We start from the raw sequence: 72,089 nt of genomic DNA on the forward strand, positions 1-72,089 counted from the left end.
CTCCACATTCCTTTTTCTGACAACATTCTTTCCCCACCAGTTCACCTGGCAAACTCTTACTTATCCTTCTACCTTAAGTATACATTTCACTTCTTCCAGGAAGCTTTCTCTGATTGACCTTTCTGAAAGTCTTAGGTGGGTGCACATTCCATACAGTGCAATGGGATCCTCATTATAACAAACTGGAACTGCCTATTTATCTGATCTGTCCCACAATGGTAAGCATTTTGAGAGCAGTGATGTTATTTGCCATGGCTACAGCTATAGTGTCAGTTTCTACCAAGTACCTGAAATACAGTAGATTCTCAGTGAGTATTTACTGAGTAAATGAATGAACAGAGGTGGGTAACCAGAAAGAGAATTAGTTGAGGCTATTTGGTTGCCAGCAAGAGAACCCACCTCTAGCCAATTTAAGCAAACAGAAATTCTGGAGTAGAAAGTCAAATACTCAGGTAGGAAATGTGCAAAAACCAAGGCAGCTCTAGAAATCTAAAAAGCGAGAATGTAGGCCTGGTTATGTGGCAGAATAGGGTGGACAAATAGAAAAACAAAGCCATTTAAATCTCTTTTTCACTTACTTTAAGATTCAAATTCAAAAGAGGTATCTAGGATGAGCCTAGTTTATTCATACACCTCAGGCTGGCTGGAAGACAGCAGTGCACACGTGCAGCAGCTCTGATGGGCTGTGTGCAATGGGAAGACTGCAAGGGGCAGAGCTGTAGGGAAAAGCACAGATGTTGAAAACCACAGCTTCCAAGTGCCCACGAACTCACAAGTCTGAGTTCTCATTAATGATATTTTAGAGATCACACTTAGTTATTGGCTCTCAGAGTTAGGGTTGAGGTATTGGTGGGAGGGGAGAGACATGAGGCCAGTATGAGAACAGATTGATCTATAACAATGATGGACTCTTTTCTCTCATAAGACATAATGCTGATTCTCTATAGATGTATTCACTTAGAAATATACCATGTAAGAAATGCCAGCAACAGCTTTGAAACACAGAGAACAACAATAATAATTAATAACTCATTAATAACTCACTGAAAGATGGGTTATAGGATTCCTTTAACCATCAAAATAAATCTTCGGAAGTGACTTAGTAACTGTTTATATTTATGAGTAAGATTAACAATTTTTTATACTTTTTCTCTTTTCTAAGATTAAAAGAGAGCAAGTTTAAATAAAATGTGAAGAATTTAGAATCTATAACAAGATGTGCGCATGGAAAATAGAGACTGTGATACTTCTAAGCACATCCTCGTTTTGTGCCATACACAATGAAGAGCAGCCTCGGGAGCACACAACTTCAAGTCAAAGAAACCAGGGCTTTGCCACTGACTGCCCATGTCATGTTTGCCCGTGTCATGATTGCCCATGACATACCCATGAAATCCTTGAAGAAGTGATTTCTCTACGCCTCAGTTTCTTATCTGTACGATAAATCTAGTAACATTTAATGCGATTGCTGATTGGCTCTAATAGGATCTTGTATGTCAAGCTCTGAGAACAGCTCCTGGGACAGAAGAAGTAATCAATGAATGACAATTAAGACTCAGTAAATATTTGTTAATTTTGATTATGGATTTCTTAATGGAAAAGTTATAAGGTTATAAAATATGTTTTTCATAATGTATTACAGAAACTGTTTTTTTCCAAGCATTGAAATAGAAAAAGAACCTGGACCTTCCTGGTGTGATTTGATTGAAGCTCTGCTTAAAGGCAGGGGAAAAAACTAAATTGGAAACTCCTGTTCTCTCCCTTCTTTCATTGCACCCACCCATCCGTGGGAATCCGGCTTCCTGCCTACTGCCTGAAGCATCTCTTTTCCTTTTTGAAAGGGAAATTAGACAGCTCAGTAACATTTGGTAGCTCTTCTAGAAAGGAGGCTTTGCCAGACTCCATCATCATTTTCTGTCTGAATTACTGTGGTCCCCAAATATAGGCTGGCTGTTCTTTCGTCTCATGTAACCACTGGAAGGTTAGAACAAAACATATGAGACTTGTGAAACTGGAAGGAAACGGAAAACCAAAAGTAAGTACAGTAAAGAGGCGATGGACAGAGATCTGAATTCTTGGTGAGTCTCACACCGTCTAACAGACTTCATCGTTTGCTGACTTGGCAGGAGATTTACCCAGCATTCTAAGCCCCATCTTCTTGAAACTGAAAGACCTTCCAGATAAGCAACAGTAGCACTATTTGCAAACCTGCTGCTCAGCATGCTACAGTAGCAGAGATGCCCCTTAACACAGTCCCACATACCTTTGTAAGGGATTCCTTAAATCTCAGGTTTTGATGGTATCATTGTCCTCATTATCATCACCCTGAAATTTCACCATCAGTCAAGGTCTCCGCTAGGTCCCTGCCCTCAGCAACCTCCCCTTCATCATCTTCAGAGACCAACACTCTTGAAAGAAGTTAATAACTTTACTCTCTGAGAAAATAATAAGTCAATATCTGAGGTGACCTGGCTGTTTTTGCACAGCTGGAAGAGGATGAAGAGAGACTAACAGAAAGGTAGGTGCTGTCCGTGGCAGTCAAATGCAGTAAGTAGAAAGGCCGATTGAAGGAGACAATGAGAAAGGAGTGCTGATGGCGAGGAGCTGGAGAGGGCATGGAAATGCAGTGAGACAAGCAAACCACAGACCCCTCAGGAAGGAGGGAACCAGAGGCCACTGCGTCTTGAGGAGGAGCAACCGATGCTGGCTGGAGAAGCGAATAATTCACCACCAATGTGCAGAGCCTTGAAAGAGAGAACAGAAAGGTGATTTAAGGAGTATTAGTTTTGGGTTCTGAAAATTATTCTCTAAACTATCGCATGAGCAATAATAACACTATTTTATACTAATATAATTGTACACCAAGCTATTTCATCTGCTGCAATATATCCTTCCACTTTGGGGAAAATTCTACTTAGTCATCAAGAGCCAGCGTCAATTTCAACTTCTCTTTGAAGCCTCCCAAAGAACTTTCTGGCCAATCATAGCCCCACCCCCTGTAACCTTTCGTTTACCTCTCTTTATTCCTTCACCACACTTCCTCCCCCAGCCCCTACATGCTTCCATTAAACTGTGATTTCCTTGGAAATAGTCTTAGTTTTCCTTATCATCATATTCCTATTCCATATCCTAATGCTTGTCTCAATCAATACTTATTGAATGGAAGAATTAATAGATTGGCAGGACTCATTAAACTCATCCTTAACCACATATTTGAAATGAGAGTGCACCCCATTTCCCTCCCTCAACGCCAAGTCTATTTCCAGCTCTCCCAGCAGAAGCCACCTCCCCTTTGCAATCCCATTCTTGGATCAGCTGCTTTCCACATGTGATAGTAAAACTAGCAAATCTCTATCCAAATTCCAAATCCCATAAAGGGCCAGAACCAGCCAACACTGTGGCTTTATGTCCTTCTCCCCAAAATGAAAATGTCCTCATTCAGCAACTGCAATAGTCCCATAACTTTAACCTAAACACTAAGGAAAACTTATTTTCAAGGGAAGGCCCACCAGTAGCAGAATGAATGGAGATTTTTTTTTTTTTTTTTTTTTTTTTGAGATGGAGTCTTGCTCTGTCTACGGGCTGGAGTGCATTGGCACAATCTCGGCTCACTGCAACCTCCACCTCCTGGGTTCAAGCAATTCTCCTGCCTCAGAGTAGCTGGGATTATAGGTGACCACCACTGTGCCTGGCTAATTTTTGTATTTTGAGTAGATTTCACCATCTTGGCCAGGCTGGTCTCGAACTGCTGACCTCGTGATCCACCTGCCTCTGCCTCCCAAAGTGGAATGGAGATTTTTATAAAATATGCTCCTTCTTGTTCTGACCCTAGACCTAATTAATCACAATCTCTCAAGTAAAATCCAGGACTCTTCTTTTTAACAAGACCCTCAAGAGATTCTAAAGAATACTATGTTTAAGGATCAGTATCTTAGGGAAATGAGACCAAGAAAATAAGAAAGGAAGAGAAGAAGGGGAAAAGGAGCAAAGAATAAGAAGGAGAAGGACATTCAATGTAAGGAGAAAAAGAAGTGCTTGCTACAGGCCGGGAACCATACAAGAAAATGCAAAATATACAACATACATTTAAATAAAAGTGCTGATACATTGGAAGCAGAAGTGTAAAAAGATATATTAACCAAAGTATCAACTGAGGAAAATACTGATAAAAATAACATTTTGGTGGTGATAATAATATAACAAGTACCTGTTGTTCCAATCACTAACTAAAAATCCTCCTGAAATCTGAAGTCCTATAATAATCAGTCATAGGAAGAACACTAAACATAAAATCAGAAAATATAGGGATCGGTTTTGTCTCTGCCTACTAGCTGTATAACCTTAGAAAAGTCACTTTAATCTCTGAGTCTCAGTCTTCCCATGAGTTGGTTTAAATTGTGGAAGAACCACACAGATGTAATACCATGCTGTTTTCACAGTTAGTACTCTTTCAGTGTTCTGTAATGTTAATAAACACATTGGAAGCTTCAAACATTACATATGATTAAAAGCACTACGTAGATGCAAAATATTATAAAGAGAATTTGGCTAATATTTATCGAATGTTTATCTTTCAGAAAATATGTGGTGTTTAAAATACATTTATTTGTCATTGTTACAGCTGTCCTACAAGGGAAGTTCTATCACTATTCTCACTTAACAAGTAAACATTTTCCAACAATATTGCGTGTTCTTCACATGTACCCCAAAACCTAAAAAGCTATAAAATATAAAGAAACCAAAGCAAAAAACAAACAAACAAAAGAAACAAGCACACAACCTAAAGCACAGAGAAGGTAAGCAAAGTTCCTAAGCTTACACAGTTCGTAAATGGCAGAACTGAAATTTGACCCAAAGCAATTTGGTTCTAATTTGATTCTAGTGCCCACGCTGTTAATCACAACACTATAAGAAATGGATTTCATAATCAGAAACTCTTCCTGATATATGAATCAGGAAACTATTTTCAATGAGTAGTTCCGGTTTTGCCATTTTCTCTTGATCTCCCTGGAGTAACTTCCTTCCCAAACCAATCATCCTGCTGTTTGGTTAGTTCATGACTTGCAGTTTTTACTACCATCCTCTTCCCCAAGACTAGACACCACAAATGCGGCATCTAAACTCTGTGGTGTGGAGGTGATCAGCTCCTCGGTCTCACATGCCTGTCTAGCTGTTGATTCCCTTCTGTCCTTTGCTTCACAACCTGGCTTTCCAAAAGAAGTCACTCCATTTCCTCCCTTCCTAAAGACTACTGCAGTCTCTACCATTTTTAAATTCAATGAATATTTTCATCTTCTATCTTTTGTAATCTTTGTGAAGCATTTGATACTATCAGCAACTCCATTCTTGAAATTTTACCCTCCTCTGGCTTTTCTGCCTTGGTTTCCCCCGTTCTCTCGTGGCTGGAATCCCGTGTGCTCCATGAGCTCCTCTTCATCCTGCCCATCCATTAAAATCTATGTGCTCCCGGATCACCCCACTAACCAGGCTCTCCCTGGAATAGCTGACCTGATGTCCAGGTCCAAATCTTTAGAAGATCTCCTTGCTGAGCTCCAAATCTATATAATCACTGTTTTCTGGACAGCTCTACTTGGTTTATGTCTGGGAGTCTCAGCTTCCATGGACCTAAGAAAGAACTCACTCTTCATTCCTCAGCCTCTCAGTCCTTGTGAGCTCATCATCCCAGTGATCCAGAAAGCATTTTCTCTTCTATTTCTGATCTGTGTATAACCCATCTTCTGGTCATGTCAGTTCTGCTTCCTTGGCATGTCTGAAACTGGCCTTCTCTTCCCCACTTGCTCAGCCACTGTGTCATCAAACCTTCTTCAATGGCCTGACCCTCTTCCAAGGCATCCCCCATGTTTCTGTTAAAATGATTTTTCTAAAATATAAATAAATAAAGGTCTTCTCCAGCTTAAAATCTTTCCACGGCACTCCATTGCCTTGGATGATTTTTCTTCCTGCCTTATCATGGCATTCTAAGCTAGGAAGCTCAGGATCTGCTCCCTCCCTTCCTGGCTGTAGTCTGTCCTCTTACCACTCCCATTTGCTACAAAGACCCCAGGTGATCAAATACAACTACTTGCATTTCAACATTCTCTTTCATGAACCTTTTTTAAAACACTATTCTTTCAATTTAAATTGCACTGACCATCCCTCATTTCTCCATATTGCTAATTTCTGTTCCTCATTTTAAGTTATAACTTAACTTCCTCTTTCAGGAAGCTTTCTATAACTCTCTTCCCCACACCCCTAGGAGAGGTTAGAAGTCCCTTTTCTTTACTTGTAGTGTTCAGTGGCTGTTTTCTGTATAATGTCCATGTGATGGCCTTTGTTCCTTATAAGGCTGTGAAGTTCTTGGGAAAATTGTTTAGAAATTATTTCTCCTCTATATTCTCAGCAATTAGCATAGTGCCAGGTGCACAGAAGATATTCAGTATGGATTTTTTGAATGAATGAATGAATGAATGAATGAATGACGTGAAATAGCAAAGAGAAGCATTTGGGTACAGCTCCTAACGCAGGCAACCAGGTTTCCACATCATCCACAGTTGCTAGTATAGCACAATGCCGAGCTATTTACTTTCCCCTAAAAATATAAACTCTCTCCAAAGCTGTGTTTGTGCAAAGACTGCAATGAAAGAAGCACTTGTTTAAATAGAAAGGTCTCCAGCAATTAGCAAACATGGGACAAATCCAAGATCCACTAACTTTTCAGGAGCTTTGTGTTTGCAGTTAGATGTATGGAAATGCTTACAAAGAATGAGATTCCCTCTTCACAGAAAAGAAGACATGTGATTTAAATAGCAGTGCCTCTTGTCATCAAGGATGCAATCTAGAAAATCAGGATTTGGATTTCTCTCAAAAAGTAATCCTCAGGGATTGGGTCAAGAGTAGGGCAGGGATCCTCTGGATTTCCATTTACTCAGAAGAAAGGCTTCCCCCTGACCCCTCAGATAGAGCAGGAGACAAAGATCTCAGCTTGCAGGCAAGATATTTCAGGATCCAATTCTTACCAGCATGACAGAAGAGCAGGATATACATGACATAAACAACACAGGCTGCCTTTGGGCTCTGTGTGCCTGTGTTCATGCATGCGGCTACGTGCGTGGAAATACACACGCCCTGGCCTTTCCCCTTTGGGAGTCTCTCCTGGATGAAAGAGAATGGGCCTATGGCCTTGACACCCCCACCTCACTGCAACATACAGGGCAGGACATCCCCTCTCCTTTACTGTGCTGGCCTCAGCTACACTCTGCCAAGTCAGGGAGGGGGACTGGGGGATTTCCGAGAATGATTCCAATTCTAACGGTCTGTGATCCTTCTGAAAATTAGTTGTTTTAATGTTCTGCCTTTATGCTAAAGAGAACAAAGGGGAAAACACCAGATAAGTAATTGTGGTAAAATTAAAATAAATCTTTGGAATGCGAGGACTTGGGTTTGTACCCACCCACTTGCTGAGTGACTTTTGGAGAATGTCTTAACTTCCCTGAGTACCCAGTCTTAAAGTAAAACTAAACTTACCTTCTTCAAAGGGTTTTGTGAAGATCAGGTTGTAGCTTAAGGGCAGCATCGTATTCATGTCTCTAACTACCCTGCTCCAGTGACTGAGATGCTGAATAAAAGACGTCTTTAACATCAAATACATCTTTATTTTGGCAGAGACAAATAAGAGCGACAGATCAAGGCAGGATTGTGCCTAAATGACAATAAGGCACCCGGCCCTGCCAGCGATGCCCAGACACCTCCACCCATTTCAGACACATCTCTCTGTGGGGTGTCCTCCAGCTCCACCGAGCAGTGTGACTTTGCAGCTGGGGCCTTTCAATTGGCCTTTCTTATGAAATAAGTCCACCCTCCAGGCCAACCCTGGACTGGCAGACCCCCCAGGGAAGTGGGGAGTGGGACGGGAGAATTTGCCAGAGACAGGTAACACCTGTAAGATGTGGGTGCGGGGCGCCCAGAGACAGGCAGGAGGCATCGATCGCCCTGCCAGACGGCAAAGCCCCTGCTTGTTCTCATCACAGCTCTCCAAGAGCCAGCAATCTGCCAGGTGCCAGCTTTATTTGTAGGTGAGGGTCATTAATTTGAATTAATAGCACTGCACCGGTCGGTGCTTCGTTTTGCTTTGTTTCCCTCCTGTGGACGCCACAGACTTCTTTGTTGCCTGGTTCTGTGAGTGGGAAGACACTGTGAACAAGCTTCCAATTAGCCAGAAAAACAAAATCTGCCTGGATTCCCGCTTCAGCCAGAGGCCTCTCCCTAGAAAGCCTGGAGACCACACTCCACACACTGGCTGCTTCTGTTTAATTTGCCCCTCCCGGCAGCATTCTCGCTCTTCCCTGCCCTTCTAACCCATACAGTCATCATCCCTACCCCAGGGACATTATTATCTCCCAGTTACACCCACGCCCGGCACCTCCCCTCTCAAGCTACTGTGGAAATAATACCCATCCCAAAGGGACAGAGTGAGGATCAAAGATAATGTGTGCCAAGACTTAGTGTCTGGCCGTGGCAGACCTCTATAATTGTGAGGCCATCCCTCAGAAAGGGGCATGGCGTGTCTTATTGCCCCTGCCTATGGAACCCTAAATGGGTTTAGGTGCATGCAGCAGACAAGAGTAACAGAAGTCAAGAAGCCCACAGCATCTTTAGCCAGAGCAGCCCCCAGCAGCCCTACAGAGCCAGAGACAGCCCCTGAAAGCTGAGGGAGTCTCTGAGCTCTGTCAGAAGAATCGTCAGGTGTGCATGGTCAGTTTGCCCATCCCACCTCCCCTCTGCCTCCAAGTGTGGCCGTGCCACCTGCACCTGCTTTTTCTGCCTGGTACTGGTAAACGAGGTATCTCCTTCACCAGCTGAGAAACAGAGAAAGCTCGGAGAGCTGGTCTATGCAGCAGGCTGCCCTCAGTCATAGCAGCTCCACAAGAGAACCCTTTCAACACTGAGCATGTCTGTATTCAAACACTAGGCCACCGAGAGGAGGGATGGGCTTTCAGACACAACCAGGCTTGCAAGACAGTAGAGTGCTACCTTGAGTAACTAATGAGGTGAGTTTAGACACTCCACTTCCTGCTCCAGAGAAAAATTGTCGAAATGGCTTGCTGTGGTTGAACTACATGAAGACCCAAAGGCAGCTCCTGGCCAGCTTTTGTGTCTGAATCGGTAGGCAGAGGGCTTTCCACCAAAAGAAATGGCTAAAGGAGGACAGGGCTCTCGGAGGGCCTCTTCTCAGGACTCTTGGCTCCAAGGAGCTGCAGTCTTCTGAAATGACAAGCACTTTTTGTCACCTTGATAAAGTATGGAAAGGTCTCAAGCATCTGCAGTGGAAAGGGCCACCACAGGAATCCTGGAACATCAGTAATTCAAACATGTCCTTAGACAACCATCTCTCAATGCCAATGCATCTGCTGCAGTATCTGAAAGGGGTTGCCAACCTGTGAAAACCCATTATGACTCACTGCAAATCCAGATTCTCTCCCTCACCCAGCCCCTTCCCCTTCTCTCCCCTCCCCACCAACCCCACCAAACCACAAAAAGACCAAGAAAGGTGGCTCTAGAGCCAACTGGAAGGAAATCACTTGTAGCAGGTGGCACCACCTGTCCTCGTCTAGTTCTAGCCAAAACAATCCACTCTCCATCATTCCCAACTGTGGGCAAAGTTTAACCAGTTCAGCGTGAGCTCAGCCTCATCCAGGCAAGGAGAGAGGAAGAGGAACGGCTCTGAGTCCTGCCGTGAGCCAGTTAAGAAGACAGTAGTCGGCAGCATGGTTTGCCATCTCCCACTTCTGCTCCAGGGTTCTAGTGGAGCGTGACCCTGCTGTCAATCTGCTTGGCCTCCAAGATGCCAACTGAACACCTGTGTGCCTGTTCTGCCCCTTGCTTGGGTGTCTGGCTGCAAGATCTTCCACCTGCTCAAGCTGCTTTCCATAGCAGGAGTCTGGAGGAACCACACACTTGAATAATGCACCTCTATGCTGGACTGCCCAATTCTCCTTCTTTCTGAAAAATTATCACTTTCTATCTGCACTAAAATTTCCCTAAACTTCTAACCCTGGTAAATACTTCTGAAACAAAATCTTCTCTCCTCCCGCCCGCCACTGTCAATTTAATTTCCTTCTTTGCATCACTGGAGCTCCATAGCTCACTGAATCACAGGGCATTCCATGTAATGAGCCTCCAATATTTTAGACTTTCCAGGACACCCATCAGACCACTTATCAGCACTAATTTGCCTCCTGCTCCAGATTCTATTTCTCACTAGTCCCTGTGGAACTGTCTGCTCTTAAACTAAGAAACTTAAATACATTCTTTCTGTGAAAGAAGGAAACTTAGAGCATTTATGTGAGCTAAATAACTAGAGTCAGTGTAACTATATCAAGATGACTGTGAAATGGTAGGGGTCTAATGGTAGGAGAATTGTCTTTCTTATTATCAAAAACCTGGAAGTCCAAACACTGCACTTCTCCCAAACCCCAAATGAATATGGCTCCCTTGGGTCCATGCATGAGACACGTTAGGCTGTATCTTCTAGAAATTCTGGGCACATCTTCTCATACTCCAGAGAGGATCAATAACAGCATCAAGTTTCTTCCATGAGTGCATGCCAATCACATCCTCGAAGCTTGATCTTAGGGTGTGCAATGTAGGTGTGTGTCTTTTAACACTATTAAGCTACTGAGAAGTCTTAGCAGTGTTGTCTGTCACTCAAGTGACAAAAAAGAGTGTCATGAGCTATATTTGGCATTGACTTGGCCCTTATTAGAGTGTTATGTGCAGTTTGGGGATTCTAATTTTCCAAAAGGTACAGAGAAATTGGAGGGGGTCCAAGACAGGGCAGTGAAAATGATTAAAGGGGTGGAGAGTGAAAACTCGGGAAAAAGGTTAAATGAATGTAGGTGATTTATCAAAGGCAGAGGAAAATGAGGGTAGACCACACATCTTTAAATAAAGCAGACATGATTTTAAGGGCCCACAAGCCACTGCTTTTTGATATAAGGCTACATCAGAGAAAGATGGTCTTGGATGGTGTTTGACTATCAAACAGGTCAGTCTGTACGTGTGTTCATTAACTTTCTAAATCATTGAAATCAGATAATGACTAAATAGAGTCATTTTTCCGGTATGCCCATGGAAAAAAAATCTCCATCCACATGAACTTATTTAATTTTCATAATAATTCCAAGAGGAAGAAATTGAGTATGTCAGAAGCCTGTAGCCCAAGATCACCTAGTAGCTAACTTGGATTCAGAACTTGCGATGGCAATCATGGGGTCTTTGATTTCCACCGCTGCTACCTCAGCCAGGATCCCCACTCTCAAATGCTCAGGCTGATTTCATTTAGAAGAGAGGGCTACATGACTATCTGAGGTTAAGGTGATCATCGTTCTTTCATTAAAGTTACTATGAAAACTAAGAAAGGAATTTCTCCCTAATGTATGAATCACAATTGTTTCCAGATTATTTTTTCCTTGTACCCCCAAAAATCCATAGAACCTGTTTTTCAACTCTTAAGATTTTTATCTGATGATTGGGTAAATGGTGAAGCTATGAAAGGAGCCAGAGGATAGCTACAGAGAAGTTTACGACTGAAAGGGTGACATACTGCTTTCAGGGCTCTGCGACCTCAGTATCCAGGGGGAGTGGCTCATCAGGAAGCCAGGCACAGTGGTTAGAAATGGGTGAACGCCTGCACTCAAACTTTAAATTTGAATATCAGTATATATATATTTATGAGGCATATATATATACAGGGGCCTCCTCTGGGAATATGGGCAGCACGAGAATGCAGGGCTGAGACCAGAACCCTGCAGAACAGCTCTTGAAGAAGGAGAAAGACAGAACATTCAAGTGAAGGAGGGAAATGTACTACAGGGATAGTTTATAGAAATAAAAGGTACAATTCCTCAAGAAGGTATCACGGTAATGAACATTTATGCACTGAACATAGGAACAGAAAAAAATATTTGAAGTAAATGGTGTAGGAGACTTTAATGAAACTCTCATGAACTGAAAAACCAAATAGACAAAAAAGTAATGGTAGGCAGTATTTGAATAACATGATTAAAAACCTCATATGTATCTGCATGTATGTGAATACATATAAAGAAGAGAATATGTATTTTTTGAAATGCCTATCGAACATTAATAAAAACATGATCATAGTTTAACTAAAAGGAAAATTTCAACATGTTCCAAAATACACAGGTCATTTTCTGACTTTAATAAAACTAGATATCAGCAACAAAAAAGGACAGAAAAATAAGTAAATATCTACCGTTTTGAAATTTAAAAACATTCTTCTAAGAAATTTTTAGATGCGACAATGTAATTAAAATCATATTAGAGACTACTTAGAAGGAACTACGCTAAAAACACTGAACCCAAAGCAATCTTTAAGGAACCAGAATAATTTGGCATAATGGAAGTCAAGAGAATAGAGGATCAAGAAAGGAATTACCAGCAGCAATGACTAAAAATGTTCACTGGATTTGGCAATAAAAAAGTCATTGGTGACTTTGCTAGAATAATTCCAACAGACTAGGATCCTTTTAACATTTTAATAGAATAATTAAGACGCTATTGGTAAAACAAAAAATGACTAAAAGGTGAGGAAGTAGACATATAAAGTTCAGAACACTCTTTCGGAAAATTTAGATGAGTATGAGAGGAAAAAACACAAGCATAACTAGACTAGGATTCAGAATCAACAGAGGCTTGTTTAATTTGTTGATTGTTTTTGAGCTGGAGAGACTCAGATATCTAGAGAGGATAAGGACATGGGACCATGAGAAAGAAGACAAAACACGGTGAAGAGAGAGAACAGTAATTGGCAACGTAGGATGTGGAGTCAACAGGGAAGGTCAGGAGGGGACGTGAGGAGTCGCAGACAGAGGGGCTGACCTTGAACAGGAGACACACTTCGTTTTCTCGACTGAAGGAAAATAAGAGTAGATGTGGCTGTGTGTCATTTAGGGTGACGTGCAGGATGTTGTTTATCAGCAGAGGAAGAGACGAGCTAGTCTTCCAAAACTGAATGGGGTTGAGGTTGACCAGGCAATAAGGTCTAAGCCCACAATAATACTGCTAAAATTATTAATGCTAATTTATAAATATTAACTAATTCAATCCTGTGAAAAACTAAGAGCTTTATAAGGAAGAAACCCTATGTATTATTATTGCCATTTTCAAAAGTAAGAGTCCAAGGGACAAAGGCGTTAATTAAGTAAACCATCCAGGTCATACAACTAGCAAGTGAGGCCAGGACTGAAGTCCAGGAGGCCACGCTCTCCAATGCTATGGTACACAACATAGGTGTATTAAATTAAATCCAATTTTTTTTTTTTTTGTTTTTTGGTGGAGGATTTCAGCTTGGGCACAAAATACATGGGTTTATCAAAGCAAGCAGGAGCGTGACGCCAACTATCTCATTGGAGTCCATCAGAGTTCTGTTGCCTCTGTTCACCGCAGCCTATTGATCTCTGCTGGAGAAGTCACCGCAACCGGGCTCAACACACCAACCCTCCATCAGGGGTAATTTATAAGCCTGTAGAGAGAGGCTGTGAAGCTGATGAACCCAGCTGGCGGGTGGAGCGGGTCCCATGATTGATTCACTCGCTGCTCCTCTGCTCAGCCATTTCACCCTGATCAGGCCACGCCGCCTGGCTTGCCACCTTCATCCATCAACCTGTAAATATCATCAACGCCGCAGGCGCAGCACCGTCTTTCGTATTTTGTTTTCTTTTTACATGGGATCCTGGAAGCGCTGTGGCTTATCTCTGCCCTGCCCTCAGATACCAACCCACCACAGCCATACCCGTGAGAGACCCCCGACAAGAGACGCCGGTGAACCAGGCAGCAAATGTGAAGCACACATTGAGAATCCAGTGTGGGAGGGCTCCCAGGTGAGCCTTCCTGAGTAGGACATGGGGCAAAGGACTCCACACCTGCTAACAACCGCAGCGCAGGCAAGTACACATTGTAAACTTCTTCCTCTGTAGTAGGCTTTCGGATAATGCTCTATGTCTCTCCAAAATACAGCGGCATGTCTTTCTGTTTTCCTGCAACAGGCTTTAGATATCACTTATAAGCAGTTACAAAATGCTGTCAGGGAGCCAGCAGAGGTTTTGTGGGGAGAGAACCATGCACATTGTCACAGAATTGTACAGGAAACAAGTAAAAAGGGTGAAAAGGGAGAGTGTGAAGAAAGAGAACATGATGTTTCATCCATACATCATAGCCAGGCTGGAGTTTCAGTGTTACCCACTCTTCAAGCCAGAAGTTAATCTTATCTCATGTGCAGCTTCACAAACAAAATATCTGGACCAGAGAGAAATGAGGTGCGAATCTTCCCCGTCCATAAACTTCCTGGTACACAGACCAGACCCCAGGCCTAGAAAGAGGAGCCCACTGCCCGGAGCACTGTAGTAACCTCACTGCTGTCTCCCTCCCAAGGAAGGCCCCTGCCAGAGGGGTGGCCTTGCTAAGGGATCAGCAAGGTAGAACAAAGGCCTGGCCTGTTGCTCCGATCAGGGACAGCTCTGAAGGACCATGCCAGCTTCTAGAATCCCCTGTGGGGTCAGCTGAGGCCTCTCTCCTGACTATAGAGCCACTGGGTCCTGCTTCCCTCCTCCCAGTCCAGAGGCACTCCTGATAAACCTCCTGCTCTCAAATCACTGCCTTGGGCAGAGTGTTTCCCCAGAAATGTGTCTCATGACACTTAGGAAATAGAGTCCTTGGACCTGAAAGGTGACTAAGATACTAAATATATCAGAACTCATTGCAGTAATGGGGATAGAAGGATGTTTCCTAAATTCAACTAAGAAAATAACAACTGTTTACAGTGAAACAAGAATGCTTTAGGTAAGAGAAAAATAGCTTCTCAAAAATGATTTATTAACTGACACACACATCGACAGAGTTAGTGCGATCCCTCCCTCATCTGTGTCAAGCATATTTACCAGAGATTGTCTCAGAGGCAGGCCACCAGCTCTGTGTCTTGTGTCTCCCAGGTGCTGGAGATGACACTGGCATTTGCCTGTATGGAAACAGCCTACAGAAAAAAGAAAAAAAAAAACAGAAAAAGAAGGAAAGGAAAAATAGAGGAAGAAGAGATTTTAGGATGGGTGAGTGATAAGAGATGGCTAGTTGAGGAAAGGATTGGAAGACATCCATCTGACATGAGGGTCACCAGGGAAACGTGTCACCCTTTTGCTTCCTTGGTTACGAAGCCAGGTTGGCCATGCAGTCTGGACCTGCCTTTGTCTGGACACACATAGCCAGCAGTACCACAAATCAACTGCACGTGGAACAGCTGACAGCCCTCTGGGTGTTTTGGAGTCATTCAGTTTTACCTGGAAAGGTGCTGTAAAAAGTAACTAAAGCTGGATGTGTCACAGTTGGTCTTAGCATGAGCCACTTAGTATCACTAGATGTCCATTATCTCACTCATTTATGTGAAATGCCAGTCCCCTCAGGCCTTTGAGTTTGCCACCCCTTTTAAAAAATTTTAGATTCAAGGGGTACATGTACAGGGGTATTTTTTATTTTCATTTTTGTTTTCTGTCACCCAGACTGGAGTACAGTGGTGTCATCTCGGCTTACTGCAACCTCCACCTCCTGGGTTCAAGTAATTCTCATGCCTCAGCCTCCTGAGTAGCTGGGATTACAGGTTCCCACCATCACACCCTGCTAATTTCTGTATTTTTAGTAGAGACAGAGTTTCACCCTGTTGGGCCAGGCTGGTCTTGAACTCCTGGCTTCAAGTGATCTGCCCGCCTCAGCCTTCCAAAGTGTACATGCAGGTTTTTACATAGATATATTGCATGGTGCTGACATCTGGGCTTCAGTTGAACTGTCACTCGGATAGTGAACATAGTACCCGATAGGCAGATGTTTAGCCCTTTCTTCTCTCCTTCCCTGCCCCCAAGTAGCCTCCAGTGTCTACTGTTCTTATCTTTGTGTCCATGAGTACCCAATGTTTGGCTCCCCCGTATAAGTCCATGTGATATTTGGCTTTCTGTTTCTGGTTAATTCACTTAGGATAATAGCCTTCAGCTGCATATTTGTTATGGCTGCATAGTATTCCACAGTTGCCACACCTTTTTTGATTGACCTTTGACAGACCTTCCTACATACTGGATTTCACATCTTTTTAAGCAGATGTATAGATTCAATTTTTCTGATCAGCTGAATGGTACAGGAACTAGAAGAAAGTGTTAGAAAGCATATTAAATGCAGGAGGCTCCTCCAGAAATGGTGGTGCCTTTTATAATAATTAAAGGGATAAGAAGGGAAAAAGAAGGATAAGTAAGTTCACTCATAGAAAGAATACAAGGAAGTAGAAGGCGGCTGGAGATGGCCAAAATTACTGACATTCTTGTCAGTGTGAGTGAATTTAAGGGCAAACAAACAATTTCTATATGTCCTTTAAAAACCTCAATTACAGGTGAGGCTCAGTGGCTCACGCCTGTAATCCCAGCTGAGGCAGGCAGATCACGAGGTCAAGAAATAGAGACCATCCTGGCCAACATGGTGAAACCCCGTCTCTAGTAACAATACAAAAAATTAGCCTGGCGTGGTGGTACGCGCCTGTAGTCCCAACTACTCGGGAGGCTGAGGCAGAGAATTGCCTGAACCCGGAAAATGGAAGTTGCAGTGAGCCAGCATCATGCCACCGCACTCCAGCCTGGCGAGGGAGCGAGACTCCGTCTCAAAAAAACTCACCTCAATTACGAAGGTTTGCTTCCTCCAAGGAGGTGTCATGGAAGCAGCTGTGGTCCCAGAAAACAAACTCACCCTCTTTCTTCCTAGTTTCCAGCAGTTCTCAAAAGCCAGTGCTGCTCACACAAAGGAGAACAACAACCTTCCCTATTCAGTCCTCCTGCCGGATTCCAGTTTCTTTTCATGTCCTCCTTCCCAACCAGGCCTTTCATTATACTTGAACCAGAGTAGGTGCGTGGGTTAAGAAGCCATTTTCCCCGGGTTTTAGTGGGGCATTGGGCTGCCATGTTGCAAGCTCTGCCAGCCAAAATCCCTGTGTTTTGTTTTGCTTCATCTTCAACATTTACAAATGGTGTGTCCATAGATTCTTCACCATTAAAAATTAAGCTTAATATGTTACTTAGAAGTGAGTTCTATTATTTCCCAAATGCACTCTCCTCCTCAATTTCATTCCTAAAATATATCTGACAGGCAACTGGCAGTCTGGGGATATTGCAGAAAGTGGGACCTGGGATAATTACATGAAAATTACAAAATTCTGCCCATCATCCTCCTGCCCAAGCTCAGTCTCAGGCTTCTCCTCATCTTAGTCATAAAATGCCCACCAATCGCTCAGAACCGCTTGCTAAAAACCAGAGGTAAGTAGCGCATAGCTCACCAAAACGGCAGGTCTCTCTCATGGGCGGGCTCCTACTTAGAATCTCACTTTTTTTGTTTGCCTCTACTGCCCCATTAAGGCTGGCTCAGTCACATACCTCTCGGGTGCCTCAATTTTTCCAAGTCTCAAATAGAGGTAATATAAAAGAGCAGGTAATTTAATATGGGAATCATTCATGAAAGGTTAGGAGAAAATGTACTATTGCTGTGATTTCTGGATTAATCTGTTCTTAATATGCTACATTAGGACATTAATTCCCCAGTCCACCCAGACTTTTTTGGAATTTTTTAAAGCTTCCTGTTTTTAGGTAAATATTGCAGCTGCCTTCTATGGGGGAGAAAATATTATGTGAGAGGAGAGTGGAGAGAGCGCTAGCAAGAAGGACACAGCTCAGAGAGTAAGCGTAGAGGGGTCCCAGAGACATCACAGACCCTAAGGGGACTTGCAGACACAGAGAAGCCATAAGGACCTAGCCATGCACCACAGGGGACACCCAAGAGTCAGGGGCCAGTATGTCCTAGGTGTGTTTATTCAAGGGGCAGGGGAGGAAAATCAGCTACCCACTTCTGTATCTCATCTCAGACCTCCCCAGATGGAATGTGACTTTGCTTCTCCTGACTGGGAAGGCTGCTCTGAAAACATGTCACAGAGAGCAGTCCTAGGAGGATGGGGTAACTCATCACACAGGATCACCTTTCCATCAGGGCAGGTTTTGTAGGTAGGAGGCCAGATGCAATAACAACTTATTGCCAAACTTACTGCAGCAGGCGTCAGAAATTCTTTTCCGGATCAGGTGGCTTTTGTGAGCTGGACAGCAGCCAGGCCACCGAGATGATAACTGAGTTGACTCTGCAGCTCCCCAGTCTCCACATCTAGTTCAGCTCCGTCACTGGAGTCACACTGGTGATTACATTCTTCCATCCTTGGTTCTGCTCATGTGTCTGCTAAATGGAACAGTTAATTCAATAAGCGCAGTTTCATCATCAATAGTGTTTTTCTCACATCATTCTGTTGGTCAGTATTTTTCTCTTATTGTGGCTACATTCCTTTTGTTATGAGAATAGCTACTGTTCACGTTGGTCAGTCACACTACTAATAATGCCCTGGTTCATGGCCAAAAGCATCAGTTATCAACTGGCTGAAAAGTCATCTTAGCGCAGTGTTCCCATGTTCCCAAACAGCAAATTCTGGCAGGAAACTATGAAAAGAACAGAAAAGGGTTATTGTGTTCCCGTCACCCTTTGGACTTAATTTGTCAGGAAAGAGCCGTTACTAAAAACTTCAGGGTGTAGAGCAGTGTGACAAGGATGCATAATATGTGGGCTCACCCAGAGACCCCTGCACCTCCACACTCAGAGACCCCTTCAGTCCACCCTCGGAGACCCCTGTACCTTCACGCTCGGATACCCCTGCGGTCCACCCTCGGAGACTCCCGCACCTCCACATATGGAGACCCCTGCACCTCCACACTCAGAGACCCCTGCACCTCCACACTCGGAGACTCCTGTTCCTCCACTCTCAGAGACCCCTGTTCCTCCACTCTCAGAGACCCCTTTAGTCCACCCTCGGAGACCCCTGCACCTCCACACTCAGAGACCCCTGCACCTCCACCCTCGGAGGCCCCTGCACCTCCACCCTCGGAGACCTCCACACTGGGAAGCCAGGCCCCACGGCAGCCAAGTTGCCGGTGAGATGAAACCCTCCAAAGCCAAGCTGCCAACAGGGATTGCTCCAACAAAAGTGAAAAGGAAAGAGGAAAAAAAATTTCAAGCACACTGAATTTGACTAAATCTGCAGAGCTCTGGAAGAAGTTTGGGTGAAAAGCGTGATGATATCACAGGGGCTTTGTGAAGAGCAACAGGCATCCTCCACTCCAGGAATCTGACCAAACAAAACCTTCAGAAAGTTTGAGTGTGATCCTAATGGGGAGGCGGAGGACAGTGGGATGTCAGGGGGCCAGAGAGTAGAAACTATTTTGCAGGAAAGAGATAAATAAATATGTGTTGGGTGGCTCTGCCGTAGTGAGACCAGTGGTGAGAGAGAGACTGAGGTTAGCAACCCTAATTGTCACTTGAATGACTCCCCCGTGTCACCATCAGCCTTTATTCTGTAGGAAGTTGTCAGTTCAGCTCTTCGATGGGCAGGTTTGTTATCAGCAAGCGGTTTACAGCCCCTGGGCTGTGCATTAATTAAAACGGCTTTGTGCCCAGCCTTATTCATTAGCACGCTGCTTCCTTAATCACTGCCTCTTCAGCCACCAGGACAATCTATAAATCTCCTCATATATGAAATAATGAAGTGGAATGGTTCCATTTATTACAGTGTAATAAGTCAGGAGAATGTGGAGGTGGACAAGGCGGCGTGGAAGCGGTTGCCTGCCCAGAGCCCTCCCTCCTCATTACCTGACACACAGCAGCAGTCAGAATCTGCCTGGGTCCCCACCTGTCCCAAACTCTTATGCCCTTTGCATCTGTCATCCAGACGGGCACAGACCCCAGAAGAAAGAATGGCTGAAGAGAGGCAGAAACAGGCGCAAAGGGTGCTGCTGCAGGGCTGGCAACTTACTCCACAAAGCTGGGGTCTGTGGAAGAGGGTGTTCACACCCAGGGTCTCATTAACTCTTCCAGAGGACACTCGAGTGGACCACACAGGGACACTACCCCCCCTTCATGCAGTGAGGCTCTAGGAGCAGAAGTCATCCATCCAGAGGCAAATAGTGAGCGAGCAAGGAAGAGAGTCTGCCTGCAGTCTTCCACACAGAAGCCTGAACCCTCTAGTATGCACGAGGGCCTCCCCTACATGCGCATCAGAACACCTTGGAGATTTTAGAACTTGCAACATGCAACCCCCACCCAGATGAAATTCAGCCGACTCTCCAGGATGAGGCCAGGGTACCAGCAATTATCAAAGGCTCCTTGATTAATTCTAATGCAAACCCTGTTGAGAGCCACGTGCTCCCTCTTGTAAGAATCACTAGAGTGCTGGTTCAAGAGAGAAATTCCCAGGCTCCTCCCCTAGAGGGCTGGCTGATTAGTTTGGGAGTGTACAGCCCAAGAATGAACAATTTTTATCACGTCCCCCAAAAGATTTCTAGGATAAGGCGCCTTTGCTAAAGACTGAGCTATCTCTAAAACCTCTAGCCCTTGTTATCCAATCCCAACTCCTAAGTCAATGGTGCTGAATTCCTCCTCATCTTCAAGACATGTGGCAGATGCCATTTGTGTGACTGACACACTTCCACCAGAGAAGCCAGATATTCCTCCTAAGACTGTGATAAATGTAACAAACTCCATGACTGTGTAAGTTTCTGCACGCTAACTATAAACTCCTTCCTTCTTTCATTCTCCGATTCCTAACCATCCCATATCCGCAAAGCTCTGCCTTAAGTGGCTCTGCTGGCTTACAAAGGTGGGGTACTCAGGTTCTGACCATTTCTCCCTAGTTTCCCATCCTCAGGTGCCCTATGACCAGAAACTGGAAGCATAGCCTGACTCTTAGATGCAATCAGTGAGATGCTTCAGGTCACAGACCTCTGCCAATAGAATCAGCTAAACAAGAGCCCTGGGAGGCCGAAATACACACATTCATTCACTCCAGAAGTTCACCCCAGCTTCCAGGAATGAAGCCCTGGTTTTACATGCTTGTCCAGACATAACTCCAAGCCAGCATTGAGGAGTGGGCAGCACCAATTTGAAGAGGAAACGGCTGAGCCACGAAGCTGTCCAGATGCAGCCGTTTGCCATCTGTGTTGCTGAGTGGCTTTATTCCTTGGCCGCCAGACGTCACCAAGTTCCGGTCCACTGGCTTTCCCTGACAACCTCTGGAATGAGGGGGCAGCTCTGCAGCTCCATGGCCAGGTGTGCTCCACCTGGCCTCTCCAAACTATGCCCGGCTCTTCCTCCTGGAAAGAGGGGAGGGAAGGTCCCAGAAGCCAGCACAGTTCTTCTTGGGGGCACAGGCAGCAGGTGGGCAGTGCAAGAGGGGGTGAGTACAGACCAGGACAAGCCATCCCGCAATGATGTTTTTCTGTCCGAGAGATGCCTCATGGAGCTATGAACATAGAACAACATACATGGCTCCAATTATTTGGGATCCAAATGCCATTCAGCCAGGAAAATGCAGAAACAAGGTCTATAGCAAATAGCATTGCTGCTTACCACAAGGGCTACTAGTCAGCCCACCCCACACTCTCTGCTGCTTCCTTTTTTTCTCCTTCTTATTATATAACATGATATAGACTGAACGTTTTGTCTTTTTAGTATTCTTGTGTTGAAGCCCTATCTCCCAAAGAGAGAATATTAAAAGGTGGCGCCTTTGGGAGGTGATGAGGTCATGAGGGTGGAGCCCTCATGAATGAAATTAGTGCCCTTATAAGAAGAGACAGGAAAGAGCCTGCCCCCTCTCTCTGTCTCTCTCTGTATCTCTCCCTCCCTTGAACCCTCCCTCCCTCTGCCATGTGAGGACACAGGGAGAAGACAGCCACCTGCAAACCAGGAAGCAGCCCTCACCAGACACCAGCTCTACCAATGCCTTGATTTTGGACTTCTCAGGTTCCAGACTGTGAGAAATAAAGGTCTGTTCTTTAAACCTCCCAGGCTATGGTAATTTGTATAGCAGCTCTAGCTAAGGCACAGCACTTATCCCCTGCTAATCTACTGTCACATTTCCGGATTTGTTGTGCTGATTTTTTATTATCTAGTTCCTCCCGATAGCAGATAAGCCCAGGGCCTGGACCGTGGTTTGTTCTGATTAGTGATGTGTCCTCATTGTTGCCAACAGTACCCGGCACATCGGAGGACTCTACAGCTACTGCTACTCAGTGAGTGATGGTGAGCGCAGAAGAGACTGGACAGCATCCGTGGGAGTCACCCACCCCGTATCTTGCCCCAGGAGAAGGGAGACACATGAGGGAGAGAAAGTATGTGCACTTTTCATACCTCTGCCTGTCCTGGGTATTCAGAGGGCTTCGGGCTGACATCATAATAGATAAACAAACTAATAAACCGTGAGGTCAAGCTGCCAGCTGACATTCAGGCTGGCATCCTATTACTCTCCATGGGAAAGACTCCACCACTTCCATCCCTCATTGAATAATCAGATCCCCCAATGAAACATTGGTTGTTCTTGCTTAACCAGGTGACAAATAACATGCTTAATAAATTATAAATGATAAAATGTTGCAGAAAAGCCCAATATCAATTTTAATACTTTAAAATGATTTATTAATATGCTTCCATACTGTTTGCTGCATCTGTTATTTCTCATGTTCCCACGACACGCTGTGAAAGAGGAAGGGGAACTTGACAAGGTGAGTAAAGGGAGACGTGAGGCTGCCTTGACGGATGGGGTGTGATGAGTGATGTGAGCACAGGCAGGATCCAAAGAGAAAAGATACCACCACTCCAGGTCCCAGAGATGTTTCCAGGGAATTCTAAATATTCATGAGCCCCTCTTGTCATCTCCCCTTTCCAGAAGATGCCAAAAGTTCACAAAACTTTTTGTGAAGGCTTTTCTAATCCTGTCTCCTTGTAGGAAAACCACTTATTCTGTTGATTCGCCACTGGACTGGATGGAGTACCTGTCTCTATCATGGCCCCTCTAACACAGGAGCCAAGGAGTCCATTAACTTTGGATGGATGGATGGATGAGTAGATGGATGGATAAATGGATGGGTGAGTGGATGAGTGAGTGGGTAGATGATGGGTGGATGGGAGAATGGGTGGGTGGGTAGATGGGGGGATGGATGGATGGATGATGGGTGGGTGGGTGGTGGATAAAAGATGGGTAGGTGGGTGGATGGATGAATAACGGGTGGATAAGTGGGTGGGTGGGGGGGATGCATGGATGCATGATGAGTGGGTAGATGGGTAGACGGATGAACGATGGGTGGATGGGGGGATGGGGGATGGGTGGGTGAGTGGTGGATGAATGATAAGTGAGTGGGTGGATGGATGGATGGATGATGGGTGAGTGGGTGGATGGATGGATGGATGATGAGTGGATGGGTGGGTGGGTGGGTGGATAGATGGTTGATGGGTGGTCTTAGGTGGACAGGTGGGTAGATGAGTGGGTCCACTATTTGGTTTATGGACTTCTTTCCTCACTTAGCCTCTCTCTATTCACTCGTGGACTGTGATCTCTAGCATAGGGACCAGGGCCATCCTCGGAAGGGCACAAGGCCTGGGACAACCCATCCTGTGTAGTGCTGAAGTCAGCCCAAATAACTTCACGTAGTAAAAAGACGCCTCAGTCTTAGCAGCTTTTGTTTAAAGACAGAAATGTCAAAAGTCAATGCAGAAAGGCATTTAGGAAAGGGGAGTGGGCAGCCCCTTTGCAATTCCCTGCCCACCCACTCAACCCCAAGGTGGCAGTGGTGTTTCTGGTTGTCTCCTGACCCTGACCAGGGTGTCGGGGGCTGGAATCTCGTAAGTATTTAACACACATTTGTTGAGTAAATTCAGGTGCTGCAGATGCTCTCTCCAGAGCTTGGGAGCTTGGCGGGGAGGCAGTATGGCAACAAGGTCTCAGCCTCAGACCCTGGAGCAGCCTGCCTGGGTTCACAGCCCCACGCCTCACGTCCTGCCAGGGCTGGTGGCTTGGGCAATGTTCATAACCTCTTGTGCCTCCGTTTCTTCTGCTGGAAAATGGACACTAATAAAAGTGCCTCCTACACAGGGTTTTTGTGAAGACTGGGTGCATAAATATAGACACAGTGTTCAGAAGAGTTCTTGAGGCAGCCCATGCTGTGCACGTGCCAATTGTCAGCAGTCTATGCGCATCGCACTTGAAGTCAGATGGTCCTGCGTTCGAGTCCTGCTCAGCCCTTTGCAAACTCTGCCTTCAGTCTCAGTGTGATGAAGTTATTCAGTCCCTTATCTGTAAAACGGGAATGATTCCATCCATATCAAAAAGCAGCCAGGAGGACGAAATGCATATTAAATTCAGGGTTTGACACATTGTTAGTGCTCAAAGATAGCACTAATAGTATTTTTATTAATATTGATCACTATAACTAATTGTTGTTAGTCTTTTTGGGTGGAAGACACAGGTTTAAAGAGCAGACTGACTCTTCATATTTGACCCAAACCTCCCAGCTGCCTCTTCCACATAGAATGAGGCTTAGATTGTAAGTTTGTGTGTTTTGTGATCTGGACAACATCACAGAACAAAATGCACGGTGAGGCCGGGCGCGGTGGCTCAAGCCTGTAATCCCAGCACTTTGGGAGGCCGAGGCGGGTGGATCACGAGGTCAAGAGATCGAGACCATCCTGTCAACACAGTGAAACCCCGTCAAAAAAATTAGCTGGGCATGATGGCGAGTGCCTGTAATCCCAGCTACTTAGGAGGCTGAGGCAGGAGAATTGCCTGAACCCAGGAGGCGGAGGTTGCGGTGAGCCGAGATAGCGCCATTGCACTCCAGCCTGGGTAACAAGAGCGAAACTCCGTCTCAAAAAAAAAAAAAAAAAAAAATGCACAATGGAAGGCCTGGGCTCCTGGAGGCAATTAACGTTTGGCCTGCCTAGGGCCTACATTTCTCTTAATTAATTATCAGCGCTAAGTTGTCTAGGACTCTTTCATTTTCCCCATTTCCCGATTCTAAAACATAACAGACTAAAGGCAGAATTTGGATAAAACTGCTTTGCTCCCCCTGCCCCTAAAAGACAAAATAAACATATTGAGAAATGTGGGAAAGACACAGAGACTGGAACAGAGATGTGATGGGGAAAAAGGAAGAGAGAGAGAAACAGATGGGGAAGACACTCCAGAAGCAATGAGCTCAGTTTCCACCACCGAGAGGGGTGGCTTTGTGAATACAGGTGTAAATGGTGTCACCCTGAGCACAAAGCCAGCCGCCAGCTCACAAACCTATTAGCTGGTAAACAGCAATGTTCTGTAATTCCAGCTATTAAAAACAGCTTAAAGAGAAATCAAATCTTATTTAGCAGCGATTGCAGGGGTCTTCTTGGACTATTTTAAAGTTTCATATTCATCTGAGGAAGCAGGCTCTAATTCTCCAACGCTGCTTTCTTGGAGGCAGTTGCATTTTCAAGCTTATTAAACATCCATTTAAAGGGAGAGGAGGGCCTGTGAATGTCCCCTCCTCCTCCACCAGACAATAGTGAGGCTATGCATGACTTTCTATGTCGAGGGAAACTACAGGGACAGGTGGAACATTTCCTGCCATTTGCATATGAAACAAGGTTGTCTCTGCTTTGCTGCCAGTGAAGAAGAAGCCATCATAATTAGGGAGAGGGTCTTTACATATCCTCAGTTCTTGAGGTCAGGCTATATATCGTCACAAAAAAGAGGCCTCTCAATCTCTCAAGTAATCTGTGCACATGTGTATCAACTGTTCACGCTGTGGCCATGTTCACAGAACCCCAGGAACTTTCAGAGCCTTGTTTCGTTGCGACACTGTGGTCGCCAGTCAGGGTAGAAAAGCAGAGCTCTTTTACAAGACATCAAAAATATTCATGTGTTAGATGCTAAGTATCAGGGTTCAGAAGAGTCAGACGACATTTCTTCTGACTCTCAATACATGATTTTCAATATATGCCCGTTTAGTAGCTAAGAGCTAAATTAACCTAAAAACAAAAAGATGACCTTGCAAGTCAGTCAGCTGGCAGATAAGAAATCGAATCAGGTCTCCATGCTCTCGGTCTGATAGTCCCACAACCAGATCAAATTACTTGTCTTTCTTCCATTGGAAGTGCAATTCTTCATCTCAAAATCCCTTCAGTCTCAGACTTCTCAGAATAAGTCTCCTGAACATAGGCAAGGAGGCTTTAGCCTAATTATCCTCTGCAACTACTGGTGAAAACCAGGTTTTTATTTTGTATTTTTCTTGAGCAGATACCAAATCTATAAGATCTTTTCAAGAACGATGCTGTTTGAATCCTTCCAAAAATAGAGTGTATGCGTCCATATTTCCAAGCTATCTGAGAACTGCAATGTCAATGGGTCCCCGGGTCCCTGGAAATTCTAAGCAATGGGTCATTCTCTAGGCAGAAGAGAGACTCAATACACCTAGGCAAAAATGTCCCCCAAGTCCCCTCTAATTACCATTCACTTCCTGTATACCTCTTTTTCATCATTGCTGATTACAGATACATCTATGTCTGAATAATATCTTTCCACTTTATAATCAGACAGCTACCACTTACTCTGATAACCTGAGACACTCTAAGTATGATTTTGCCTGCAGAATACTCTGTCTGCGTTTGGTCTCTTTTAGGGGGTAGACAAATTACTATATCCTTGGCAGCAGAAAGCTGACTAGAACAACATACTAAGAAGACACCCTGTCTAAGGTGAGACTTAGAGGGCAGCTCTAAATACTTGGCACTGAAAATTCCCATTCTCAGATGGCTGTGTGGAGGGGAATGAAAATTCCCATTCTCAGGTGGCTGTGTGGAGAAGAACGTTGCATCCATCCACCTCAAAGCTCCAGCTTCTCAGCCTCAGGCTAACACCAAGTCTTCCATAAGAAGCCAATCTACTCAAAGAGATCTATTTTCATGATGGGATTATTATTTTTTCATTTTATAATATTGCACAACCCTCTAAGTTAAAAACTGCTCCAATCTATAGGGCCTCATGCTATTGGATTCAAACAGAAGCTTTGTAAGAGAATTTTCAGTGCCCCCAGTTTACAGTTGAAGAAAAAGAGACCAGAAGACCCACCCCTGCCACAGCAGAGGGAGCAGGCACTCTGGGATGGAACTTGATTCTGTGTAGTAAGTGCACGGTCGTAACAAAGAGACAGTGTGAGTCCTGGAAGTAGGCCTAGCACCAGCCAGAGACTGGGGTTCTAGCATCTATTCCACCACCTCGCAGTCACCATGGATATGGAATCTAAATTCTCTAGGGCGGTGTTCACAGCTTGGCTGCAAACTGGAGCCGCGTGGGGAGCTTGGACAAAACTGATGCCTAGGCCCACCCCCAGCATTCTGATATAATTGGTCTGGGTAGCAGGAGTTTTTAAGGCTCCTCCAAGTAATGTTTCATGCAAACACAGTTGAGAAGCCACTGCTCTAAGTCCTCAGTTTCTCCCCCAGTAAAAAGAAAGTGATAACATGCATCCCATAAAAATCACAGTCCTACTAGCAACATACAGGACAGCCCATAAAATGAATTACACATTTTAAGTGCATCAAAGGAGAATACAGAAGTGTTTCCAAACCATTCCAGATTGGCCTCCAAAGTGGTTTTCTCTCTTAATAACTTGCCTGCAGGGATCTAGGAGGGCTTTGGAATCCAACCAACATCAGCCAATAGGGTAACGTCAAACAGAAAACTTTCCTCTGAGTTTCTTAGCCATGTAAGACTTTGACATAAAGAAAAGCAGTGTTCAGACATGGCTACCTGATCCAGACTCCTCCAGATCACATGCTTTGCTTGCTCATCTACACCGTTTGCTGGACTCTGCACTAGGCACTGTGCTGGCTGCTGAGGTGGAGAGAAAGATGAGGCATGCTACTGCCATCATGGAGCCTACAGCCCAGAGGCCACCAATGGCCAGGGTTGTCATCAAACGATGCCCAACAAACAGGGAAGGGGAACCTGGAACTGGGACACAATTTTCCAAAGAGTGATGGCTTTGCAGGGGAGGAAGCACTTGACCTGAGTCTTGAAGGAAGGGTACAAGTTTGTCATAGAGACAGAGTTATATAAAAAAGCATAGGGTGTTCAGAGACCAGTTGACTCAGTAGAGGCTGAGAACTCTGCATACTTTGCTAAGGATCTGGACTTCTAGTCCCATTTTGCAGATTTAAAAACCTAACATCCAGAGTTTAAGTAACAAGTTCAAGGCCACATGGCAGTGGAGAGTAAGATACAGTTTTTGAGCAAGGAAGTGGCATGGTTATATTTTTCTTTAGAAAGCTAATTCAAAGAACAGTTGGAAGAAGAACTGAAGGCAAGGAGCTCAGATGTGCAGCAGCACAAGGGAATGATGCCAGCCCCGGACTAAGGTATTGGCAATGAGGGTGAAGGAGAGGTCCTGGGTCCTAGAGACATGCCTGAGAATTCGGAGTGTTTAGTGCTGATGATGTAAGAGAGAGATGAGGGGAACTAGGCTGTTCCACAGGAACAGTTTGCATCATTCCACCCAGCCCAGCCTCTCTGCAGACCCACATCCTGCCTGGTGACGCGTGTGCACTTACACCAGGTCCGTGTGCTTAGCTAACAGTGCTTCCTAAACTTTGAGATCTACACAAGTTGGTAATCACTTGAAAATTTCCAATTAAATGTAAAAAAAGAAAAAAACAAGTAAATCTATTCTTTCTTTTGACTGCTCTATTGATTAAAATGAATGTCTGTGCTGGGACTGCTGAACCATGAAAAGCAATCTGTCTTAGATGGGTAACAGATCGTTAGGAAATCACTGGGTTGAAGGAAAAAGTCAAGAAAAAATGTGCACAGATTCACGTGTGGGGGTGTCAGTGTGCCTATCTGTAGCTCCATAGCCGCGTATAGATATGTGCATGTCTATATATAGGGGACATATGCCACAGACTTCAATCAGCAGCCATGAGCCAAAGGCACAGGCAGGATTCCTGACAGGGTGGCACCACCGGGGGTTCAGCAGACTCTGGGTGACACTGGCGGGTCCACACGGGTGGGAACAGGGCACAAGAAGCTATTCAGATAACAAATTCAGCTCTCAAGCAGCTCCTAGCTGACGTGTGAGTTTGACAGAACCTACAACATTGTACTTCAAGACCATTCTCCGGGAAATTTGGAAAAACAAGTGGCATTAATATGTATGCTTCTAATTTCATCAAAATGTTAGTTATGAGAGCTAGCCTACATACAAGAAACCTTTTGCTTGAGAAAAGAGAAAAATAGGAATGAACTCTCCATTGCTACTCTTTACTGCTAAATAAAATAAGCTATGGCCAATTCTGCAAGGTACACCTTAGAGTTTGAGTCAGAGTCAACCTATGCCAAGCTTCTGAAATGAAGTGTTTGTCCCCCACAAAATCCCCTTCGATGGGGTAGGAATGAGTGGAAACTGGAGAGCAAGGCCTTCCCTCAAAACAGATGAGTGAAAGCAAAGGGGGCAAGGCTCTCCTGTCCTACCAGGACGACTTGCCCTGTCATGTGCTCACCAGCTCAGTTCATCCAGTTAGCACTAATATTTTCCCTATGGCCTCTCATGAGCGGCATCTACACTCCCTCACGTAGAACGTTCATCTCTGTGATCTGACCATTCTGTGTCCCAACCTTATACCTCTTTCCTCCCCTGGGGCTCTGTCTCTCCCACAAAAATTTAGGACACCTGATTTCAGAACACTATTTTGGATCCATTTGCTGGAACAGTGGATCTGCACTGGGGCCTTGGTGGCGTCACCTCAGAGCAGCAGGAAGGAGAGAAGTTTGGGCACAGTGTCCTCTATCTTCCAGGTCATGTCTGAAGGAATGGAGATTCATTTGGAAAAGGTGAGTACACTCAACCATGTCACATCATGAAAGTCACGTCTCCTTTACTTTCTGGCTATGCAGCCTTGAGCACATCACTTAAACTTTCTAGATTTCAGCTTTCTCATCTGCAAAATGGGATTCATATTAATTATTATGATAATAGCTGACAATAGCACTTGCAAATTGATTTATCCCTTTGATGAAGTTAAAGATTTTCTAAAAATCTGGAAGCAGTTTTTGACTTACGTGTTATTGTTTAGCATCTGAGTGATGTGAGCTGGATGTTTTTCTAGCTCCTCAGAGGGTCATGGTAAGGCCAAGTTGACTAAAAGCATGCAAAATTTTTAGAACAGTGCCTGATACAGAGTTGCTACCCTTTGCCTGCCCACCCCGCCACACCCCCACCTCCAGCCTGGCCCCTGGCTCAGGTACTGAAGAATAAAGATAGAAACAACATTTTCTCACAAAGAGTAAGAAATGTATCTGCACTGCTATTATTAAACACTCGGTATTAAATACTGAGTCAATAACAGGGTACAGAGATACAGGAAGTCAGAAAAAGGACCTCCCTAAAATGTCTTGAAAAAGAATATGGGCAATGTCTCAATGGAATTGGAGGACAGGACCTAGTGACCCCATAAAAGTTAAGTGCATTCTATTTCTGTAGATTCTGCTGGGTCTCGGACTACAAATAGACACGGACCCTGCTGTGGACAAGCAGGCCAGTGAGGATGCCACCAAAGCCTGAACAGTCCCTGGCATGCAACAGGCACTCAATACTTATTGAATGAAAGACTCAAGAAGGAATGAATGAATGAATGAATGAATGAAAAGTATAAAAATAATGCATACAAATTACCTGCATAGGAAATGATTTGAGAAATATTCTGAATAACATGGAAGTCCATGACCATTTTGAGCTTCATTAATCTTTTATTTCAATGCACATAAATAATTGTTTAATACTCATTAGTAGCCATATAAAGGGTACAATAAATACATGGCATTTCTGAGTGTACTTAGAAATTTGCACTCAGTTTCTAAAATTCTAGTTTCCAAAAAGTTTTAATGAATCTCAGAAAGGAGAGTGACGTACTCCATTTATGTTTTTATCTTTCCTTTCTTGGTAAATTTAGGGTTCTTAATAGATAAATTTGACTTTAAAAAATGGTGACCTCTAATAATTAAATTTCTAGAAAGTATATTAAAAACCTAAAAAGTCTGTGAAAACAAATTAAATGATATATGCATAAAGGGTTAATTGGTTACCTCTTTCAATTTGCTTTTCCCAATCAAGATGTGCCATCCTCCAGCTTAAATAGCTGTCAATAGCACCTGCAAATTGATTTATCTCTTGATGAAGTTAAAGATTTTCTGGAAATCTGGAAACAGTTTTTGAATCCTCCCTGTTGTTATTTAGCATCTGAGATTCGTGAGCTGTTTTTCCCACTATTTTTCATCTTAGAATTCTAGCATCTGCATATTTGGAGAGCAACTTGCCTTCTCTTTAGATACACAAATATGGAAAATGCAATAGAAGTTGCTTATCATGCACTCAGGTTGGGTGAAGTTTAATCATAATGAAGCTAAATGAAATTCCTAAATTGCTCTGGTGGAGAGGAATGCCTTGATATTCCACTTGTGGAAAAGTGGCTCTATGCCAAAAATAAAGTTACATCAACCTCAGTACAGGAGAAATCAGAGTTTCTGCTTGCAGCAGCAGCAGAGGAATCATCTGTAACACAGAGACTTTAGGGTTGTATGTAAGGCAGCCTTGCTGGATGATCTTTAACAGGGGTTTGGTAGGGACATGGTAGAAGCTGGTTCCTAAACTCTTTAAATGTTTCTTCCCAGCCCGTTAGCGTTGACCTCATGTGCAGAGAATTGAGTTAATTATGTCTTATTTATGGGCACACTACACCATTAAGTTTATACATAGCCCTATTTTTGTGCCATTCTTCATTCCTATGTCCTTCTCTCCCATAAGCAACCATTTAAATATGTTTGAGAGAGAGAGGTGCACACGCATGCACACACACACACTCTCATTCCTTTATTTACATATGATCTTGTAAAACACGTTATTTGGTTTGTTTACACGTACTTCACTCTACCAATATTGCGTTGTGCTATAGACCTCATTCAGTTTCTTTCTACCTTGAACACTGTGGGTTTACGATCTAGCCATGCTGTGAGGTAGATCTGTTCTGTTGCTTTTAAATGTGTCATTGTAATTCACAGTGTGACTCCATCATGTTTTATTTATCCATTCCTGCCTGGATATATGTCTCTCCTCTACCATGAATGGTGCTGTGATGAGCGTCCTTGGACCTGGCCTGGAAGTTTTCTGGGATATTCACCTAGGAGGGAACTGCCTGACAGTAGGGTATATGTATACTTAATTTAAGCGAGTACTTTTTGATTGCTCTTCACAATGGCAATCTCAGTCTACACTCCCCCCATGAGGGTTCCTGTATCCCCTCACCCTCATCAACATATCACCCAGCTTCCTAATTATTATCAGTTATATGTGGATTTTTATTTTCTCTAATTAAAATATTTTTAGCATCTTTGTATTGCTTATTTGGTTTAATTTGGTTTCATCTTACACAAATTTGCTATTCATATCTCATTTTTCTGTTAGAGTTATTGTCTCAAGATATTTGCTGAGTCTCAAGATGTTTTAGGTATTCATCTCATCAGCTTATCACCCTACATATCATCTCTCAATCTGTTAGTGTTGATTTTATCCATGATTTCTTTTGTTGAACAGATAGCCTAATCTTACTGTAATCAAATTTTGCCTTTATGTACTTTTTGCACTTTTAGTGTTTTAAAAAGTCTTCCCCCACCGTGGGTCACAAAGATTCCCTAACATTACTTTCTATTAACTTTTTACCTTTCAGATTTAGGTCTGTAATTAACATGGAGTCCACCTTCATAGGTGGTTCCAGTGAAGTATCCAGTTTCATTTTTCTCCATATAGTAAGCCAGGTTCTCCATCGCATCTGTTAAAGGGACAGCCTCTTCCTGATTGTTTTTAGTGCCACCTATAAAATTTATCAAATCAAAAAAAAAGTTAAGTCATTTTGGTTCTGTCTCTGAGGACTGTCTTTTGTTCCATTGGTCTATTTGTCTGTTCTTACATTAAAGTCCACGTATTTAATTACTATAACCTTATGGTGCATCTCTCCTTTCATAAAGTTGACTTAGCTATGCATAGACCTTTGTCCTCTCATATACAATTAGAATATATTTATTGAATTATTTAAAAAAAATCCAGCTAGGCCAGGCATGGTGCCTCACACTGGTAATCCCAGGACTTTGGGAGGCCAAGGCAGTTAGACCACTTGAGCTCAGGAGTTTGAGACCAGCCTGGACAACATGGCAAAACCCCGTCTCTACCAAAAAGAATACAAAAATTTAGCCAGGCGTGGTGGTATGCACCTGTGGTCCCAGCTACTTGAGAGGCTGAGGTGGGAGGATCAGTTGAGCCTGGAAGGCAGAGGTTGCAGTGAGCCAAGACAGCAAAATCGCACTCCAGCCTAGGTGACAGAGTGAGACCCTGTCTAAAAAAAAATCCGGCTAGTACTTTAATTGGACATCTAATTTGCATTGAATATATAGATTAGTGTGGGAATATTGACATCTTTACTGTGATAAATTATCCTATTCAGAGTATAAAATGATTCAAGATATATTTATATTATTTCTAAATATCCATAACAGATTTTTATATTTTTTTCTTAAATATTGATTGTATTCTTTGCTAGTTACTATATATGTTGCTTTTGTTTGGGGTTGTTATAGGTGGTATCTTGGATTTTAAAAGTATTCTGGCTGGTATGCAGAAATGCATTTTGTCTTTTTAAGTTAATATTGTATCTGAAAACTTCGCTGACCTCTGCTTTTAGTTACAATGGTTTAATTCTTTGTGGTTTGTTTGTACATCATCCCATTATCTGCCAGTGACAACTTCACACCTTCCAATCATTTTGCCTTTGATTTCTTGTTTGTGATTTTCCTTTTTAAAAGAGCATTTTAAATACCTGCTTCAATTCCGACTAATTTGGGGTCATTTTAACTCCCTGTGTTGGCTTTCTCCTCAAGACCCACAGAGTGCTACCTCCTTTTGATATAGCTCAAAATCCCCATTCCTTTTGGAGAATCCTATAAAGTTTTCAGAAATTTGACTAAAATATTTACTCAACTCTGTGGCTGGGAAAATAAAAACAATTAAAAACCATTTGTGGAAGGAATAATGAAACATTTTTTCCCAAATCAAAGAGTAGATAAAGACTTACACTTGAAGTTACCATTATAGCTACTTCCTGGATGCCTATATAAGGGGTGACTGCCGCATTCTGAATTGTCTATATATAGATAAACAACTAAGACACATACTGTTTTTTTAATGTGCCAAATCCTTTTCTAGCCATTTTCTATATATTATCTTATTTCATTGAACAGACCTCTGAGGTGATTACTGTTATTTTTCCCATTTCAAAGGTGGGGAAGCCAAGGTAGAAAAAGGTCAAATACTTGGCAAAAGTCATACAGCTATAGAACTACAGCCAGGACTCAGATCCTGCAGTCTGCCCCAGAGGCTGTGCTCTCGGCCTCACAGTCCCTCCTCCAGGTCCCGGGCAGGCGCCATCCTCAAGAGGAAAGAGCCAGCACTTCTAAGAGCAAGCCGCGGCCAGTGCTGCTCAGCCAGTGTTATTCTTGAGTCCTTTTTTGGCGCTACTGATAGGTCATACTCCTTCATGATCACCATCTTGGTCTCTGCTGCTTTTTGCTCCCTACAGTCTGACCTGCAGTCCCTCCAAACCAATAGCCAAGTAACTTCTCTCTGCCCCCCAAAAGTGTTCAACCACAGAAACAGAAACAGAGCGGTGAGAGAGGGAACACAGTCCTCCACAGGCTGCCGCTTTCCACATCACCAGTGCTGTCTGTCCACAGAGAGGGAGGGCTCAGTAGGGCTTACGATCTGGGGAAGAAAGACAACTTGCTGGCTTCTCTCACTTGGGTTTTCTAAGAGAAGCATTATTAATTTGTTTTGAATACTGAAAATCCCTAGATTAGATGCATCTATATTCAAATGTGAATTTAATATATGCATTCATATTTGAATATAGATGGATCTAATCTATGCATCTATAGAGGCACCCCCCCAACCACAGAAACCCCAAGTACAAAATGCAGAGACTAACATTCTGGTGTGTAAACATTCTGGTTATAGTTATTATTGGTTCTTTCCATTTGGATAATAGCGAGATGGCTAGATAATAGGGTATTGTCTGCTAAAACTAAACAAATCTTTTTCAATTATGATGAGGTATGTTTCATGGTGCGAGAATAGGCTGGAAGTTTGCAGCTACATTTGTCTGTGAATTGGAAGCGCAGGTATTACAGGCCATGCTTAATGAAGGGACCAAATCTGTGTGGCTGAAGTGTGGTCGAAGGAATGTGGGCCTAGTAAAATCTCGCTTGCCTCAGGTTAAAGAGTGTGAAATGGGCGTTTCTTTATACACACAAACCCCTTCACACCTGTGGTCTTTCTCCCTATGAATCGAGGAGTCCAGGTGTCGATGCAGACCTCAGACAGCAGAGTGTCTATTTTCAAACTATCATGTGCTCACAGCTGCCAGAAATAAGTCACCTCAGCAAACTCAAATGCTGGCAATTTTGTAACACATAAAATTGATTTATGCTCACAATCAAAATATATTTCCCTTGATAATTTATGCTCAACAATTTAACATACTTATTAGTGCCACAATTGTAATGTCTGCCTTCCCGTCAATGCTGAAGTACAAGCACACACACGTACACAAAACAAAAAACACGCTATCTTTCAGAGGCAGGATTTCTAAAAAATCGATGTCATTGCAGCCTCTTTTGTATTTTGTTGTGACAAGACTGAATTTAAACAGCCTAGGAAGTCAAAACAACAGGAGAAATATCAATACATATTAACTTAATCACAAAGCTCTGCCCTGCCATCCTTGTCTAACACTCAAATTATGCTTCCACTGTAAGTTCCACGCCGCTATTTGCAGCTTGTAACTTCTCCACAAATATTTGCAATCTTGAGCGGTCATCCAAAAAGAAGGATGGCTCCAGGCTTCCAGGCATCTTCTTTGCATCTGTATGAGATTTTGTCACAACTGTTTTAAGAAAATCACTCCCCAGGCAGGCTTGAGCTCACTTGTTTGAATTCACAATCTTAAAGCATCTTCTATCCACCAAATGCTTTTCTGCCTGTCTCCTGATGGCACTGCAGCAGAAACTTCATTATCTGTTGCTCTGCATAAACCTCTTTGAAAAGGAAACTTAATATGGGACACGTTAATCCAAATAAATGCACAATGTACTGGCCCCATCGAATCCTGGATGTGCCACATCGAACTTTGAAACAAGCATCTGATTAAGGCACCAGGAGTGGGGCAGTGAGACCAGCTCACCAAGTGGAGAGACTAAATAGACTTGACCTTTTAAATGAACACTCAGCTGCTATTCATTCATGCCAGCATGTTCTATTCTTTCTCCCCAAAAAGGTAATTGGAACAGACACTCTAGTGGTCTCATTAAGTATGTAGAATGTTCACGTTATCTTGTATGAAGATGATGCTACTGACTGGTGTACATGCTGAGCTGTTTCAAGAGGACTAACAAGTGAACGTTTCGCCATTCTCACTCTTCCTCAGCACCTCTGGAGATTAGGTGCTGTCATCAGCAACAGGACCCCGAGGAGTCTTTTAGTCATGCACGCAAGTGGAGCTAAGGATCCACCATCAGCATGGACCAGCGTTAACACTTACGACAGCCTACATAATTTTCAGGGTCAAATACAAAATGAAAATGCAGATTCCCTTGTTCAAAATTTATTAAGAATTTCAAGTGGGCAGCAGCAGACCACTAAACCGGGCAAGAGGCCCTTCTGAGCATGGCAGGCCCACGGGACCAGCCCTGCTGCTACTTCAATCCTTCCCTTGCAGATTCTCACAGGTGCGGGGACTCTGTACCATCAGTGGGGGCTGCAATGGGTGACAGTCAATACAGCTCTGTCCAAAACAGCTTTCTCTGCTCACACAGAAAAACAATAGAAATCATAGTTTCCTCCTGCTTTGTGTAAAAAGAGGCCCCACATGAGACTGACTGCCTTTGAAAGGAAATAAATGCACTTCAATTAGTAAGTGCCCAATCTCTCTCTAAACTTCTCTCATTTTTAGAAAAAACCATTTCAGTGTTATCCTAGTGCTGGGGTTTCTGGGAAAACACAGGGATAGATAACCCTGTCTTTCCATGTCCTCTCCTAACAGCGACTTCCCAGGGAAGAAAAACCAAGGCATGCATGTGGATTTCTAAAGAAATCCTATGAGAATATCCAAATGCCTGTCATTATTCACATAATTTAAATATTAGAACGACTGAGACTTGACAACCATTATCCTCTAAAATGACACAAAAAGAGAAAAGGGTGCTTAGACTTCTACAAGGGACTCTCTTGAGCCAATCCAGTAAGAGTAGTTTTTGTTTAAGTTATTGTTTGTTATCAAAGCTATAAGAGCATTGAATTCAAGCCCTTCCAGCTGACTTTTCTTCCCAAAAATTTAAAATCACCATACCATAGAGAGGTAACAATTGCTACCTTTTCGTGAGATTCAACTTCGACTTTTTCCAAGGACCATGTATAACAGAAGCTGAACTTAAAGAACTTTGTCAACAATTAGGGTAAAAATATTGCCTACATGTCGCCTTCTGTTAATTGATTCTATTAACAAAACTCAGTGCTAACCAAAGTTCCAAACCATTTCTATGTAGCTGTGATTGATGTTCAGGTTGATATATTCCTGCAATAATTATTGAATTCCTGCTGGCCTGGCAGCATTCTGTTGGCTACTTTACATCCTGAAATACAGGCATATAGAACACTGGAAAATAAATGTTGAACAAATACAAGGTATATTTGAGGTACTTAATAATCTGAAAAATGAGTATATACATAAATAACCATAATATGAGGTTTAAAGAAAAACAGAAATGAATGTCTTAACAGAACCATACATTTGGAGTTGTGAGAGTTCAGAGAAGGGAGATAATACTTCCCCATGGGGAGATATTCAGAGATTTCATCTAAGAACTATTAATTTAATTATTCCTTGAATCACACGTAAAAATGTGGAGCAATTACAGAGGAAGGACCTTGCAGCGAAAGGACACAGCATCAGCTATTCCACAACCATCTGTTCTACCTAATAACTATCCAGGTAGTGACCATCTATTCTACCTCTTCCCCTTCTCATCTGTCATTTTCTGGTGAGATCTATACTAACTGAATCCCCTTCCTCCCCTCCCAACCTTCAGTAATTTGGCTTCTGCACCCACTTTCAATTGAATATATTCTCAGAAAATGTCACTTAGGAGCTCCTAAATGTCAACTGCAATGGGCGTTTTAAGATCCTAATCTGATTGGGTTTCTGTACTACACGTGATATAATTAATCACTCCTTCCTTCTTGAGGCTTCCACGACACCACGTTCCCTGGCTCTCCTTGTAGCTTGGATGGTTTCTACTCTGGCCCCATTGTGGGCTCATCTTCCTCCATCTGCTCTGTAAAGGCTGTCGTTTCACAGGGTTCTGTCCTCCACCCGCTGGTTTTCTCACTCCACATGCTCCCTGGGTAACCACAGTCATTCACATGATTTTAATTATCATCTATATGCCGATGACTCCTAAATCTATATTTCTAGCCCTGGCCTCATCCCCTGAGCTTCAGACACATATATCAAAGCTCTGCTTCAATATCCCACAGGCAACTACAACTCAACATGTTGAAATGAAAATCATTAATTTTTTCCCTAAGAAGTCACCTTCTTCTGTATTTCCTGCCTCAGCTGGAGTTTGCTGATTTTACTCACTACATATTTCTCAAATCTATCTCCTCCTTCCTCTCACTCCTACCAGGACCTTAGCTCAGTCCCTTATTAGCCTCGCCTACACTACATTAACAGCCTCTCCACTCTAGTCTTGACCCCTCAAACCAACCTCTAAACATCTTCCAGAAAGAATCTAGCTGAATTGCAGGTCTGATCATCTCTCTGTCTCTCTGTCTCTGTCTCTCACACTCACACATACACACACACACACACACACACACACACACACACACAAACACACACACATGCTTTAAAGCCTTTTACCAGCAACACATTTCTTGGAAATAAGATTCAGGCTCTTGAATACAACGTTCTTCATGTGTCCGTTACTGAAAAAAGGATAAATTCTGAAATAGTTGCCTGGCAGCTAACAAGGAACACGTAAAGAATTTCTGGGTAGCACCAGTGACCAAAGGAACTGAAGGAACATGGTCTTAGTGATATTTCCCTGGCCAGATGTCCTCGACACTACTCTAAAGATAATTACAGAGCGCAGAAGGTAGACAGAAAGATTGATCCAGGATTGTATGGTAGAATAACAAAGAGCTAACAGTACTTTTCAGAGAGCCATCGACATTTTCAGGAATATTCCACAAGGTTCAGGCTTGGTAGAGAAGGGAGTGGAAGAGGAGAAAAAACTAGTGGAAGCAAAAGACTGGCAGTTGCCATGAGACTTGTGAGTAAGGGAGGGAAGCCACGTCACAGAGGAATTAGTCAGGAGAGAGCTTGCTTAAAGGGACATTTTGGAAAGGGAGCTGTTCTAGGCAAGCACTTGATACTAGCTGCAGTCAGAGTACATGGCTTATGTGAAGTGAAGGAAAAAGACACTGCGGCTAAGGGAACCATGAACTTCTGCAGCTGGATAGCAGGGTAGAGCATTTATCATTGTGTTTATTACCCTGGACTACAAATGTGTGTTTATATGTCTCTCCTTACTAGACAAAGAGATACTGGAGGTCAAGGACTATATGTGTTTAAATTTCTATCCCCCAGGATCTAGCACAGTGCCTGGGATAGAGTAAAAGCTCCAAAAATCATTTAATGAGTGGCAAAGGCTTGGAAGTGGGGAATTCTGGGACATAAGCAAGGAGCAGTATAATGTAGCTCTTCAGATGCACTAAGATAAATAGTGAGAAATAACATGGGGATCGGATAATGAATGCCCTGGAAGAGCAGGGCATGAAAATTGGGCTTTTATAGTCAACTGGAAGTCACTGACGGTTTGGGGCCTAGGAGAAATGGAATATGATCAACACTATATTTGTAACTATTGATTAATATTTATGACCCTAAAGCAAGGCACAAAACTACCTTCTGAATCATCAAAACGGGATTATATTGTACTCACTATAGTATTTCTGTCCTGATAAGTATGTTGTTTTCTATTGTCATTATCTGGAATTGGTACTCTTCTCTTTCCATTCAGATGGTAGTGATTCATCACATGTTCATTGACTACTTTCTATGTCCCATGCCCCTGGCTAGGCACTTTTACAAATGTATAACTCCATTCAAGAGATTAATTTGATAAACCAGAACATCAGATTTCCAAACTATGTTGGACAATGAACATAATATTTATATATCACAAGATCTCTTATATTACAGACCCCAAAGCCACATACAGGATTATGTCAAGTTCATTTTGTTCATGTTTTTAACGAAATTGCTTCTATTCAAAGACAAGGTATCTAAGTAGGAACTGAGATTCGCCATCTATAAAAGGAGTAAATTAGACTGAGAATGATTTAGTGATGTATCAAAGGCTACAATGAAAGAGGATAATGAAGCCTAAGTCAGAACTCTGTCTGACCTCAAGCATGGTTTTCTGTTAGCTCTGTGATTTAGATATAAACTTTACCAGCTCTGAAATGTGATCTCTGTACAATAGACAAGTGGAAAATTGGCCATTCAGCAAAACACAGTGGAAGGAAGGGAAGCAGGCTGCTGGGTGAGTTCCATCATTTATTACCATGCTGGTCCTAAATTTTCACACCTAATTAATCAAGCTTGCTCTGTAATCACTTTTCTACGTGTGCTGTTGGTGGATTTTACAGCTGCGGTTTTAATGAGCTGCTGTTTCTTTTGACATTTGGAAATCTAATCTGGAAAAATGATTCAATGACTTGTAAAGACCTTTCATATTACATGTTTAGCCATGTAGTTTTCTAGGGTCCTGGGAGGAATTAATAGCCAGCCACATTTCCCATGTAGCTCTCTGTTTATGGCAGGCAATTCCTATGGAGTTACCGAACAGATATAGCCAGCAGTCCAATGAGCTAATGAAAATTAATATTAGTGATTGCAAACACCTAGGAAATAAATGAGAATTTGCAACTTGACTTATGAGAAGATGATATTTGAAAACCCAAAAGCTCACATAAAATACAAAAAATTGGGGAGGCCATCTCATCTTAGGAAACAGAGTTATCAGGGTGGAGAGAAAAAATATATTCAGTACAGATAGGAAACAACTACTGAATTACAGAAACATGTCAGATACCAAGAGAGAAATAGCATGAGAAGCACTCTTTCCACTTACAAGGAACATTAATTAATATTCTATAGCCCATGTAATTCTTGTAATTACTCCACTAAAATTGGGGTGTTTTGCAGTGAAAAGAGATCCTAGAGGAAATACACATGTCAAAATACATTATTCCTGAGTGCAGAGCACATATGGATGAGTCTAAATTGGCCTTCTTATTCCCACAGCAAACCTCACAGGAGTTCTAGGATTAAAGACTGGCAGTCATTGCTCTATCAAGCTGTTCATTCCCAGGGATTTGTGATTCTCTAGTCAGAGGAGACAATCTGGAAACAGTACAATTGCCTGTGAATTTTGAAGCCCCCACCTTGATATACAGAATGAGATTAATAAACAATTGTTCCTTTCAAATCTCGTGGTATTCATAACTGCTCTTGTCATGCGGCTTTTGCCAGTGAGTGTACTGATTTGATATTTCCTGGATCATACCCTTTTCTCTCTCCCATCTTGACTATTTGCCTGTCAAATTAATTGGTAACTATTTGCATAGTCCACCTATTTCTTCTTTCTTCTTTGTGTTCTTCCTCAGTTCATCAACAAGTGAAAATTTCTCTGCTATAAAATCAAACAATCAATTTTGGTTGCTAGGAGGGAAAACATCAGTCCAGAAAAATTGAAGCTGAAGGGTCAGAATTTGCTAATGCCGTTTCAAGCTCAGAGCTCATAAATATTCTGAGGTGCAAGGGAACTTTGCAAATAGTCTGAAAACAAACTGAATCAAAGAATTGGCTCTGCGGTGGATGGTATTTCAAAACGGCACCACTGAAAAGCAAGGTTAGAAATAATATATATAATACCCTGTTTAATGTTTAAAAATTACACACTCCCACAAATATCCACACCAAACGCATGGACTATCTCTGTAAGGGAAAATGTGGAACTAATAACAGCTCCTACTCCCATGGGGAGGAACAAGACGCTGGTAGACAGGGCAAGGATGGGGCTTTGTCTTGCTCTCTACATTATCCTTTGGTCCCTTTTAAATTATATTCTATGTACATATGACTTATGAGAAATAAAAATATACTTTTAATAGCAGTCCTCACACCAATAACTAAGCTGTCTAGTTCTGTCCCAGCTCAAAGATCGAAGAATACATTTCTTTGCCAGAAATGCTCGCTATTCCCTCTTCATCTTCCACACAGTCCACACTCTGGACTCCTGCCATTTCAAAGGCTCTCTTTAGGAATACCTTTGGAATCATCCTGCTGTTGGTCTCAAATACCAGACCTAGAAATGGCTTCAGCAATGTCAATGACCTTTACAGGGTCCCCGAGCTTGCTAGAGACATGGTTAGAATCAAAATCTTTTCATAAGAAACCACTTTGTGTAATTCTAACTTTGCTTACCCCAAAAGAGGCAGTCACAGATAGTCTAAAAACATTCCCACCAGGTAAGTCTTTCAAGGCCACCAGAGTGAATTGCTTCTTTTTTCTGCAGCTCTCACCCCCACCCCACATCACCCCACCACTTTGCTCCTTTGATTCCTCTACCATTCACAAGAACTCCCTTCCCAGCACAATTAAGAAATCTAGAATTAAACATTCTTTTGGTTTGGGGCTCCCAATCCCGATCTGTCCCAGGAGAAATTAGTCTCCAATCAATGGCTTTAGAACAGCACAAAAGAGAACCCCGAGCAGCTGTGCTTCCCGACACTGGTAACGGCTGCCACCGTGTGCACTGATCTGTAGGGATTTCTGAGTCTCCCCTAACAGCTCATGAATTTTATAAACTAACCTCATTGTAACCAAACCATGAAATTGCAAATTTAAACTTTGTCAACAAACAAAGACCTAGAGGAGGCTAATGCAGCTTTGCCTCTCCAACGCCATCCAAGCTGCAGGCCTAGAGAGCAAACTGTCCATCGGTGACACCCAGTCCTGACTCCCAGAACCCAGCTGTGGAGAGGGAGCATTCTGGCCCAGTCAATGGCGCCATCCATGGGACCCAAGGAGGCTCAGTTTCCTGGACCAAAAGCAGTAGGAAAAATTGCAGCCAGCACAGAGCCCCTTCAGGCTTTTGTCTTCTCTAGTCTAGGTGGCTGCAGAAGTCTCCTAACTGGTCCTCAAGTCTCTCTTCCCTCCATTCTGACCATATCACTCTGCAGCTCATTTGTGGCTGGTTGTTTTCAAGATAACTTTGGAATTCTGGCTCATCGCATGTCTTCAGTATAGGATGCTGCCTACCTGAACAACTTCACCAACCAGAAATCCCTACATTTATCAAACTGAAGCTCAAGCCTCCCTGCTCGCCACTCACCCTACACAGCCTTGAGCTGTCAGGTCTGATGCCTCTGCCGCCTCTGCCACATCACCAGCCACCATGTATTAACTAATCTCAACTCATCTTTCAATATTTAAATCAAATATCCTCTCTTACGGTGAGATTGTTAATAATGAGTATCACCTTGATTGGATTGAAGGATGCAATATTGATCCTGGGTATGTCTGTGAGGGTGCAGCCAAAGGAGATTAACATTTGATTCAGCAGTCTGGGGAAGGTAGACCCACCCTTAATCGGGTGGGCACCATTTAATCAGCCACCCACAAATATAAAGCAGGTAGAAAAACATGAAGCGGAGAGACAGGCCTAGCCTCCCAGCCTACGTTTTTCTCATGTGCTGGATACTTCCTGCCCTCAAACATCAGACTTCAAGTTCTTCAGTTTTAGGACTTGGACTGGATCTCCTTGCTCCCCAGCTTGCAGACAGAATGTTGTGAGGCCTTGTGATCATGTAAGTTAATACTTAATAAACTCTCCTATAAACACACACACACTCTCACACACACACACACACACACACACACACACACATATATATATATTCTATTAGTTCTGTCCCTCTAAGAGAACACTGGCTAGCACTGGCTAGTACATATGGGAATCCTTTTACATTTCGAGGTCCACACTTTGGACTTTCTCTCTTACGTTGAAATTGTCTATTTTGTGTTTCCTTCTCCCTGGACTCTGCGTTCTTTGATGGCATGGCCTATTCCACCTGAGATTCCAAGAGCCCAACCCAGTGCCTGCTAATTGGCACTAAATGAGTATTTGCTGAAACCGAGTGTCATCGTTATTAGTTCTGGAGTCAGGCCTATGTGACTGCAAACCACTTCCTAACTAAGTAGCCTTGGCCAGTCTACTTAATATCTCAGAATCAGTTTCCTCAACTCTAAAATGGCGATAATAATGCCTATTTCACAGGGTGGTTATTAGGATAAATGAGCTAATATAGTTCTCATGCTAAGCAGATAGAACGCACTCAGCAAATGCCAGCTCTACTGTTATCATGCTCAGCTACGGACTGGCTGTGAAATCTTGTCCATGCTTCTTGACCTGTTTAAGACTCAGTTTTCTCATCTCTAAAATGGGGATAGGAATAGCTTCCAATAATTTGTTTTATTATATGGATTTAATGTCCTAATTCTTGAAGAGTACTTAGCAAAGCACCTAACATACAGTAAGAATTTATAGTTAATATACAGAAGGACTCCAAAAGGGCCTGAGAGCCTCCCAGCCAAGCCTTGTTTGTTAGAGTTGATCCATGCCTCTGAAAGAAAGAATAAGAAGCAGAAACAAGAGCTAAGCTGGAAAGAGAGTTCCTTCCAGGCTGTCATATCAGCTGTGAGAAGCATTTGCCACTTGCACCACCCCCCGTCTATCCTCCTCCAGGCAAGCCGGGGCTGTTTAAATTCAGATCAAATGACAAGTTGCTTGCAAAAAGGAAAAAAATAAAGCAGCAGACAGACATCACCCACGTCGTTAGAAAGTGGGCAGAAAGAATCCTAGACCACAGTTTCCGATTGGCCACAGGTGTGACCTGCATCCGAAACCTCTCCAAGTTCCTGAAAGCACAGTCCCTCTGCTGGGGGAGGCAGGAAGAGCTCCTCATTAAGCTAATGGACCACTAATTCATTTCCAGGTGAAGAGAAGGGGCCCGCAGAGCTGCCTCATTTGCCTTGTCTAGAGGGTCATTAAGATGAAGGGTGGCAGGCTCTTGAGACAGAGCCGGCAGTGACAGCTGCTGGCTGTCGGGAGGGCAGGGGGAGTCGGCAGAGGATTCCAGAGAGAGACTTTTGCTGCAGACTTTTCACTGACACGATGCAAGCACTGACCAGACGCGGGCATAGAACATACCAGAGCTTCACAAAAGGGATGCAAGGTACCTGTGCTGCCACCCCCAGCGACCTTCACTAGCTATGTATTTAAGCAAATGTCCTTCTAGAGAGAGGCCCAAGCACGTGAGACCGGCTTGTTTCCAAAATCCTGCCAAGGAGGGGCTTCCGTTACTGGGGCTTCAATATGCGTCTTCCTTTCATTCCTCTTACCAGCAGTCTTCCCAGGGATTTTCAGAAATGTCATAGACTTATTGCTTTTACTCACACATTATGTTATCAGGAGCACTTCTCTTATCATTAATGTTTTAATAAGAAATAATGTTTCATTTAATGACTTACGGATGATATTTCATCTCTCATTCAACTTTATTTTTTCACCATTTTTACCTTGTGGTGTGATAAATATCACTGTTCATAAAGTCTTCACACACGTTATTCTCCTGAGATACATCTTCAGAAGTGGAATCAATAATATGCAAATCCTCATCTTTGTTTCTTAAGCTACGGTGAGCCACGGCTACCACAGACCTGCAAACAGCCCCGACTGCAGAAAATCCAGGTTTTCGTGGCATGCTGCTCCACACTGCTTGTCCAACTTTGAGCAGTTTCCTTAACCTAAATGCTGTTTAGTTTCCATCTCTGTAAAATGGGTATATTAATATCTAGCTCACTGAGTTTCTGAGAAAATCAAACCATTTCATGAGAAAACCCACATGATTGCTATCACTACAATAGATGCAGAGAAAATATCTGACAAAATTTGATACCCTGTCTTGAGTTTTTAGAAAAATCTACTAGAAGATGAGAAATAAAAGAAAAAATTCTATCTCCTAATTCAATAAGAAATATTTACCAGAAAATGCAAGCCAATCAAATATGAGATAGCAACATAGCAGAAGACTTATTAAAGTAAAGAAGCTCACTTTCAGCATCACTGAGCAGCATTGCAACTGGGTCTTACATAGTACAATAAGAAAAAATAAAAATAAAAATACTGCATAGAAGCGAAACTGTCATTGTCTACCTGAAAAACCCAAAAGAGTGCATTTTAAAACTATTAGGATTAATTTACGACAGTTCATTAAAATGACCAGATATCAGGTGAAAATCAGTAGCACTGGAATGTCCTGCAATATTAAATTAGAAAGTTGTAATAGAAGCAGTCATAGTAATAGGAAAAATTTCATGACACACTCATGAATAGACCTAACATGAAATTTGTCAGGACTATATGAGCCAAACTATACAGCTTTACTGAAGAAAACAGAGACCTGGCTAAGTAGAGTGGCAAATACTCTCCCTCAGTTAATCTACAAACTTGACCACCACACACCACAGACATTTCTTTTCCTTTTTTTTTTTTTTTTTTTTTTTTGAGATGGAGTTTTACTCTTGTTGCCCAGGTTGGAGTGTGCAATGGCACTATCTTGGCTCGTCACAACCTCTGCCTCCTGGGTTCAAGTGATTATCCTGCCTCAGCCTCCTGAGTAACTAGGATTACAGGCATGCACCACCATGCCCGGCTAATTCTGTATTTTTTTAGTAGAGATGGGATTTCTCCACGTTGGTCAGGCTGGTCTCGAACTCCCAACCTCAAGTGATCCGCCCACCTCAGCCTCTCAAAGTGCTGGGATTACAGGCATGAGCCACATTTCTATGGGATTTTTAATTATATTTATAAGCTGATTATGAAATTACTCTGGAAGATAAAGTTGAAAGAATAGCTGACAAAATATTGAAAAAGAAGAAGTGCAAGTGCAGATTCGCCTGACAGAATGTACAAACATTTTATAAAGCTATAGTAATTAAAATAGCATGAAAATGCCACAGAAATATTCAAATAAATGAATGGAACACACATTCATGTGGGAATTTAGTATGTGGTAAATGTTACATTTCAAGTTAGGGAGAAAAGTATGAATTCTTTAACAGCATTAAAGCCATTAACTATGAATAAGAAGAAATGTAAGTTATAATCTAATTGATAATGTACAGAAAATTAATTCCAATCAATATAAAAGCTAAACCTAGAAAACAAATCATATGAATGTCAGAAATGATTATGGGATAAGATGTTTGTAATCATAAAATAAAAGATACCTTCTCCCCTTTGAACCAAGATGCAGAGAATTCAGTTAATCAAACACCCTAGTTGATGGATGATTATCCTCACCAACTGTACAAGATTTCTTCTCGCTATGTGTTGTCCCTTCTTTCCTGATCACTGCTTCGACTCCCCCACTCCCACAGGCGCCCACTCTAATAAATTTACAATACAGTTTTTACATTCATGCTATAAATGTATACCAGTGGAACTGAGCTATAGATATTGTTCTGATTTTTACATTCTATTCTCAATTCTGTGTGGTTAGCTCCTTACCACACATCACATTTGGCCTATCCATTCATCTAGAGATGAACAAGCAGGCTGCCTTTAATTCTGATGCCACAAAGAAGGCTGCCATGAGTAGTGTAGAACATGCCTTTTTTTTTTTTTTTTTTTTTTTGAGGCGGAGTTTCACTCTTGTTACCCAAGAGCTGGAGTGCAATGGTGAGATCTTGGCTCACCGCAACCTCTGCCTCCTGGGTTCAAACAGTTCTCCTGCCTCAGCCTCTCGAGTAGCTGGGATTACAGGATTACACGCCACCATGCCCAGCTAATTTTTGAATTTTTAGTAGAGACGGGGTTTCACCATGTTGACCAGGATGGTTTCGATCTCTTGACCTCGTGATCCACCCACCTCAGCCTCCCAAAGTGCTGGGATTATAGGCGTGAGCCACCGCGCCCGGCCTGAACATGCCTTTTTATATATTCATGTGTGAGTTTCTCTAGGTACACGCCAAGTGGCACCTCCAAGTCCCGTGCCATTACCAGGATGGCCGCAGCACACTCTAGTCCTGCTGGCGATGTATGTGTTCTCCCATTTTCTTATATCTTCAACAACAATTAGGATTATATAACTTTTAAATTCTTGCTAATCTAATAGGTGCAATGTTATACCTCATTGCTGTTTTTATTGTCATTTATCTAGTATGCAGTAGGATTGAGTATCTCTTTATTCAGATTGCTAACTATTTGGGTTTCTCCTTCTGTGAATTGCTATTTATATCTATTGCTCATTTTTCTATTAGGTTTCCCAATATTTTTTTCTGGCTGACTTGTAAGAATTCTTTGAGTGTATTATATATTAATCTCTTGTCAATTTCTTTATTTTGCAAATGTCTTCTATCAATCTGTCGTCCATCTGTTAAAGTTGTTTATAGTTTCTTTCATCGATCAGAAATCCTTAATATGTATGTGGTCAAAGGTCTAGTTGCTTATGCTAGAGACCAACAGGAATGGCCAAAGAAGAAAGATGATCAATACACCTACAAAAAAAAAAGCCTGCACAATTAAAAGAAAATTTAACAAATTAGCTGCACAGTGAGAAAATGTTGTGACATATATAATTTGCAGCATATATAATGGATGAAGGATTGCTATCCACTTTATGTGTAAGCACCAACAGTTCATATAAACAAAAGACTAATAGAAAAGAAGAACAAATTATGTGACTAGAAAACATGCAGAAGGGGAAGTGTATACACCTAACAAACGTGAAAAGATGCAGATTAAATCAACGAGATTCCATTTTGTGGTCCTCTGAGTGGCAAAAAAAAAAAAAAAATGCAAAGGTACAGGGTAAAGAGGGCACTCACATGCTTCTGGTGGAAGCATCAACTGGCCATATTGTCTGGGCGGCAGGTCGAGGGTATCTATTTAAATTTAACATGTGTGTAACCCTCTGCCCTGGCGTTCCTCATGTGTGGGTTAATGTTTACTGCATGAAAAATTAGAAACAGCTAGAGTCATTGTCGTAAGAAAAAAATAAACCAGCTATGATACCACAAACTCTGTATGAACTAAAAGGAAATAGATCCTATGTTTTATATGCCTTGACATGGGATGATCTCTATGATGTATTTATTGTAAAGTAACAAAAAGCAAGTTTAAATATGTACAACATTATTTACCACAAGACTAAGCAAAAGCTAAAAAAGATCCACAAAACTAGATATACAAATGTTATATAAATACCCAACATATAAGGTCAACAAGTCTAAAGAGCTAAGATACAGCATGAAGACTACAGATAACAAAGCTACTGTATGTGGGATTCATGCTAAATCCATAGATTTTAGCTGCTTTTGCCACACACACACACACACACACACACACACAAAATAGGTAACTACACATTTAATATGATAGATACATTAATTTGCTTCATTGTAGTAACCTTTTTACTTTCTATATATTCCCTATCATATGGAATACCTTACATATACACAATAAAATTTATTTTTAAAAAATTTTTAAAAAACAGGATTTTGAAAGAATCTATAGCAAACTTAAAAGTTTTCCTTGGTGCAAACAGTGGATTTGCGTGGAGGGCTAATAAAAACTTTCACTGTTTTCTGTTTTATATTTTTAACAAGAATATTTTCATGTTCTACTTATATGAATAAAATGAATTTGAAAATGATTTTTAACCAGATTAAATGAAACCATTAAATGTAAGCCCTTTGTGAGCTGAAAAATACCATAAAATGGATCAGCATAATTAAGGAAAGATAAAATACAGAGCGAGATTTAATCAAGTTATAAGGACCTTCTGACATTAAAATTCAATTATTACAATTGCTACCTAACTTCTTTCTGAGTTCTTTAGCCAAAGCCAAAGTAGAAAATGGGAGAATGATATTCATTTAACTTGGATTCTAAAATTCAAAGCTTCTAAATTACCCAAGTTCAAGGGCTAGCCAACTACTACCCACATGTAAAATCTAGCTTGCAGCCTGTTTCTGTATGCACCCCAGGCTAAAAATGGATTTTACATTTGTAAAGGGTTTAAAAGAAACTAAAAGAAGAAACATATTTTATGACATCAGAAAAGTATACAAAATTCAACTTTTAGTGTCCATAAATATAGTTTTATTGGAACACAGTCATATCATCAACTCATTTGCGTATTATCCATAGCTGTTCTCATGCCAGCAGTGATACTTGATGACCTGCAAAGTCTCACATATTGTCTGTCTCTTCATAGAAAGTTTGCTAATTCCCTGCTACAGGTCATCCTTCTGGGTTAGCAGCTTATTTGAGGGATTATATCAAGCTTGGCATAAAAATTTGCCATTCACATTTGCTCCCCACATTGAAGATGCCAAAGACTTTAAATAGCTATTTATAATTTATAAATGCCATAAATGTTTCTAAATGTTCACATTCCTTTCTCATTTCTTCATATTCAACTCATCTACTCTGTGTTTATTTTAATGTAGAAGGGAATTATCTGCTGAGGGAAAGCATAACTGCAGGTCAGTTCTATTCTTCCTCAATGATCTGCACCTAGGGAGAGTCTCTCCATGGTCCTGAGTGACTAAACCCAAGGCACCACTGCATACCCTGGAGGAGCAACGTGGCACCTGAAATGATCCTGTAGCAAATGCCAGCTCTAGCAACAGCTGTTTTTTACTGAGGGCCAGGGACTTTAGAGAACCTGATGAAACCTATGGGGTCCCTCCTTACAATAATGCAAGTGTGTGCATACAAAATTGGGACTAACATTTTAGGGAGTTAATAAGTACTCAGAATCCCATCCTCAGACCTCTAGATGCCCATAGATCCAAAGTATAAGAGCCCTGAACTATAGGGCTTGCTTACAAAGGGATGGAAATGGTCTTCCCGCCTTTCTATAATTCCTCAAAGCTTAAGTCTCCTGCTTTAAGCACATAAAGGAAATGTAACACACACAAGGCTCTGAGGAGACTGAAAATCTCTCTGTTCTCCTTGCTGTTACCGCCAGCCAGTCCCTCCTTCTGGCTTCTGCCTTGGTAGACTGGGAAACCCTGTGGCCTTCAGTGTCTCACTTGCTGCCTGAAAGGGGGAGAGAAGAATCTAGGGAATTGTGATAATTAGGTATAAATAAAACTGTTTAATGACAAACTGACTTTAAAGTTTACAAAAAAGAGCTGAATTTTTCTCAGGAAAATTTGACTGAGAGTGTGTACCTCATCAAGCTGCAGGGTGAAGTGAAAGGCTGTGAGTCTGTCAAAGCACCCAGTGTGTCTACACCAGGCTGTGCATCACCGTCCCCAAGGAAGGTTTCCCAAAATTCAGATTTACCGTCCCATCTCAGACATACTGAATGAGAATCCCTGACAGACACAGACAGGAAATACGCACACATACATATGCAAATGCATAGACATATACACTTTAAAATAAGATTCCCAGATGACTCTCCAGGCAGCACAAGTCTGTAGACATGCACAAAGAAACCACTGAAAAACATAGTTAATATACAGACCTAGGGTGGCTCAGTAAAAAGAATAGTGAACAGAGTCAAATAACTTGAGTTCCAGCCCTGTCCCTCCGTTAATTTGTTTTGTGACCTCACAGAGATTTCTTCACTTCTCCAGACCTCACTTTCTTCAACCAAGAAAAAAAAAAAAGAGGAGAATGGACTAAATAATATCCAAAGGACTTCCAATTTCCAAAATTCTATTACATCTTATCTGGCATCATCTGTAAGTCCCACTTAATGGAAAGACTGAATCAATTGCAAGCAAATTCTAGAATATGAGTTATAAAGCTTTGAATGGATGCTCAGATACAACCTGACCTTTCTAAATCTGGGGGAAAAACAGGTTAAATAAATAACTGTAGTGTGATAGACAGAAATTTATCAGGCCCAAGAAGCAATGCTTTGAAGTGCAACATAAAACAATATGGTGGCACACCTAATAACAGAGACCCAGAATGAATGAAGCAAAAAAAAATAAATAAATAACAGAATTGAAGGGAGAAACAGACAATTCTACAATAAAAGTTGAAGCCTTGAATAACTCACTTTCAATACTGTATAGAACTAAGATCAATGAGGAAATAGAAGACTCAAACAATACTGTAAACCAACTAGGCCAATAGATACCTACAGAATACTCCACCCAACAGCAGCAGAATATGGAGCATTTTCCAGGATAGACTGTATTCTAGACCATAAAACAAGCCTCAATAAATTTACAAGTATTGAAGTTATGCAAACTATGTTCTCTGACCACACTGGAATGAAATCAGAAATCAAAATAAGAAAGAAATTTGGGATGTTCATGTTAAAATTAAAACAATTAACATAATCCTAAATGACCAATAAGCCAAAGAAGAAATTACAAGGGAAATTAGAAAATAGTTTGGGATAAATGAAAAGGAAGATATGACATATCAAAACTTAGGGAATGTGGTGAAAGAAATGCTTAGAGGGAAAGTTATAGCTACAAATGCATATATTTAAAAAGAAGAAATATCTCAAATCAACAACCAAATCTCCCTTAAGAAACCAGAAAAAGAGGAGCAAATGAAACTCAAAGAAAGGAGAAGAAAGGAAATAAATAAAGACTAGAGTGGAAATACGTGAAATACAAAATGGAAAAAGTGAGAAAATCAAAAAAACCCGAAAGTTAATTATGTGAAAAGATTTAAAAGATGGACAAACTTTTAGTGAGATCAACCGAGAAAAAAAGAAAAACTCAAATTACTAAAATCAGGACTAAAAGAGAGGATATCACTACCAACTTTAAAGAAATGAAAATAATCAGAAGGAAGATTTTATGAATAATTGTATGTTAACAAATTACATAACCTAGATGAAATGGACAAATTCCTAGAAACATGCAAACTATCAATACTAGTTCAAGAAGAAATAGAAAATCTGAATGTATCTATATAACTAGTAAAGAAATTGAATTGGTAATCAAAAAGCTTCACAAAAAGAAATGCTTCATTGATCAATTCTATGAAATGTTTGAAGCAGAATTAACATCGATCCTTCATAAACTCTTCCAAAAAATAAAAGAGGAGAAAGCACCTCTCAACTCATTCGCTAATGCCATTATTACCCTGATACAAAAACCAGAAAAATATATCCTATGATAAACTACAAACCATTATGAAAATTCTCAACAGAATGCTATCAAACTGAACCCAGTAACAAATGAAAAGGAGTATGTACCATTGCCAACTGAGATGTACTACAGGAATACAAACTTGGTCTAACACATGAAAATCAGATTCTATGACTATTACCATAGTCATAGAAGCAAGGATAAAAACCATAGACACAGAAAACCCATTTGACAAAATTAAACAGCTTTTAATGATGAAAACACTCAACCAACTAGAAATAGAAGAGGGCTTCCTTAGTCCAATAGGATTCTGTATAAAAAACCCACAGCTAACATCATACTTGATGAAAGACTACGCACTTTCAGATTAAAAACAAGACAAAGATGTCCTGTCTCTCTACTCCTTTTCAAAATTGTACTGGAGGTTCTAGCCAGGGCAATTAGGTAAGAAAAAAAAAAGCCATCCACATTGAAAAGAATAAAATAAAATCATCTTTATTCACAAATAATGTGATCTTGTACACACACACAAATCCTGGGGAATCTACTAGAAAACCATTACAGCTGACATACACATTCAATAATATTTCAGGATATGAGATTAACATACAAAAAAACAATTACATTTTTAAACACTGGCAATGAACACTCCAAAAGGAAAATTAAGAAGACAATTCAATTCGCAAAAACATCAGGAAGAATACAATACTTAGGAATAAATTTAACCAAGTAAGTGCAAGATTTTGTACACTGAAAATGGCAAAAATTTTTAAAAGAAATGAAAAAACACATAAATAGGAACACATTCTATGTTACAGGAAGATGACAATATTTATGAGATGACATTTTGATTATTGTCATCTATTGATTAGATGACAATGCTCCTCAAATTGATTTACAGGTTCAATGCAATTCATATCAAAATCCCAACTGCCTTTTTTAAATAAACTGACAAACTGATCCTAAAATTCATATGAAAATGTAAGGAACTCAAAATAGCCAAAACTATCTTTAAAAACAACAAAAAAGTTGGGACTCACACTTCTTGTTCACAAAATGTAGTACAAAACTACAGTAATGAAGACATTATGCTCTGGCATAAGAATAGACACATAGATCAATGGAGTAGAAATGTATCTAGAAAGAAATTCCTACACTTGTGATCAAATGACTTTTGACAAGAATGCCAAGACAATTCACTGAGGAAAAAACTTTGTTTTCAACAAATGGTTCAAGGACAACTGAATATCCACATGCAAAGTTGGGTCCCTGCATTAAACCACATGCAAAAAAAAAAACCTTAAAGTGGATGAAAGGCCTACATCTAAAAGTATGAAAATTTTCAAAGAAAATATAATTGCCTTGGATTAGATAATGGTTACTTAGCTATTGCACCAAAAGCACAAGCAAGTAAAGAAAAAATGAATTAGACTCAACCAATTTTTTTTTTTTTTTTTTTTTTTTTTGAGACAGAGTTTCGCTCTTGTTACCCAGGCTGGAGTGCAATGGCGTGATCTCGGCTCACCGCAACCTCCGCCTCCTGGGTTCAGGCAATTCTCCTGCCTCAGCCTCCTGAGTAGCTGGGATTACAGGCATGCGCCACCATGCCCAGCTAATTTTTGTATTTTTAGTAGAGACGGGGTTTCACCATGTTGACCAGGATGGTCTCGATCTCTTGACCTTGTGATCCACCCACCTCGGCCTCCCAAAGTGCTGGGATTACAGGCGTGAGCCACCGCGCCCGGCTCAGCCAGAATTTTAAAGTTGGGGGACTTCAAATGGTTCCATCAAGGAAGTTTAAAAAAACTCACAAAATGAGAGGTATTTGATAAGGATCTTGTACACAGGATATGTAAAGAATTGTCATATTTCAACAATAAAAAGACAATCCAATTTTAAGATGGGCAAAATATTTGAAAAGACATTCTTTCAAAGAAGATATGCAAATGCTAATAATACATTAAAATATGCTAAACATCTTTAGTCACTAGAAACATCTAAATAAAAAGTTTATACCAAAAAGTCAGATAATAACAAGAGTTGGTGAGGATGTGAAGAAAGTGGAAACCTTGCACATTGCTAATGGTAATATAAAATGGTGTAGCCACTTTGGAAAGCAAGTTGGCAGTTCCTCAAAAAGACAAGCATAGTTACCATATGACCCAGCAATTCCTCTTCTAGGTAGATACCCAAGAGAATTTGAAACATAGCCACACAAAAACCTGTACAAAATGTTTATAGCAGCATTATTCATGATAGCAAATGAGGAAGCAACCCAAATGGTCATCAACTGATGAATGAATAGAAACACATGTGTTATATCCATACATGTTATGACATAAAAAGCAGTGAAGAACTGATACATGCTATAACACGGATGAACCCTGAACACATTATGCTAAGTGGAAGAAGTCAGACACAAAGGTCACACGTTGTATGACCCATGCATGTGAGATGTATGGAATAGGCAAATCCACATAAGAGAAAATAGATCAGTGATTCCCAGAGGCTGAGAGAAGAAGGAATAGGCTGTGATTGTTAGCGAGTACGGGGTTTCTTTTAAGGGTGATGAAATGTTCTGGAATTAGATGGTGGTGATGATTGTACAATATGTTATGAATATGCTTTACACTTTAAAAGGGTGAATGTTATGCTATGTGAGTCATACCTCAATGAAATTGTCATAAATACACACACACACACACACACACACACACACACACACACACACTCTCTGACAGCGGCAGCTTTCTGGCAGCAGCAGAGGAAACTGCCGTTGTCCAGCCAGCCTGCACAGCCCATCAGAACTGCAGTGGCTCTCAGTGCTCAGGGCTGATGGAGATGAGATGGGAAGCTTCCAAAAAGGGAAAGATGCTGTGAGTAGCAACAGCTATCTTAAAAGTGGAAAACCCGAGCTGTGTGCACAACACAGGAAGAACCAGTGCCACCATGACATGTTTAGCCATACCTCTCTGCGGGAAGCAGCTCCTCTCTGGGTGTCACTTTACATATAGACATACAGGCACATAAAAGACTGGAAGGACAGCCACCTCTGTCCGACCCACAGCCTACAGTTTATGAATACGTCTTCATTCATCAATTTACAGATTTCGAAAACATCCCTGGCATCATGATTTCCATTTGAATTTGTGGAAACCGAGGCTCTGGAGGTTTCAGAGACTTGGCTGCGAAGATTCACCATCGGCCCTGAAATAGAACCTGAAACCAAGGCCGCCCCAGATCACAGATGGCAGGAAATAGTTGTGCGGCTAGACAGCTAAGAATCTAACAATTTGTTAAATTAAATCATTTCTCGCTCCCTGGCCTCCCCCCCCGCCCAAAACCCCTGGGCTTAGGAAAAGATTTAGGCCATTTTTTAACTGTTTATTCCTCTCTCCTATTGCCACTATTGCCACCATCCTCAAAAACAGTAGATATGCACACAGGTCAGAGTGCCTGCTCCGGAAAGAGGCTCCGCCTGCAAGCCAAGTACATAGCTGGCCCGGCCCAGCCTCAGGTTCCCGTACAGGGAACACAGTGTTTTATGACCCACAAGAGCTGTGTCTGCTTGTGAAGACAGGTCACCCAAGATAAGCACCCATTCATGTCTGCCCCTCTGGGCTCTGACACCATCCACACACTCCACCACAGCCACCTGCATCATTCCTGGACTATTTTAAGGGTCAGGAACAGCACACTTGAGCCACTGAACTTCAAGAGGGGAAGTGAAGCAGAGGAAATTCCAGTACAGCAGGGACAATAGTTCTGAAGATCCTAAAAAGGCAGTAAATCAGCCTTCTCACAGGGTTCCTCCGCTGGAGGCTCACTGACCTTCCATCATGGTCATTCTCACCTCCGGGAGGGAATGCGGTCATTCTCCCCATTTTAAATAAGACACACTGAGACACAGAGACTTGCACAGGGCCACACGTGAAGTCACAAAGCTGGGATGAGTTTATGAAATATGTGGGATTTGGGGTTAAAAATCCCAAAATAATTTTAATCCCAAAACTTGGGGTTAAAAATCCCATCCACCTGGGTGGACAAAGTCTCCAACCTCTCATCTATGAAATAAAAAACCTCTCCCTTTGGGGCAGAGCTGGGGGCTCCTTGTCTGTGTGATGGCACAGGCCCTTGATCTCAGGGAGGGTTGGAGAAAGGGCCGCAGCCTTGTCTTGAGTAGCCCCCTAGCAGGACAGTGGAGGATGGGGAGTTGGAACAGGAGCCCCGAGGACCTGATTCTCACCTTGACTCGCCCACCCCTCGCCTCTGCCCTTCCCTGCCCCCACTGCTCTCCTCCCAGGCTGATGCCCCAGGAGCAGCCTTCCAATCTGGCAGGTCTACCTTAGGTGTTCTCGAAACCCAAATGTGACAGTTCTGTCAAGGCACTTTATGCATGACAGACTGCCAGGTGCTAGTGAGTCTTAGTCTTGCCCTAGAGTTCAACAACCAGTGATTCCCTCGTTCGGGACTGCCCTTGGAGGGCTAAGAGAGGAAGAAAAAAAGCGATATTTATTGAGAAATAATTATGTGCCAAATACTGGGTGAATCTTTCACATGCGTTCTCTTATTCAATCCTGTTACAACTGAGACAGGCGTTGCATTATCCCTATTTTGCAGAAGGAAAATCTGAAGGGAAGGATAACTCAAGGAGCAGATGGGAGATGTAATTCAGGTCTCTGCTCTGAAGCCCACATACTCTCTCTCGCAGCCAGGGCAAACTACACCCCAAGGCCAAACTCTGCCCATCTGGAGCCCAGTCCTGCACATTGACTCATTTGTCTATTGTTGAGGGACGTTCTTGACAGAGTTGAGCGCACAGATGCTTACAACAGACTCTGTATGACCTAACATGTTTACTATCTAGTCCTGTACAGAAATATTTGCTGATCCTTGGCCAGCAACAGCTAAGAGAGTGTACAAGGGCACCTGGCCACTGCTCCTCTCTGAAGAAGGTTTTCCTGCTACAAAATGGGGGTGGCACACCACCTCTTTGGACACAGTTTTATGCCCAAGGGAGAGTTACTTACCTGCATGGGAGCTTCACTTCCCTCCTGTGTCAGGTGGGATGGTGACAGCAGCACTTCCAGGACCGTCGTGAAGCGTGAGCTGCTCCATGGGAGCCTCTAGCCCAGGGCTCGGCACATCCTGTGCTTGGCAAGTCGGGGAGGAGTAGGAACACAGCTTGCAGCCCAGCCGGCTGTTTCTGTTTCTGCCTTCCCAGGTTCACGTTGCCACCAGCCTCAGGAAACGATTGATATTGCCTCCTCCTTCCAATCCCTCACCTGACGGGTCGTATTTTTCTTTCATTGCCTTCTCCCTGCAGGGCGCCGCCTTCCCCTGACTCAGTTTTAGGTTCAGGGGAGAGTTAGGGTTGGCTAATAGCCAAGTGGGGTTTGGGCAGGTACTATGGGGAGCGAGTAGGTGGGGGGAGCAGTGGGGAGGGGGGGCCAGGCTGATGCCCCAGGAACAGAATGTTTCTCTAACTACGTCCTGGGGAAGAGGCAGACTGCTGAAGCTCAGCCGCCATCTATTTCTGACCGTCTGTTCTGTTCTCCCAGGCCTTTAAAGACTGGTTCAAATGCCTTTCACATAGAACTACCTTCCTTTGAAAGTAGTTGGGGTCTTCAAAAGGCAGCATTAAGAAGTTTTAAAATCAATTCTCTAGTTCCAACCCTGCAAAGATCCTTTGGGTAACTCAAAATGGGATCAACCCCCTTTGTTGTAAAGGCTCCAGCTGCCAGCACCAAAGGGCAGTGCCAGGAGCCCAGCAGTAGAAGCCTAGCACATGGGAACCTCACACCCAGCCTCACCTTCCTTCGGGGAAGAGCCAGAGAGCTCCTTGCCTATGTGGTGGCACAGACCCTTGATCTCTGGGAGGGTTGGAGAAAGGGCCACAGCTATGGCTTGACTAGATCCCTAGCCAGACAGTGGTGGATGTGCCATTGGAATATGAGCCCTGAGGTCCTGATTCTCAGGACCTTTGACTCGCCCACCCCTCACCCTCGCTCCCACTGCTCTCCTCCCTGAGCTCACTGCTGATAGAAGATAGCTAAACCACTGTCACCCCCAGCTCTCCAAGAGCCCGAAGAATCTTTCCACTACTGCTGGAAACTGGCAATTCCTGAACACCTGTGTTGCAGGTGCCATGCTGAGCCTTCAGCTAGCAAGTGGTAGAGTTAGGATTTGATTCCAGTTTTGCGTCCTGAAAAGGTCCAAAATGTTCTGATCTACTCCATCCTACCTTTCTTGTACACCCATCTGGTGACCCCAGTATCACACCTTGCACCTGGGACAGGTAAGTATGTGAGGGGGTATGGGGCCTGTGCAAGGGCACTCTGCTCCGACAGGCCTGGGCTGTTAAGCTGTGGGGGTGCCTGCTTCCAACTGAAGGACTTATGGGGAGGGTGGAGCCCTGGGGAGCACAAGGCAGAAGGAATATGCACTTCATGTGAGACTCACAGGTAGAACTTGAGTCCTCAGAAATGCTAAACAGAACATTTAGCAGCTTTACCAAGGGTTCAAGAACAACAGTAAGGAAAACTGCAAAAGCCCCAATGCGCAAAGTCTCTAGCTACACACGTCACTTTTCCAAGTAACTGAGACCAAAAAACCATGACCTCTAGTTATCCAGACTTTTTTTAGCACAAGTGGACTTGAGGGACAGAGATTTGGATGTGCTCCTGGCTTCACATTCAATCGTCTCAGTCTTCTCTGTTCTCTGTTTAGAGGTGAAGACCCAACAAGCACATATGCATTGTCACGGGATGAACCAGGCCTGGCCCTTCAGAGTTACCGAACACGGAACCACAGCGGGAGCTGGACACAGAGCCCAAAAGGAGAGAGCGAAGCATGGAAACAAAAGGATCAGTGAGCCAGGAAATAACCCTGCAACAATGAACAGAATAGCCCAGACTGAAAGCTCGAAGAGGGCTCTTGGTGTCCTGAGTCCTTCCCTGCAAGGATTGGCCAGGGGAGCCCTTGGGTCCCCATCCCTGCCCAGAGGCCAGTGGTTTCACAGGCCTAAGACCTCACAAAGGACAGGAAGAAGCATTCCTTGCCAAGGTGTAAGGTCTGTACTTCCCATTTGCAGAAAGCTTTCACAGGCGTTTGCTAACCGATTCTGTTCCACACAATTCCACACATCAGAGCTTCCCTTGGAGGGAGAACTGTGCCCATGTACCAGGGAGTACTGATGGAGCCAGGAAATCTGGAAACATGACAGTCTGCAGTCAAGGGGTGTGCTCCTTTCCAGGACTCAGGAGTACTAGTTTTCCTCCATCCTATCCTCCACACTGTAAAGACAAACACCAGGGCAGTGTGCTATCCAGGTCCCAGTTCCAGGTCCCAGCTCTGCTGCTTAGAAGACATGCAGCCTTGAACAAGGTCCTCCGTTTCTGTGGGCCTGTGCCTGTTGCAAAGCCTCTGAATGTCCTATGACTCCTGGTTAAAGCATCTGCTCTTACCCAGGGCTCTGGACACACCAGAGGGTGGGGAGAAGTGAGAGAGAACAATGACACTGGTCGGCGCCTATGACCTGTGGCCAACAGGCTATCTCCCAGAAACTGGCCTTGAAACCTCTGGGAGGATTTGTGACACATTGACTCAGCTAAGCCACAAAGTATGCAGATATTTGGTCATTTTCCTGGGTGTGTCTGTGTGGGGTGTTTCTGAATGAGATGAACATGTAAATCTGTAGACTGAGTAAAGCAGATGGCTCTCCCCACTGTGGGTGGGCCTCATCCAACCTGTTGAAGGTCTGAACAGAAAAGGTTGACCCACCTACAAACAAGAGGAGACTCTCCAGTCAACTGCCTTCGTCTGGGACACGCCTTTTCCTGCCTTTAGACCCAAACTGGAATCTCAGCTCTTCTTGAGTTTTGAGCCTGCTGGTCTCTAGCTTGCTGACTGAAGCCTTCATGAGCCAAATCCTTGTAATAAATACACACACACATACACACACACACACACACTATATATATATATATATATATATAAATTTATTATAAGGATTTACATATTTATTATAAGGATTTATATATATATACACACACACTATATATATACATGTATATATATGTATACATGTATACATATATACATGTACATATATACACTATATATATACATATAAGTATATGTATGTATGTGTATATGTATATGTATGTGTATATGTACATATATATAGTGTGTGTGTATATATATAAATCCTTATAAAAAATAAATTTATATATATTTATTTATTATATATATCTATATATTTATACATAAATATATTTATTTATTATATATATAGTGTGTGTTTATATATTTATTATATATATAGTATGTGTGTGTGTGTATATATATACATATCTCCAGAGAACCCTGACTAATACAACCTTCAACAATATCTGGGATATATACATGTCAGAGAAGATGACTGAAAATCCCTGCTGGAAACCATTCCTTACTACATCCTTACAGGCGTTAAAATAGTACAGATGATCTCATGTGGTTAGTCATAAAACTATGGAAAGTAACTTTAGAGAACTTGGTGCTGATCAGACCTTTACTGAGGCCATGTGCCCCATGTGCAGAGCCATGGCTTATGCCTGGGACTTGGAAGGGTTAGGAGGAGAGCCTCCACCATCATGAGAGACTAAAAAGGGGGTCAAAAGATGAGAGCAAATGAATGAGTTTAACTGAGGAGCAGAGCACAGAGGCAGATTTGTGGAGTTAAAGTGTATAGAGGATGATTATCTGAAGCACTCTTTTACCATGGGAGCAAAGGCAGGGGTGGGGGGCTAGTTTCAAGTGAAGGAGGTGACAGGCAAGTTACGTACATTAGGAGGACTCTGAGGAGTGGGCTTGTAAGAGAAATGGCCTAAAAATTACCCATGCTCTCACAACCCAACATTTTGGTGCATATGCTTCCAAATCTTTCTCTAAGCTCAAACAGCTCCCCCCATCCCCACCATACTTCACACACTTTTATATCCTGTTTCTTTCACTTACAAAAACATCATGGACATTTTTCTAAACCATCAACTATTTCTGTGCACCATAATTTTTAGGTAAATAAATGTCATTCTATCATACAGATGTATCACAATTTATTTAACAATTTCCTATTTGTGGGCTTTTCAATTCTTCCCAATATTTCACTATTTTAAAGAGCATTATGATAAATGGCCTCGTACTCAAATTAACTTTTACAACTTTGATTGTTTCCTTACAATAAATTCTCAGATGTGGAATTGCTGACTCAAAAGTTATGCACTTACTTAAGCACTTTGAAAACTATAGCTAAATCCCTGTGTAAACACACCATTCCCACTCTTACTAGCAATGAGAGAAAGTACCGAATTTGTAATGCTTTCACCAACATGTGACATATTTCTTTTACCTTGGTGTGAATTAATTCTGAGCAGGAAAATATCATAGAGGATTTTGTGAATGGAGCTGGCCCTTGAGGGAGTGGCAAGATTTCAACCAGCATAGAAGTTGAGTAGGGGCACATCAAGGCAGGAAACAGCACAGCTGCTTGGACACCGATGCTGTTTTTGAAGAATCCAAAAGTCTAGGTGTACTGAAGTGTGTTGGTCCTGGGAACACAGAGGGGGATGAGACAGAACAGGCAAGCTGGGACGGAACCATAGAGGGCCTTCAATGACATCCTAAGGCGTTTACATTTTATTCTACAGCAATTCGAAGCCATTAGCAGCTTCTGAGCAGGGGAGCAATGTGTTTTTCATGCTATCCTGAGGGTGCCAAGAACCTGCCAGAAGGTTGTGAAGTGGCAGGATTGGGTTTCATAGTTTTGACAGTAACCAGGAGACATGTCTATTTTTCCCACTCTGGTGTGACGTTGAGGTTGGAGCACTTCACTGGTGTCCCAATATGCTTCCTATTAAGAGGACAAAACTCCAGCCAAACAAATCAAAAGGGGTGAGGGAAGAACAAATGTATGCAGACCAGGCAGAACAGAATGCAGCCGGGCCTGCAAGTAACATTTGATAATTTATCTTAGTCCTTATTTTGCTCATCAATATTTTATGTCACTAGGAAACTCCAGCTTCATTTTCTGGTAATGAATTTATCATGAGACTAAGAGCAAGTTGCTGAAACAGATGCCTGGGGAAGCCGGGGAGAAGAAAGGCAGCTCCGAGCCTCCGCCTGCTGACTCTGCCACCCTGCAGGGCAGAGGTGCTACCAGGCCAAGCGAGAGCACCCTGGCCCTGGGAGTGGGGCTCACATTCACTATGTGGGTAACTGATTCTCCAAATAAACCCTCTTCGGAAAATGCCTTCCCTCCCTGCAGTGCTCAGCTGCGTTGGGGAAGGTAAGTTAACACCACTGAGTAATCACCCCTGGGCAAAGAGCCCTGTCATTGAATTGGGGGGAAACACAGTATTCAGATGTAAGCCCTGGTTCTCACGGAGTCTGCCATCTTTGTCTGCATCCGAGCAGCACAATAGAGTGCTTGGAAGGAGGTAGGCACTGAAACTGCCTTCCCAGTTAGGTGAGTAACTGCCAAAGGCCACCCCTTGAGCATTCTGGTGCCTAAATCGCACCCTACCTTTGACTTTCTGTGTGGCTAGGGTGAGTCACTTAATATAATCTAGCTTCAGAATCTTATTTTGCAAAAAGAAAAAAAATACAACAGCAGCAGACATTTACGTAACACGATGGGTGCTTCCAAAGTGACGTATATTCAATTAATTTTCCCAACAATAAGATACTAGTAATTGCTTGTATTTTACAGATGAGGAAATGTATGCCTAGACACGTCTGAGACCTTGCCCAAGGTCAAGAGAAGGTTTTGAGTCCAGGATTCTGGTCTTAATCACCACCCTATGCCATCTCGTATCATCTGTGTCGGGAAGAGCACCTCTAGTTGCAAGTGACAAAAAACAAAACAAACACAAAATTTTTTTCACCCAACTCAAGCTGTCTTAAGCAATCATGGAATTTATTGGCTTACAGAAAATTCAAGGTACATATATTACCGGTTCCAAGTAAGGCTTGATGCAAGGCCTCAGATTGTGCCCCCAGGACTCCATATCTCAGTTCCTGTAGTTCTGATGCTGCAATTCCTGTAGAGGGGCTCCACCCTCAGACAGGCTGCCTGTATGGATTCAGGATAGTTGCAGCCATTCCACCTCCTGCATTCTCAAGGCATTTAATTGGTGAGGAAAAGCGAACCTGCTTTCCAGTATGACCAGCAAAGTCTCACTGTGTCTCATGGCCCAGATCAGACCCTGTGGCTCCCCATCCAGTCTAGCTGCCAAAGGAATGTGATGTGATGACTGCAGGAGGCCTCGGTGGCATGCTCAGCCCCTCTGAATGCCCAGGCTCAGTTGGGGAAAGAGGTAAGTTCTACAGAGGGAGAGCAGAATACAGTTGTCAAAGAACAGGCAATGCATATGAGGTGGCAAATGCAATAGCTATCTACTCTACACTCCCTGCACTCCAAGAAAAATATTGAAATGCTGGTGGAAGGACATCAATTGAAGGGCCTCCATTAAAAGACAGATGAATTTTCACCTCAACTCTGCCAAAAAGGTAGAGACCATCAACCAGTCAAAAAGCTTCTACATCACCCTGCATTTCCTCCTCTTCCCTCCTGTCCAGACCATCTGGAACATGCTCTGCTCCTCGAACACACCAAGAGCCTCTGGCCTCAGGCCTTCGCAGCTCCTGTTCCCTGTCTACAATGCTTGTCACATGGAGATCTGTGTGCCCATCTCCCTCATGGCATTTGGGTCACTGCTCCAATGCCAATGTCACCACAAAGGCCTGTTCTGGCCATCCTATCACTCTCGATGCTTTAGTTTTTCTTAAAGTATTCATAAACATTGAAGAGTCCATATGTTCACTGACCATTCACTTGTTTGTTGTCTGTGTCCTCATGACAAGCTAAGCTCTACAAGCACGAGAGCTTATTTCGTTCAATGCCATGTCCCTACACATAATAGGTATACATCTGACACACAGTAGGTACTCAAATCTCTGTTGAGTAACAAATAAATGAGGCATTAGAGAGCTTCTTTGACTACAGCTGGTGCAACCAAGCCTGCAGCGGAGAATTTGGGAGCAAAAGAAACAGAGGTAGAAGGCCTGGGAACCATGCGGATGCCAGGCCTGCAGCCAGACCCTCTATAACCCTGCGTGTGGCTAAGCCAGCACGCACAGCACGGCACAGGTATCTCTGAAGGGCTAGAGACGTAGCAGAAGGGAAAAGAGCAAACAACGTTAGGAAGGAGGCTGGAGAAGCAAAGAATAAAAGGAAGAGAAAACAGCAGAAAAGGGCATGGAACAGGGGCTGGAGATGTGCCCCCTCCGGTTCCCATGGAGGCACCTCCACACTATGGTTTCTGTGTCTGATCGAGCCATGAGGGTTAGGAAGGCCTTGACCCTTCGCAGGCCAGAAACAGACTATCATAGAATTGTATCTTGGAAGGAATCTCAGGAGGAAAAAACAAAACAAAACTTCTGAGGAATGGTAATCAAATTCCCAGTCTCATTGAGCAGGTGCTATGATTCAGATATTTTTTCCCTTCAAACTTCATGTTGAAATTGAAGCTCCAATGTGGCAGTATTGAGTGCTGGGGCCTTTAAGAGGTGATTGAGTCCTCAGTTCTGTCCTCATGAATGGATTTATCTACCCATGGGTTATTGGATTATCACAGGAGTGGAACCTGTGGCTTTATAAGAGGAGGAATCCCGAGCTAGCTCTGCCCCCTCCCCATGTGATGCCCTGTGCCACCTCAGGACTCTGCAGAGGTTGCCCCCAGCAGGAAGGCTCTTGCCAGGTGTGGCCCCTTGACCTTGAACTACTCAGCTTCCAGAACTGAAGAAATAGGTTCCATTCTTTATAAATTACCCAGTTTCAGGTATTCTGTTACAAGCAATAGAAAACAGACTAAGCCAGCAGCTCAATCTGTTTTCATTGAGAAAACTGAAGACTCGTATTCATCTATGACATTTACTACACAGATCAATTAATAACCTAAGTAGATCTGAATTAGAAAAATAAGGTAAGTTCAGGTAATCATAACATAAGGCACAATTTCAGGGAAATGTACACAAAAGTAACTAAACAAGGCATACAAGATAATATTGGTTCATTTTCCTCCCTTTAAAATTAAGTTTTAGTCATTTACCATTTTCTTGTAGAGTAACCTCTGATAGCTACTGAATAATAAAAGTTCATTATTGCAAGGTAACATTACTGCATGTATTGCACCATTTGAAGATCATAAATATTCTGCAAACAATCTCATCTCATTCTGTGAGGCAGAAATTATGTTTCCCACTTCTCATTAAATTTCTTATGAACTAATAAATGATTGAAAAGTACTTTTCAAGAATGGTATATTACACACGAATGTGGGCTGCCAATTCCTGTAGCCAGTTTGCACATTGGCATCAAGACTAAACATTCAAGATTCTAGTCCTGGGTGACCCACAGAGTATTGCCCAAAGGGGAACAGGACCCCAGAAAAGAGAGCCAGCCTCTTCCCACAGTGCAGTCCTCCCTCCCACCTCAGAGCCAGGTTCACATTTCCTCATCAGCCTGGTGGCTGGAACACCAGACATCTAGTCTTCGCTCTGTTGGCAAGGAAAACAGAGAGAGAAGAAAGCCTTTTACTCCAGCAACTCCCACTACTTCTGCCCTCAAACACAACCAGTGACCTATACAAAGGTCTCACCGCCATTCATCCATCCCCTTTCCCTCTCCTCCTGCAAGACCCAACTCCAGCACCACCTCCCCTGCACTAACAGTGAGTGTGTACTAAGTGTGCCTGGTATTGTGCTAAGGACTCTACACACTTCACTTGCACTTCACCCTCACAACAACTCACTTGGAGAAAGTGGCAGTACCCCATTTTACAGGTGAGAACACAGAGGCCCAAGAGGTTAAAAACTGGCCCCGGCTCAACAGCAATGGGCAACACTCGAGTAGGAGCCCAGCTCCAGGCCCTTCCACACCACAGACCTCAGTGGCCACCAGGCAATCCTTCTCCTGCAGCCGCCTGTCTCCAGTGAGCAAGCCTGCCATGAGCATCCTGAGCAACCAGCATCTCTTTGATTGTCTTGATGGTTCTTCATAAATGGCCGCTACCAGCTCAGCTTTTCTTGTCTTGAACTATTGTTTCCTTCATTCAGACATTGATGCCTCATCTTCCAGACAAGCCTGTAAGCTCCTTGAAGGAATTCATCATCCCCCTTGTGCCATGCCCAGCACATATGAGACATTGATGACATCTTGGCTGTTTGTGAGAGGGCAGGGTGGCAGAATGCAGACCGGGTTTCAGAGCCCTTAGCTCCGCAGGGACTCCCCCGCGCTTTCCCATCACAGGCATGTTTACCGCCTCATCTGTATTCCCTCTTCCAGGGCACAGCCCTGCCCTTAGCCCTACAATCTCCTCCTGACCCCATAAATGTATACAATCAGTACTTGCCAATTTAATCAATTATTTTTTTTAAAAACAATGCTTACATAATAATTTAATAAAAACTTCTATTTAAAAAAATAAATAAATAACTGGGTCATCATCTCTTCCCAAGACCTCGTAAGGCCTCATTTCCTCACCTGAAAGACCAGGGTGCAGGCTGGGGAGTTCCCACATGGTCTGTGGCACGTGTTGCACCCTGATGTCCCATCAGGCCCCACTGTATGGTCGTACAGATCCACAGGGGAAAAACGGAGACTTAAGCACTATTTTTATTTTTTGTAATTGTAGTAAAAATACGTAACACAAATCTTATTATTTTAAACATCTTTAAGTGTATAATTCAATGGCTTTAAGAACATTCATATCATTATGAAACTATCACCACCACCCATCTCCAGGATTCTTCAACACCCCCCAACTGAAACTCTACTCATTAAATAATTTTGTATTCGTGTTTAATTTTTTGAGGAACTGACATACTGTTATCCACAGGGGCTGAACCGTTTGACATCCCCACCAGCAACATGCAAGGATTCCAGTTTCCCCACATCCTGGCCAATATTTGTTTTTTCATTGTTTTTCTTTGGTTTCTGTTGTTGTTAATGGTAGCCTCTGTAATGGGAGTAAAGTGGTATCTCATTTTGGCTTTCAGTGGCATTCCCCCAGTGACTAGTGATGCTGAGCATCTTTTCATGTGCTTATTGGCCATCTGTGTATCTTCTTAGGATAAAGTCTATGCAAGTTCTTTGCCCATTTTTTAATTGGGTTGTTTTTTCACTTTTGAGTCATAGAAATTTTTTTATGTATTCTGGGTGTTAATCCTGTATCAGATTTACGACTGGCAAATATTTTCTCCCATTCTGTGGGTTGCCTTTTCACTCTCTTAATGGTGTCCTTTGAAACACAAAAGGGTCTTTTTTTATTTTTGTGAAACCCAATTTATCTCTTTTTTCTTTCGTTGCCTGTGCTTTTGGTGTCATATCCAAGAATTGCTGGATCCAATGTCATGAAGCTTTTCCCTGTTTTCTTCTAGAAGTTTTGTAGTTTTAGTTCTTACAGTTAGATTTTTGATCCATTATGAGTTAATTTTTATATATGTTAAAAGGTAAGAGTCCAAATTCATTCTGTTGCATGTGGATAGCCAGCTTTCCCAACACCATTTGTTGAAAACACTATTCTTTTCCCCTTAAATGTTCTTGTCACCCTTGTTAAAAAATCATTTGACCATAGACTTGAGGTTATTTCTTGGCTCACGATTTGATTCCATTGTTCCATGTCTTTATGCCAATGCCACAGTGTGGATTATTTTATCAAAACAAACTGTATAAACAAAATTGTGGTGAACTGCTAAATCAGGAAATGTGAATCCTCATACTATGTCTTTGTTTTCAAGATTGTTTTGACTATTCAGGAGCCTTTGAGATCCCATATGAATTTTAGGATCTATTTATCTATTTCTAAAAACAACTTCCTTGGGATGCTGATAGGGGTTGCATTGGATCTGTAGGAGGCTCTAGGTGGTACTGTCATCTTAACAACGTAAGTCTTCCAGTCCAAGAACAGGGGGTGTCTTTCCAGTGATACCTCTTGAAACATAAAAAAGTAATTTATGAGCCAATGAAAAGTAATTCACACCAAAAGTTTGTGCAGGCCAAATATAATTAAGTTCTAGAAGAGTTTAGATGAAACCATGACAAATCTACAACCAGGTATTAAGGAAAAACTAGACAGAATAATAGTGAACATTTTGAGAGAACTCACTATGAGCCGAGAGCTTTTCTAAGTGCTTTATATATATTAAATTATTTAACCCTCACGACTACCCTATTAGGTCAGCATTATCATTTTCCTCATTTTATAGATGAGGAAACTGAGACACAAAGAGATGAAGTAACTCTCCCAAGGTCACAAAGTTACAAAGTAGTGGAGCTGTGACTCTAACCTGGGCAGCCGAGATTCAGGGAGCCTTCACTTTTATAGTCAACTGAATAATGGTCCCCTAAATATACCAAGTCCTATTCCCTGGAACTTGTAAATGTCATGGGTTTTGGGAAATGGCTTTTTGCAGATGTAATTAAGAATCTTGAGATGAGAGAAATACCCTGGGTTATCCCGAGGAAGGAGGTGGGTCTAAATACCATCACAAGTGTCTTTATAAGAAATACAGAGGGAGAGGGAATAAGAGAGAGGGAGGGAAATGGCAGACACAGAGAGGAGAGGTCGTTTGAAGACAGAGGCAGGGATCCAAGCGATGTGGCCAAGGAAGCTGGAAGAGGCAGAGGAGTGCGACCTAAAGGGTTTTGCATTTCTGGCCTTCAGAGCTGTGAGAGAATAAACTTCTGTTGTTTTTCACCATCAAGTCTGTGGTTACTTGTTAGAGCAACCATCAGAAACCGATCTCTCTCCTGATCAGGGTTGTGGAGAGTCTCATATTGGAAGATTCAACCCTCGCCTGAATCAGGTAAAATCATAGCAGCCGCCACAGCTCCTCACAAAGGGGTCTTGGTGAAGAGAAAATACAGAATGGGTCAGATCACTGGTTAAACAGGCAGTTCGATAGCATGTGATACTTTTCAATGTGCGTCCTGTCGACCGCATCAATCAACCACCAGACTCCCACCTGATCTCAGCAAAGAACAACTGGTACCCCGGATGCAGTTTCCAAGTTCAAGAACAACTTCATCTCTTGCTTCAGAGCATGGCTCTTCCCACCATACCACACTCCAGCTCCTAAAGAGCAGAAAAGAAGGCACCAAAGGGGAAGTCCTCATATCTGTGAGTTCACTTTCTAGTGTACAATGCTTGTGCATCTGTATTATTTTAATTCTCACAACAATATGAAGTTACTTTTATTCTCCCTGTTCCATAGACGAAGAAAACCAAGGCTGAGAGAAATCTGGGGATTTTCTCTAAGACACACAAGGACCAGAAGTGGTTTGCCCTTCCATGCACAGCCAGTCCCGCCACTTCTGCCCTAGTATTTTGCACACATAGGGGCCCAGGCGGAAATGCACAAGTGCCATGCCCACATGCACATGATTTCTTTTTTCATTTAAAAATAAAAATAGTCTTGCTGTAAAGTTAGAAATGGGAGGATGATTTGCATGAGACCCTGAGCTCTCAATTACACCAATTACTTTATAATTACAGGCAATGCCATCTTGGGTTTTTCAAAACCTACAGCTATTCTTAAAGGATCTGTCAGGAAGAAGGCTTCTTCTCAGGGAGAGATTCCAATTAGTATGCATGTTGTATGCAGAGTGAGAGAAAACCCGCTGGAGCTCTGAGGAGAAAAGAGACAGGAGCTTTAAATGTCTTCAGCTCAGCAAATGTGTCTGTCAGTCCAATGGGAAACCAGGACCTCTGAAACATTCCCCAGGTCTTGGCTCTGGGGGAGTGTTACGTCAAGGCAAACTCTGTCTGAACCCTGCTGTCCCTGATTCCCCCTCCCGCCTGTCTGTTGCCCCCGCAGCCACCTCTCAGGGTGGGTGGAGAACAGCTTTGCCTGCTGAGCCTGAGTTCTTATAGTGCCCTTACAAGCTGCTGGGGAGAAATAAGTGAACAGGCCTACCTCAAATACCACTGCCACGATCATTGTCTTATCTTTCATGCGTTCAGCATACACTGAGTAGTGAAATGTCACTGTCTCCTCTATCCAAGGGGGTATTGGCTCAGAGAACTTTCTTGGAATGGGGGTGGAGGTGTGCGCATAGGCAGTCAGGAAGCCCAGCACTTTTACATCTTGAACTTCCTCCTCTGGGGTCTAGTTGCTCTCCAGGCCACGATTGCTATGCCACAGGTCAGTGATCAGTCTTCAGGCATCATTACTTAAAGAACAGTTTACCCCCCGAACCCAAGCCTTCATTTACCTCTGGATTAGAAAGAGAATCTCAGAAAGAACATCAAGGCACCTTAGGTATCCCTGAGGCCACCTACTCATTTTGACTGTGCCATTTTGGGCAGGGTTCATTTTAACCTTACCTGTCTGAACCACGGGTATGCCATATAATCACTGTTCTGCAAAGCAAGCATCCCTGACCCTCACTCCCTGCATATAGAGATGTGTATCCATTTGACAGGGGTACATGCTCTTGACAGATGGACCTCACCTCTCCAAATGCCAGTGCTGGCAGGTGACTTGTTTCATCTGAGTCCACAACCTTGGCACTCAGTACTAGAACATGCACCTTGGAAGAGCCAGCCTGCCTGCCTGTCTGTCTGTCTCTGGTGCTAAATGGAACTGCTGTCTTCCTACATTATCAGTCTCTAGAATTAATCTCTAGAAGA

The sequence above is a fragment of the Aotus nancymaae genome, unplaced genomic scaffold, assembly GCF_030222135.1.
Source record: "Aotus nancymaae isolate 86718 unplaced genomic scaffold, 86718_ANA_hifiasm-v0.15.2.pri h1tg000012l, whole genome shotgun sequence".
Taxonomy (NCBI): domain Eukaryota; kingdom Metazoa; phylum Chordata; class Mammalia; order Primates; family Aotidae; genus Aotus; species Aotus nancymaae.